Here is a 55,297-nt window from a genome sequence, read left to right as displayed (position 1 = left end):
CATGCTTCTAAGCTTTCTCTACTAGAATTATGTGGAAACTTGTCCCACATCGAAGAATAAGTATAGGAAGGGCATTCCTTCATCTATAAGAGGAATGCCCCCCTCCCACAATTAGGACATCCCATTACATCCCTTGTAATCTCGTTGGGCCGCAAGGCTCGACACACTAGTACACATTCAAGTGGACGTAGTCTCCCGCTCAGGCGGAGGCGAACCACTATACATCTTGTGTCAATCTCTCTCTCTCTCTTTATTTATAGCTAACTAGAGATCCCTACGGATCACTAACGTTAACACTTTCGTATCGACTTCTCATAAGCGACACCAACGTTAATGCCTAGATCCGAAGGGATAATGGGGTTTGTTGATACAAGTAATTTTTTCTCTAGATGAGGGTTTGTTAACTGTTTTAAGGACTAAATTCAGTTTGTCCCCTTCCACTTTGGGGCAAACATCAGTTGATCCATGATCTTTTTTTTTTAATCATGATGGTCCCTGCACTTTCAATTTCTATCACCCGAGTTCAAATTTCAAATTTGACTCCAAACATGACATCATATGGTGAGTTGGCACCGACAAGCATGGCCCACTATTCAGACTTTAACCCTCAGTTTGGATAAAATGTCCAAACTACCCTTAATACTATTTTCCTCGTCTCTCTTCCTAAAAACCGAGAGCCTCTCTCTCCACCTCCACCATGTCTCAACCCATGTCAACTTCCCCCTCAGATCGTAACCACAATAACTCCGAATCGATCTCGACCCGCCTTTATAGCCTATTGCAGGATCTCCAGGATTCAATCAAAACCTTTACCAGCTCCCCACCTCGCCGAAGTTCCTCTTTGTCGAGGAGGCCCGCCGCTAGCGCCGCTCCTGGAACGAGAAGCTCACCTTCTACACTGGCTGCACCTACCTCGCAGGCGCTATTGGCTGGGAATTTTTTGGCGTCATCTCTGGCGTCCAGTCATTCGAGGTCGGCGACACCACGAAGCTCAGGATCGATCGGATTTCGTTGGGTACGTAAGTTTCATTGAAAATTAGAAATTTGAATTGGATTTTGAAGGACGAAAAGCAGGTGAAAATGAGCATAGAGGTGGCAATTACAAGGGGGATCAAGTCTTGTTTGCATAACCAGTGAAGTCTGCATCTTTGGATCGCACCGTAACAAATTGCTCACCCGGTGTTTGTGAGCTTCTGGGGTGGTGGAAATGGCGTAGGGGTTGAGTTTGGTGGTGTTCAAGCTTTTGGTCTTGAAGAAATTCAAGGTGGCCGGGTTTGGTGAGAAATTTCAGTTTGTTGGCAGTTTGGGTGGTCTAGATGGTAGTGGAAACATTCACTTGTGGGTGAATGAAGGCCTTGGTGGTGAAGGAATGAAAGGCTTATTTGATAGAAGTGGTCAGTTTTGGGGTGGTGAGGCCTCTGGTAATGTTGATAGTCAAGGAGTTCAAGGTTGTTTGAGTGTAAATGCATCTGGAAATGGAGATGAAATTGGGGAAACTCAGGATGGAAATGGTGAAGATAGAAGTAGAGGTGGTGCTCAAGGATTTAGGGCTAGAGAGTTGGGAAACAAGAGATGTAGAGGCCACCACCATTTCAGAATTCTCAGAAGAGAGTGAGTCGGAGATTGGGGGAGAGAGAGAGGTGCAGGTTTATTATCCTGTGATTTTCTTTTTGATATTTTTATTGTTAAATGTCCATTTTACCCTTCTTATGGGCCATGATGTCGGTGCCAAGTCATCTTGTGAAGTCATGTTCGGAGTCAAATTTGAAATTTGGACTCGGGTGATGGAAATTGGAAGTAGAGGGACCATCATGATTAAAAAAAAAATCAGGGACCAAACTGATGTTTGCCTCAAAGTTGAAGGGGCAAACTGAATTTAGTCCTTGTTTTAATCTAGTTTTATGAACCCGACCTATATATTGCTCTATCTGTCTTTGCTTGAATCTCAATTAGAAAACCACTCTATTCCCAGGTTTAAGATCAACATGAGGACTAGGATACAACGACAAATATATTTATATGTCGAAATCAAGACTCCTACTTATAATTAGAGAGACTATTGATACTAGATGGGTTGTTTTAATGTCTCATTCATTTCAAAGTTTAGAGGTCCGAATTATCAATTAAAAATGGGTTTGAATATTGAATAAAACTTTTGTTGCTAATCTATGTACGTTTCGACCATATATAGTAGCAGAGACAGAGCAAAGTTTGGAAAATAACATGGGATAGAATTATAGATAAAGAACAAAAATTTAATTAGAAAGGGAGAAAACAAACTGAAAAAGATGAGCTGTATAAATATGTGTGGTTGGTGGAGTCAGGTCAAGAGTCGCCCCGACGACTACACCGAGAGGTGTTGGCAGGCTCGCGCACTTAAAAGAGACAGTTTGCACCCCAGACTGGTTTTGGAGCCAAACATTTTGGCACGCCCAGTGGGACTTTCTAGAGTCTCTTTGCGTCCATCATTGGGAAGCCGGAGGGAAATCTTTGTCAGAGGGAAGTCCTAGAATGCTCAAATCATGGAGTTCAAAAACTCCAACCTTCTGAATCAAACGTTGTGGACGAGGAGAGCACCAACCTCGTCACCAGGTTCTTTTCTATGCTTTTCGGAAAAAGACTTCTTGCCTTACGGATAAGGACTTGTGGTGTGATCTCTTGCGTCACCGAGTCAATACTTAGTATTGTAGACTAAGCAAAGCAATCACCGGGAAGTATAGGAGAAAGCACGGGTTTGCTAAAGCATGACTTTAGCTTCGCTGGGTTGCGAGGGCGTTACCCTTGCTTCGCTGGTTTTCAACTAGGTTGAAGGTTGCTCCGGGGAGGCTTTGATAATCTGTGCGATTAGTTGATTGAAGAGTTGTTTTGTTTCCGTCCCTGAAACCCAGTATTTATACCTTAGGGTTTTGACCGTTCCTTGCCATAGAAGGATTATTGATTGAAGATTCCTAACCGGTCTTTGCTACTTGATTTCTATAAGGGCTCGTTTTCCTTATGGACTCTAGAATGGGCGAAGCTATAACCCAAACCCAAACAGACTTAATTTTGGGCCGCAGGTATCGGCCCACTATGCTGAACCCCCTCAAGGGATCTTGCCAAAAATACTTTGGGCTCAAACATCTACAATTCCTATTGTATATATGCATCAGTTTCAGTTATGTTCATTGGTTAATCTTCAATTTAGTGACAATGGGAACATGCATATATATATACTTACCAAACATAGAATGTACTATAGTTTTGAGCAGCAATCGCCAATATTAGCCTCCATCAATTTAATTTGTAGCATTTGTTTCATGTTTGACTATGTTGAGGTGTGAATTCAATGAAGGCTTGATTGCTCTCAACAGAGCTACTCGTTGTAAGCTTTTATTCGCTGAAGGCTGCAAAGAATAACAAGGTCATCAAGAGGAAAGCCGGAATGATCTGGCCCTTATTCCTTCGATACTCAAGTCATAGCTCATTTTGGTAGAGTAATGGTTTGATGGAGTAAAGAATGAATTACCTTGCAAACGAGGAGTAGTTCCCTATTTATAGGCTTCGGGGGTCGGCGCTCTTCGTGGGGCCTGCTCCTGCACCAACTTCCTATCAACGAAACTCGTCGATACACATGGAGGAACTCTTAGCAGGCTCACCGACTCTTCTCGATGAATCGCATCTGTGCGTTTAAGCGAACACCTATCAATATCTCCCTAAGCTTAGCGTTTGGCGAGCACACAGAGAGCGAAGCACATCGCTAGAATTATTTCCATGAAAGCACTTATCTATGCTTAGCCATGTACGTACACATGGCTACGCATACAGTCTACAGAGAATAATAGTAAGAAATATGTGATGCAGAATTCAAGAAAATAGAATCTGCACAACTCCCTCATAGAGATTTTTTTGTTGATACTTTGTTGGTGTTGAGGTAATTAAGCAAAGAGGAGGCAGAGATAGAACACTGAAAGAAAATTAAAAGTTTCAAGTATTGTGGATTAAAACAAACGATGTCATTTTATCGAATTTGGTTAAAATCAAATAAGTTTGGTTTTCAGACACACCAAAATCAAAACCAAATTAACTAAATTAGTAGTAAATTAAAAAAAAAAAAAATACTCCACAAATGAGACCTACAAGGATCAAAGTTGAGAACTTTGAAATCACTATGACATGCACCGACATGGTGTTTGCCAAAGGACTTTTGATACTTAAATTAGCTTTTAAATGTGGCCAAGTATTTGTAAGTTGTGAATTTGACGGAGCATTTAGTACTTAGAACCATAGCTATACCAGAATCACATTACATTTGATAAAGGTAGTATGCAGGTTTTTATAGAGGCATGTAGTGCATTAATTGTCAAAATAGTTGATATATATGCGGCCGGATATACTTAAGGAGTTGAAAAAAAATAAAGTTTCTTTTTCTTTTGATGGGAAGTGAGGTAGTAAGCCACCTCAGTTACGTTAGTGAGTTAGTAACACATTATGGGGGTAGGGTTTCTAGGGTTGTGTTCCAAGAGCACAGCTTGCACTACACCAAAAAATGAATCAGACGACAGTTTTTCACTGTCGTCTGATAAGGCACGTTGCTGTTGTCTATCTCAATGCCGTCTGATGGGTGAATCAGACAATAGGAGGTAACTGTCGTCTGAGGAAATTTTGCACAACAGCAACGACTTACATGACTATTGTCTGAACACCAGAAAGAACAACAGCGATGAGTATCTTAACTCTTGTGCAAATCAATTTCAGACAACAGATGCTAGAAGAGAGAAACTTGTGAAGAACAATCAGAAAACATTGGCTTGTAAATAAACTGTTGTCTGAATGAAGGTTGTACATCATCTGACTAGCTGTTTACTATTGATTGAATTCAAACAAAACGATAGAATAAGCGTGTAGCCATTGTATATCATTGTTTCATAATATAACATCTTCTAATAAACTGTTGTCTGAAATCAAGTCATACAATAATAGCTTTCCTATTCTCTGTGGTCTTCCTTAACTTCAGACAACAAATTATTTTAATTTTTTGTTGTGTTATATCTAGTTGGACAATTGATTAGGTTTGAAAACTATTGTAGATGGATGGTTCACACAACAGTTTTTTGTTTCTCTTTTTGTTATGTTCATTTGTTAGACAATGGTTTGCTGTTGGTATTGAATTGTCAGCTATAGAAGATAAAAACATACATTCTGCACAATAAAAACAACACATCCACTGATTCCAGAAACACATCCATTAATTCCAAAAACTATTTCATCCCAACACAGGAATTAACATATCCATTGTTTAGATAGTTTCATATCTGCATTTAAGTGCTACAGACTAGTCTAACAAAAAGTGAAAGTACTTGTACAAAATTTGATTGAAGCTTGAGCATCTCTGATCTTCCCAAGTTTTTGGGTAGTCTTGCATCATATACTAACCGAGTTGAGGACTTGAATGAAGTCTTACTAGCATCCTTGTATCTGCAGTAAGATGAAAAATACTAGGTCAGGTGATGTATACTAAAAAGCAAAGGAAATCCCAAGCCCATTATCTCATCTACCACCAGTCTAGCATGCACTAGGAATAAAAGAATGAAGAATAGGTAGCACAAGTACTCTGAGTCAACATTATAGACTAAAGTGATTAAATGATTTGGAGAAGCAAATGAGAAAAACTGAAATAAGCAGAAATTTTGAAAGTTACATGGAATCCCTAAACTAGGAATATAGGTATGAAAAGTCAAAAGAAGAATAAAACTAGATTTAGGTGTCTTCCTAAACTCTAGCCACGTCAAGCACAAGAACAAGCTAACATAAGACCTTCTTTCAGTCCACACAAGAAACTGAGATAGTTTAACACCCAGAAAAGTACTCAATGTTTTCAGAAAATTATGCTGCAGAAATCCTAATGCATAGAGCTAACTTCGTGATGACATAATTCCTTCGTACGAACTCCAAAAAGAGTAAGACTGATTTCATTTGAAGGATGGGAATGCCTACTTTTCAAGTACTGGTGCTTTCAAGAAAGATTGGACGTAGAAAACTACTAAAAGAAACCGAAAGAAAAAGACAGTATTGCTGTGTACAGAAATTCCTGCAGCAGACCTGCAACTTTGAAAAATCATAAGTAATTCTAGAAAAATTGTTTTTAGGAGATTCCAATTCTGAAACGATCTTTAAGATGTCTACTGCAATTTGTAAGAAGATAATAATTTCAAGTTCCCAACCAAAATGTACAGTTTTCAGTAAAAGTGCAACTGGGTCAGAAACTCAGAAACACAAATTCACATTTGCAGAACCTCTTTTCTACCTTGAGTTTTTACCAATGAATCCTAAATAGAAGAGCTGGAACTTAACAAAAACAAACCCAAAAACTCAAAATCAATTGAAAGATATCACCAGTTAGACAAACATAGCAAGGACTTTGGAAAAGAAGGAACTTATATGGATCTCTCTGCTCTGCTCTACCAAACCACCCACCTTCATTCCCATATCAATCGATCTCTCTCCAACTTTCAACACCACAGAACACAAACTGGAATTGAAAACAAGATTGTTGTAACTGAATCCTTCTAAAAGCAAGGTAAATTAACAATTAATGGAAGTGCTTCCTAACTGAGGAGATGTCATTTGTGACTAGAGAAACTAGAGAAGAAGTTCAATTATAAAGCACGCACCTAGAGAAACAAGAAACCCCCAAAAGCGAAGACGACGCTACAACTCCACCTAAAGCACGCACCAGCTAGCTAAAACCAAAACACAACAAACCCAATTCTGATTTCAGCATAATCAAAACAAGATGAACACCCAACACATAATTGAATATCCAAAACAAATAAAGGTAAACCTTCTCAATGTTCATAATCAATTCTCACTGTATTAATAACCTAACTTAGACGAAAGTGTAATCGCTATCAAACATAACAATGAATGAGAACAAAGAGAGTGGATAGTTTGAAGGAGCTGAATCATTGGACTATAAGATAGACTTAGAAGCAGCTTTAGTTTTATCTGGGCACATTTAGTTTTAGCGACTCTTACGGTAGAAGGCCTTCCTCAAGGGGTTCCCAAGTATCAGTTATGTCGGTGGATCCAATTGTAGTATACTGGTGAAGACCGACAATTCTTCTCTGGAATACAAGTAATAAGACTAACTTGTCAGCCTATTAGATCTAGTGAACATATAACCATCCAGCATAGTGATACACAATGAGACATCTAACCTTAATTAGCTCCACAATCGTCACAGTCTTGTTGATAGCTCTTCCCATAGCCTTGAAAACAATTTCGTCCGAACCCTTGTCCTGCGATACATTGAAGAAATTTATACACACTATTGAAAAGCACCACAGCATAGTAACTAGATGCTATCCATCAGAGAAGCCTATTACAACAACAACCAGCAGCATAATACACATGTATATCCACGAGTTGCCTATATATCATACAATTGCATTTTCGACTTGCATAAGCAGTATATCTTACCAACCAATTGCATATATAGATAGCTAGCTAACTAAAAAACAATTATCACAAGTTCAATAACTATTCCGTGTTCCCAAACGGCATTCATCAAAACAAATTCATACATCTGACTAATATCATTACAAAATTTGCCACATATCATAGAAATCCACAAGTTTAAACACTAAAATTTCGAGTCTGCTAAAAAAAATTTAAACATACCAATCAACAGGCACCACTTTTTACTTAAAAATGAGAGGCCAAAATTAGATAAGAGACCTGAAGCAGAGTCATGGCGTAAGTGATGTAGTTTCGCATCCTCCCTTGGCTCGTAATCCTAATCTCATTCTCATCAATTGGCGTCTCTGCTCTTGGCTTCTCCACTCTCTGGTACCGATCCATCTTTGTTTTCAAAACACCAAACAAAATCGAACCACATCAGAGCCATGCATCAAAATCAAACCACACAAGCAGCTAAGTCGCAGACTCAGAGACACAAACACACAGGCCGTAGAAAATTTAAACAAAACGCAGGAAAAAGAGAGAGAGTGATTCAGAGAAATTTACAGAGGAAAAAGGAGGGAGTGAGAGAATCGGGAGGAGGAAGAAGAAGAAGAGGAGGTTGGATCTGGGAGAAACATACCGTGTTTTAGATTGAAAAGATGGCCGGAGATCGAAGAGGGTTAAGGAACAGCGACGACATAGCTTTAGGGGTCGTGTGTGGTGGTTCGGCGATCTCGATCGAGGGCGGGGTGGCTGGGTTTTGTTCTCCATCGCCTATGCTATCTTTTGGTGGTGGCAATGCCAAAAGTCGACGGCCGGAAGTCGAGCTTTCCGGCGTGACAGAGAGATGGTGAGAGGAAGAAGGGGGGAGCCGGGGAGAGAGATAGAGAGAGGGGCGTGTGCGGCCGAGAGAGGAAGAAGGAGCAAATGGGCTAGGGTTCTTTCCTTTAAATACTAGTCAATGTGAAATGTAAAATTTGGTGGAATGGAGGGAAATGAAAATTGAAAATTTGGCAAAGTGTTAACTAGCTAGCATATATACTGAACCCTAAAACTCACACAACATCAATTCAGGTACATTGTCTGAAAGAGAGTGACACAACAGATAACTAACAAACTGTTGTGTGAATTAAAACAATTAGACAACATCTTTTTCAACCATTGTATTAATAGCAATTGCACAACAGAAAAGTAATTACTGTTGTGTGATTAAAAACAATCAGACGACATCTTTTTTCAACCATTGTGTTAATCAACCTTAAACAACCTCAATGTAATAACTGTTGTCTGAATTGATTGATTCAGACAACATCAAAAAAACAGCCATTGTCTGATTTACAATTGCACAACAGTAATGTAACAACTGTCGTCTGATTTAAAAATTCAGACGACAGAATTTTTTTTGCTGTTGTCTGATTATTTCAGACGACAGTTAAAATGTTTGCTGTCGTCTAATATGTGTTGTCTGATTCATTTTTTGGTGTAGTGTTGGTGTTAATGGGGGAGGCAGCCCTGCTTTGTGGGCTAAGCTCATTTTCTCGTCCCCTATTCCCAATCATTACACTACTCCATTAATGGTTTCATTGCCGGGATAGGTGGCGTTCACGTAGATTGTGCAAATGTTTCCAGCACAGTAGGCCAGGGTCACAGCCACCCCAATACTAGCTCCAAGAGGGGTTGACGCTGAGGAGGGACACGATGATGTTGAGGTATGATTACTACTCCTTCTATTGAACCATTACAGTTTACCGAGGTAAAGGGTGTTGCTGATTCGACTTTGGTTACCTATTCCAAAAGATCGAAATAGGTTGTTCCCCTTAAGGCGGTGCAATTAATTGATTTTGATCACTATCTCGCTTTGGCCTTACCGCAGGAGATCTAGTGGTGTCTCCTGCTAAGAAATGCAAGATGGGACATCCCTAGGGAAGCAAGAATAAAGCTAAGATGAAGGAGGATGGATTGAATCCCTCTCAAAAAGTGAGGAATAAGAAGCTCTACATGTAGGCTGAATCTTCTGTTCAAGTGGATAGTGCTTTTAGGGTAACCCCCTTTACACATGGAGGTCCCCGAAGCTTTATTCCAACTTGACTTGGCTCGGTTCATTATCTAGTAGTGCAGGGTACTCAGTTACTTGAATTACATTGCTGTCTAATGCGTCTTTACTTAGGAATACTAGTGTTTCTAGGGTCGCTAGAAGTAACCTGATTTTGACGGGCCCACTGCGGGTGGGTTATTGTATTTTGTACACGTGTTTCTACCTTATTAATGGATTGTCACCCCCTTATTTAAAAAAAAAAAAAAATCATATTTTCTTTTTTCAGTTATATACCATGTCTTTTTTGTTTGAACTTTAAAATACAAATTGCTTTAGAAACTACAATAAGTTACTTTTTCATTCTTGTGTTTCACTAAAAAGAAAGAGAGTAAATTTTGCTATGCTGTAATCGAGTTGCCAATAGAGCGATCTTTGCTAGTTGGTGCTTAGTTGAATACAGTTGTTTAGTAGAGACTCATGATAGTATTTCAGGATGTTCTCTCAGTGCGTATTGTAATCAGGGGTTTAGGCTCAATGTCCCTCCCTTGTATTCGACAGTTTCATTAATCAAGGCTTGAGGGCAGTCGCACCACCCTTTATTCAAAAAAAAAAAGAGTAAATTTTGTTTATATTAGTAAATCATGAATTTCAAAAGCACCCAATAGGAAACAATTCCCAGAGATAACGTATCGATCCATAAGAAATGCATAAACTTTAATTTGTCAAAACCGGATACCAGATTTATTTGATTATTAGCGCCCATTGTTTCGCAATCCGCATTGTAAAAGATAAGAAACCGATCCATTTTTAAAAAATGCTCTTTCTAGAATTGACCTATAAATTGAATCCTAGAGACTGATTGCAATGCCCAAAACCGGATACCAGACTAATTTGATTATTAAAACTCATCGTTTTCACAACCCGACGTGAAATAGAAAAGAAACTATTCTATTTTCAATTGTTGAAAAAGCTGTTGTCATTTCAAAACTTATTAATTTACCTATCAAATTTCGTGATTTAGAGAAAGAAAGAAAGAAAGAAAGAGAGTAAATTTTATTTATATTAGAAAATCATGGATTTCAAAAGCACCCAATAGGAAACAATTCCCAGGTAACGTTTCGATCCACAAGAAATGCATAAACTTTTGTCAAAACCGGATACCAGACTTATTTGATTATTAGCGCCCATTGTTTCGCAATCTGCATTGTAAAAGATAAGAAACCGATCCTTTTTTCAAATATGCTCTTCTAGAATTGACCTATAAATTGAATCTTAGATACTGATTGCAATGCCCAAAACCAGATATCAAACTGATTTGATTATTAAAGCCCTTCATTTTCACAACCCGATATGAAATAGAAAAGAAACTATTCTATTTTCAATTGTTGAAAAATCTGTTGTCATCTCAAACTTATTATTTACCCATCCAATTTCGTGATTCAGAAAGAGAATAGTGGTAGTTTATGATGCGTGTGAAAGCCAAGATGAAGAGAAAGATCATGAGCTTTTGAAGAGAAAAATGAGGCATCTTAAAAAGTCATCGAAACCATGATTTATCAAAGGTATGATGATATTTATCGTTAATCCTTGTATCATCATTCATTCAAATCATTAATTCATCAATGATAATTTTCATTATCCTGATTTCCTAAATTTATACACGATCGATATACAAATAGCCTTATAAATCATCCGCCCAGCTTTATAAAAAATAAGGGTGATTGCAAAAGTTACCAATATTTTGTTTCCCATAGATATTTTCTCTTTGTTGATTTTTTTTTACCACCAAGTTAATTAGATTTTTTTTCCTCTAGTTGTTTTTTACAAAATGAATTCAATTAGAAATCCAAAGATCAGAGTCATCATATATATAGGCGCTCACTTTTAAATCGTATGCTAAGTAAAGGAAATCTTATAGAAAAACTTGTAAAAGCAATACCCAGATTCAGCCATGGCGCATATATAGCACGGGTTGTCAATTGGTCGGGTCAGGTTGTGGTTAATATAAAACATGTTCCGACAAACCCGACCAGTTTAACAAATGCAGTGCCATGTTAAATTTGATGACTCATTAAACCATATAAACTGATCACTACTGGCCCATTTAAAAATCCCAACGGGTTGTCAATGGGTCGTGTCAGGTCAAAATGTGTAAACATATAAAATATGTTACAGTAGACAAACCTAACTGGTTTAATAGGCAGTGTGGGGCTGTGGAAATTAACGAACTCGCCACATCATTAGTTGCATCTAACCATACAAACCCAACAAGATCTACCACCCAATCAAAACGGGAGCATATAGGGAGTGCGTGCTCTGCTGCTTCACTCGATGAAGGAAGCCTAAATAGGTTATTCTCGCTGCACTTGAGACTTAGGGTTCGCTTTTTAAAACTATTGTATGAGAAACTAATGCCAATAAACTAAATGGTTGTGGGTAAAATCATTTGTTTTGTCTTTTTCAATCATCTTCAATAAAATTATTTTTTAAACAAGCCATAGATATTTATTTTATTGACCATTATTTCTCAATTTTCATTTTTCTTTTGGTCATTAACAAAATATTCTAAACCTAATAACATAGTTTTTTGTTTTTGTTTTTTCTATACAGTTGCCAGAGGCGGGATGCAAGCAAAATTCGATCTATTCCCTCATGGCAATGTTTTCTTTGAAGCCACAGAGTTTTATTGCGATTTCCTCTGTCTACATTTGTGTTTTCAACTTTGATACTGGAATGGCTATGACTCGTGCGTTACCTGTACAAGAAAAACAGGGGGCAAACTTAATAAGGCCGGCCTGGAACTAGGAAATCAAAGGCACTACCGAAACCACCTTCACGTACGGTTTCTATGGCAGAAGGAAAATCAATATAATTAATCATATGGCTTTGGAATTGATTCCTCCAGGCTAGATTAAAAGATGGTTTGCGGGGAGTACTATAGATATGAATTTTGGTTCAGTGTAGTTTTGTTGAAAACCAGTTCTTAGAGAATCATTCCCAGGGGACATGACTATGGAGGTTTGAATTTACAATCTGATATGGAGGCTAGGGGATACTGCTAAATCAAAGTATTCATTGGTTAGTTGACTTAGTTCCAATGAATTCTAGTGTATGCTAGCTTTTTTTCATTGGAACTAACGAATGAATACTTCGATTTAGCAGTATCCCCTCCATATCAGATTGTAAATTCAAACCTCGATCCATATATTCTGGAAGTGATTCCCCAAGAACCAGTTTTCAACAAAAATACACTAAACCAAGGTTCATATCTAGTACTCCCCGAAAACCATCTTGTAATCTAGGCTGGAGGAATCAAATCCAAAGCCATATGATTATATTGATTTGCATTCTGCCATAGAAACCGTGAAGGTGGTTTTGGTAGTACCTTCGATTCCCTAGTTGTAGGGACGTTATTCCGCAAATCTAATTTGATGGATGGGAGCTATAATTGCTTTGATTGAAGATAGAATGAATGTGTAAAAGGTGATGAATTACTGTGAAGAAACTTTTTTTTTTAGAAGAATTACTGTGAAGAAACTGACAGGCTTAAAAAAAGCTAGTGTTAAATTATTGTTTACGAAGTTGCAAAAATAGCAGGAGTTTTAGTTTTTTTTTTTGAGAGGAAGGAGGTCAGCCCTTTATTAATAGTAAAAACTTACATCAATGAAATATCAGCTGCAATAGCAGCTTGAAGAAAAAACGGAGTAGAAAAAAAGAAAAACTCTTGGGGTTCGTCACATGCATGGGCAGCCAAAGTATGAGCTACCATATTGGCAGCCCTGCCCTTGTACGTAATAATTAAGTCTGTATTGGCTGCCAAAACCGTAGCCAGGTCTTCATAAATCCTACCCAAAATCGACATGTGTAATCCCACCATGCATGACTAGTTGACGTTGTACACCTAAAGCATCAGTCTCCACGACTGCCGAGTGAAGCTCCTGCTGCAAAAGAAAGGCAACTGCCATTTTACAAGCCAAAAGTTCAGCATGCTCCGCTGAGACTAAGCCGGACAACGGCCTACCTCCACCAGCTAGCATATGACCATCCGAGTTCCTGACTACAAACCCTATCCCTCCTTTTCTTGTAGTATGATTGAATGCCCCATCCACATTCACTTTGAGCACCCCGACTGGAGGAGCTAACCACCGTACACCTCTAGCCCTTCTAGTGCTCGAGTTGACCGGTTTTGAGTTATAAAACACAAACTCTTGTAAACGTGACATAGCCTTCAAAACTACATCACAAGCTTCACTCTTTTTTTGTTCCCACACGCGGTGATTTCTTTCCTTCCAAATCTCCCAGAGCAAGCAAATTAGGATTCCCAATTCTTGCAAGGATAGCGCCTGCACACAGAAATTCAACCATCCAATGAGATTCAAACCCTCCACCTGTGGACTGTAGCAAATGTGACCCAGCACCCCATGAGATTGAATGACTTGTTTAGCATAAGGACACTGTTGGCAAAGATGGAGAGTTGTTTCTCTACTCTGCTCACAAAGGACACATGTTTGTGAATCCAGTTGAACCCGCCTTGAGTGAAGACGTGCCATAGAAGGAAGAATATCATGACTTACCTTCCAAATATATATCTTGGCTGAGTTTGGGACAGTCACCTTCCAGAGCTTTTGCCAAAACCTATCACTCACAGGAAGATCAAACGGAACAATGCTAGGAGAAGCCTGCACCGAATTACTATAGGTAGACTTAACCGAAAATTGCCCATCCTTAGCCAACCGCCATACTAACCTATCCTCCACAGCGCGATGACTCAAAGGAATCCGTAATATAACCTCCACCTCCGCCAATGGAAACAACTGTTGGAGAAGAGACACATTCCAAAACCCAGTAGCGGTTATGAGATCCTTGACTAGATATACAGTACCCACCGACTCTGGAGTTGCACCTGGTCTTCCGGTTGAAAGTTCTGGTATCCAACAATCCTCAAAAATCCTCACCTTCGAACCATCTCCAATTTGCCAGTAGGAGTGGGCTTTCAAGACATCCCTAGTTGAAGCAATACTACGCCAAGAGTAGGACGAGCAAGAGTGGGCTGGTGCTGACCAGAAGGAACCGTCCGGGTAATATTTCGCTTTATAGATTCTAGCCACCAGAGAAGATGGATTGGAAATTACCCTCCAAGCCTGTTTTGCAAGCATTGCAGAATTGAAAGTGGCCAAACTCCGAAAGCCAAGACCTCCGGCTTTCTTTGGGTTGCATAAAGCATACCAAGTCTTCCAATGAATCTTCCTCTTAGCAGTTGTACTCCCCCACCAAAATCTCGCACACATTTGTTCCAAATCTTCACAAAATCCGGCCGTTAATTGGAAAACACTCATTGCATAATTAGGTAGAGCTTGAGCAACAACCCTAATTAGAATATCTTTCCCTGCACCACTGAGAAATTTACCTTGCCAATGAGAAATCTTCTTAGACAAATTCTCCTTGATATACTGAAAAGTAGATGTCTTCTTTCGACCTACATAGGTTGGAAGACCAAGATACTTGTCATGTGAGGCAACAACCTCAACCCCCAACAGACTCGATACTTCCTCCTTCATGGATTCCGAAACATTTTTACTGAAAACGACCGAGCTCTTCTCAAAATTGACTAATTGACCAGAGGCTCTACCATACGTCTCAATCACATCCTGTAGCTCATAACACACCTCCAACGAAGCATGTGCCTAAAGCATACTGTCATCTGCAAACAATAAATGATTCACCGAAGGAGCATCCGCACATACCTCAATTCCTGGCAATAACCCCAACTCGTGTTTCTGTTGTAACAGTGCAGAGAAGCCTTCTGCCCCAATCAAGAACAAATATGGTGACAAAGGATCCCCTTGCCGCAGTCCTCTGCTTGGGAGTACCAATCCACGTGGTTTACCTCTCACCAAAAAAGAGTATCTGACAGAGGTTACACACTGCATTACCATCTCAATCCAACCCTGAGCAAAACCTAATCTGATCATCACCTTGCGGAGAAAAATCCATTCCATCCGATCATACGCTTTACTAAGATCAAGCTTTAGAGCCATACAACCCTCACTTCCATCCCGCTTATTGTGCACAAAATGTGCAAGCTCGTTAGCAACCAATATATTATCTGTAATCAAGCGCCCAGGCACAAAGGCACTTTGGAACGGTGAAATCACCTCAGGCAAAACCAGCTTTAGCCTGTTAGCTATGACTTTGGAGCAAATCTCATAAATAACATTGCACAAAGCGATGGGTCGCAAGTCCGACATATGTTCCGGGTTACTAACCTTGGGTATGAGGCAAATATGTGTAAAATTAATCTGACGGAGAAGTTGGCCAGAATGTAGAAAGCTATGCACTGCAGCCGTGATATCATCCCCAATCAAGTCCCAATAGTGTTGGAAAAAAAGTGGAGGCATTCCATCAGGTCCAGGAGATTTCGTAGGATACATTTGGAAAAGAGCCGCTTTGACCTCCTCCCGAGTATATTGGGCACACAAAATCTCATTCATACCTTGGGTCACAGAAGGCTTTATAGCATTCAAAGTGGTTTCCATAGCTTCATAATCAATCTCTGATGCAGTGAACATCCTAGAAAAATAGGATGTCACCACCCTCTCCATTCCGGAATCGTCATCCTGCCACATTCCGGTCTCATCAAACAAACCGGACAGATTGTTCTTTCTGCTTCGATTAGATGCCTTTCGATGGAAAAAACCAGTGTTCCTATCCCCCTCCTTGAGCCAAGTTACTCGAGAGCGCTGTTTCCAAAACAATTCCTCTTGGGATAGTAACCTTTGTAACCTCTCCATCAACTCTTGCTTCTCAGCTTGGACCGCCTCAGAAATATTCACATCCATAAGCTCTTCCAATCGGGTTCTCACCGCCAACATTTGCTGTTGCCGCCCGCGGAAGGCTTGTTTCTGCCATCTGTCCAGCTTCATGCGTGTGAACGCAATCTTCTTCGTAACACAATACATAGGAGTTCCAGTAACGTCCGTCATCCATCCCTCCTTAACCACCTCATCACAATCACTATGCTGAAGCCAGTAGGCTTCAAACTTAAAACGATGATGTCGGGGCTTAACCGCCAAAGGTACCGTACTAACTTGTAACAAAATGGGAACATGATCAGAGTCCGACGGCGGCAAATGTCGGAGCCTGGAATATCCAAAAAGATCACACCAAGATGGAGTACACACGGCCCTATCCAGGCGTAATTGAGTAGCTGAGTTCCACCAAGTCGTCATAGGGCCAATAAAACCCAGATCCAACAAATCCCCATACCCGAGAGCCTCCCGGAAGCCCCGCATTTGTCTTTCCGGTCGAATCGGTCCATCAATCTTCTCACTACTATTCAAGATTTCATTGAAATCTCCTATTATTATCCACGGTAAAGAATCCAGATCACTCAGATCCCTAAGGAGCTGCCATGACCGATCTCTGTCTGCAGTACGGGTGTAGCCATAAAACCCAGTTAACCTCCAAAGCGGCACTCCCGGTCCCCCTCCGATGTGTAGATCAATATGATGGGCGGAAATCGTCCTGACCTGAACCTAAACATCATCGTTCCAGAACATAGCTAGGCCACCTGATTGGCCATTGCTCAACACCTCCTTACATTGCTGGAACCCTAGAGCTCGGTGCAGCGTTTGAAAGTCTTCCCGACGCGAAATCTTGGTCTCACAGAGGAACACGACTTGGGGTCGATTCTGAGAGATAAGATCCTTCAGCGCCCTCGTTGTTACATCATTGCAGATGCCTCTGCAGTTCCAACTAAGCACGTCCATACTCATGAACGATCGATCGTCGCTTTCTAGAACCCTAGAAAGGAAACCCTAGGCGGCAGCGCTCTAGGTCAGAGTTAAAACTTGCCGACTATATATAAGCAGGAGTTTTAGTTGTACATAGGTTCCTGTTGCTTTCATTTTTCTATTTTCTAATTTCTGTGTATAAATGTGTGCTCTTTTCCCTAGCTATCTTTTCTATTTCCTCTTTTTGGTTTACTGTATTATTCTATTTACAGAAAAAAGAGAAAAAAATATATAGGACTAAATGCTGTTTACTCCATATACTTATAGGGTCTCAACGTTTTAGTTCCTCCCGTTTCAATTTCACCTAAATGCTCCTCAAACTCTCAATTTTCATACAATATAAGGGCATCTCCAACAGACTAGTTAAATTCAAATTTTAGCTATATATAACTATATTTAAAGCAAAATTCAACTCCAACAGACTAGCTATTGCTAAGTTAAATTTAGCTTTAGCTAAATTGGCTAGCTATATTTAGCTAGAGAATCATGCATAGCTAAAGCAAAAGTTATATTCATCTCTCCTCTTTTGTCCACATGTCAGTTTATGATTGGATAAAATATAGTATATTATTTATAAATAGTTACTACTGCTGGAGCAACATTGTTAAATCAATAGCTATATTTCACAATTTTAGCTATATTTAACTACAAAATAATTCCTACTGTTGGAGATGCTCTAAGGTCCCTATTGTTAACTCGATCTCCGTCAAAATCTCAATTAAATCGCTGACGTGGCATCATTTTCACACCAAAATGTCTATTATATATACCCTCATATATTATACTCCAACTTCCATAAAAAAAAAATTAAAAAAAAAAAACATATGTGAGGGTATAATAGACATTTTGACAACCTCAATCATTATATTGTTATCCGCGAAAGTCTAGTTCTTTGGATGTTGTTATCTGCAGGGAAAGTGTCAGTGCATAAATCCTGGTAACCTCAATCATCATATTATTGCATTGTAATATCATGGAGTGAGGTCAAGTTATTATTGCTTTTATTGAGAAGTATATGATTGCTAAAGCCTAAACTCCTAAAGGTGTTCAATTTATGTGCGCATAATAGTAACTAGTAAAGCTTAAGGGAAGTTAGCATTTCAAAATAAAACGGTCTATCGATTAACGTACAGTGTATGGGTTGCAAGAAATAAATGAAATATTTCGAATGAAAAAAGAATATATATCAAAGCAACTACTTTGAATGTCTTCCTGAATGACAACTTTTACAGTTGAAAGTTGAAACAATATTATTGGCATTGCTCACCATCCTTGCCCACAGATCTTCATAACCATTTTCTCCAAGTTCTGAGCATTCACAAGAATATATGCCTTGCAGACTCAACTTCTTTGAATCGAGCTCCCATTTTAGTTTAAAATCTTGCCTCGAATTGGACCCTTTGCTACTAATGGTGGGAACAGTTCGTTGCCATGGATACCAGGTATTGTCCAAGTTTAAGATCGATGTCTTTATGTTTTGTTTTTGTTTTCCATTCAATTGGAAAACCACGTACTCTATACACCACATATTTCTAACTTGAAATCAAGACTCCTACTTATAAAAAGACTATTTGCACCAGATCAAATGGTATTGGGTTGTATGTATGTATTGTTCATTAACTTCATTTCATATTTTGGAGGTGTAAATTATCATAATTGACTCGTCATATGTCGGAAGTAGTTAACAGGTGTGTAGGCCATGCCAATTACTAGTATAAGAAAACCTTCAAATTCAAATTCGAGAGCTTCTCTCTCTAAAAGTAGAGAGAGAAAACAGATCTGAAAACACCAATCTCCCTCCCCCTTCTCTCTTGCCCAGATCTAGATCCCTCCGGATCTAGATCGACGGCTTGAAAGTTGGGGGCGGCTTCTCTTTGGCCTCTCTTTCCTTTTTCCCTTGTTCTTAATCATTTTCCCTTGATTCTCTTACACCCTCTGTGATGATTACACCCATTTTGTGGTGATTTTGCTGGCACATGTTCAGTTCCAGAGGACCTGGTTCCTCCTTTCTCTGCCGACCATTCCAAAAACTTTTCAGATCCATAAACCTCCATGATTCCCCTCATCCAGTACCTCACATCAGCTCCCCTCCTTCTACCAAAGGCCTACTCCTTGAAGGTTGTCGTCACTACCTCTTAAAAGTGAGAAACACTTACCTAGAGTGTATGGGTGCTCACGCATGGGTGTTTCACCCCCCATTAACCATTGGATTTTTTCTTTGCTATTGACTTCTATCCTATTTCAGTGGTTTCGTTTCCTCCCTGGTTTGAGTCTCTTTGGTGGATTAGAGATAGTTATTGTTTGGTGTTGGTTCCATTCTCTCATCCCCTTAAACTTTGGTTTTGTATGGATTTGCATTTTTGGGATTTTACTGGTAGTGGCTTTTCGGTTCTCATCCCTTCGATTTGGCACTTCTCGAGACCTCTTAGCTCCTGGCAGCGGTGGCGGTTGTGTTATTATTGTAGGAGATGATGTTTTATTTAATTTTTAGGGTTACACTCTTTTGCCCTATCCATGTAGATTATGGTTGAGTTGTAATTTTCCTTGTTGGGGCCTTATTTTGGGCTCCTCCCATTGGGTTTTCTCCCATTGGTAATTATTAATGAAGTTTTCATTAATTTTCAAAAAAAAAAACTGACGTGAAATAGTGCGACATTTCAGAATGTTAAATATTTTCAGCAAAACATTTCAGTACAGGGGTATGCATGTCATTAGCTCAGTTCTGACTGGCAAGAGTTTAACAACAAAATTAAAATAACATGTAATTGTTTCACTTATTTTGGAAGCACAAATTATTCAAACTTGGTATTAGAAACATGTATTATTAAAGCTACATTTCCTGTTTTAGTAGCAGTACTAATAAACATCAAAAGCTGCAGTCATTCAAAGGATCCGGACTTCGATGATCGATGACTTATGCCGCGAGGTCTCACCCTCTTCTCTTCCTCTTTGGCATGGAGAGATCAACTTCAAGAACTTCCAAGGCTTTAGTTGACAACGGTCGGCTCCTTGTGCTCTGCCTCCAGTTGTTAACGATAGGCTTCTGATCTTCTAGACTAGCCCCTACTTCAGAAACCTCAACCTTCGGCTATCTTGTTTCAGGCACAACTGATGACTTTTTGCACGACTCATCTATAGTTTGCACTGCGTCGGCTATTAAGGTTTGATCAGTTCCCTCATGTAGTCATGTGGTGAATCACTGGGAGCATTCAAGTAAGTCCATATCCGAAGTTGATTAGATGGTTCTCATGCATCCAGGAAAATATGGAAAAGGGATCAACGATTTACTAGAATAATAAGCATCTAGCTAGATTAGATGGAATAGTTTTAGAGATTTAAAACTTGGTATATGTCTACAATTCCTGTTGTATGAATCAACTCCAATTATGTTCATTGATTAAGCTTCAATTTAGTGACAGTGGGAATATGCATGTATACTTATCAAACATAGATTGCATACTACAATTTTGGGCAGCAATCGCCAATAATAGCCTCTTTCTATCTCCCTGTCTCTCTTTAATTTTTGGCATTTGTTTCATGTTTGACTACAAAGAGGTGTAAGAAATATGTAATGTATAATTCAAGAAAATAGCATCTGCCCAACTCTCTTAGAGATATTCTGTTTATACCTAGGTCTCGTTTGGTTGCTTGAAATGAAATTAGTTCCTTGGTCTTTTTCATGAGCATGAGAAAGTAAATTTCCCACTAGTTTCTCTACAAATGTTTGAAAACGCCGGGAAAGTAATTGGAAAATGTATTTTACTTTTCTTTCTGATGTTTGGTTAGTATATGAATAGGAAAGTACGTAACATCAATTTTTCAATAATATCTTTATTATTAAAACATAAACAATTCAAAATCCAAAAGTTTCTTAGATAATTTGGTAATAACAACCATTAAAATAATGGGGAAATTATCATTTACCCAATTTTAGCTTAAAAATTGCCCACTCACCCACTCTAAGAGATTGCCCACTTACCCAAACACTCTAAGAGATTATTTCCCTAATACCCAATTAAGTATTTTTTTATTCTTTTTTATTTATTTTTGGGACAATTTTGCCCTCTCCTTCTTTGTCACTTGGTGAGAGAAGTCATCGGAGATCTTGCCGGACTCCAGTGACCGGAGACCGGAATCCTGCAACCGGTCACCGGAATCCCGAATTCGGTCGTCGGACTAGTGATCGTATTCCGGCGTTTGAATTTATTGCCCCCTAATAATACCCAGTAACCATATTATCGCCCCTCAATAATCATATAATTGCCTCCCAATACTCTTTTTATTGCCTCCCAATAATCATATTATTGCCCACAAGAATCATATTATTGCCCTCCAATAATCATATTATTGCCCTCAAGTGAATTGCATAAACTCCCAAAACTAAAATGAATACACTACAGATACAATTGATCAATTTACATGTTCAATCGTACACGTAATTTTTTTTTTCCTTCCTCATTCTCAGAGCTCACAGTATACAAAAAAAAAAAAAAAAAAAAGTGCTCTAGGCACCCACCAGAGTGTGAGGCCGGCTGGTTTTTTCGCTGTTGCTTCCCCGGCGGCGGTTTGGGGGTCGTGATCGGATTGGGCGGCGGAAGATGCGACCGGTTGGGTTGGAGGACTAGCTAGTGATTGGCTTATCTCAGGTATGGCTCCGGGCGGTGGAGAAACCAGAGTGGTGGCTGTGTAGAATTCGAGTTTTGGATTGACCCAGCGGCGAGATTCGCTTTGTTTCGGGTTTTCACGGAGACGGTGGCTTCCTTGATCTGCTGCCTGTGCTCGCTAGGTTCTTGCCTCCGAAAATGGATGTACTTACAGATCGATCGGAGTCCTATTCGAAGCAACAAGGTGATCGAGGTGTCTGGTTCTGCAAGATCCGATTCGGATCCTCTCGGTTCGAATCCAATCACGTTGAACTTCTCCCAAAGTCACCAAACAACTGTGGCCTCACCGCTTCGTCATCACCGCCAACCCCACTGTGATGTCGCCGGTGCTTGCGGAAGTCGAAATCAGAGTGAAATTTCAGAGAGAGAGAGAGAGAGAGAGAGAGAGAGAGAGAGAGAGAGAGAGAGAGAGAGAGAGAGAGAGAGAGAGAGAGAGAGAGAGAGAGAGAGTCTGAGACGAGTTGAGAGAAACAGACAGAGAGAGTAAAAAACTCTTAGTGGAGTAAGTAGGCAATTTTTAGGCTAAAATTTGGTAAGTGGTCACGGCCCCTAAAATAATCTTTAGAGTAGACAATTAATGTGCAATTAATGTAGGGAAAATAAAGGGTAATAACCTCATGAGATTCATTTTCCTTCATACTTTCCCTGCATGCAGGAAAGTTATTCATTTCCTTGGGTGTGCCAAACACAGGAAATGACCAACTTTCCATTCCCAACCTTTCCATTCCGAGAACCAAACGGGCCCTAAGTATAGAAGTCCTTTGGCAAACAGCCAAACACAATATGGTGTCCCAGTGATTTCAAAGCCCCAACTCTAATCCTTGTAGGCCTCGTTTGTGGAGTATTTTTGTTACTGCAAAACTGGTTCAGTTTGGTTTTGGTTCGTCTAAAACCAGACTCATCCGATTTTAACCGAATTCGATAAAGAAACATCGTTTGTTCTAACCCACAGAGTATACTTTTCATTTGCTTCGGGTGCTATGTCTATACCCTCCTCTTTGCTCTGGTACTTTTTTTTTTTTTTTGTCTGATACTTGAATTTGACACAAATGACCCTGTTAATTTGATCGGTTTCTGCAGTTTTCACTCAGCTTTAGGGTTATCTTTGTCAAAACTGAAAGGGGAGAGAGAGAGGGAGGATACAGGATTGGAGAAAGAGATGAAAGTCAAGTCAATGGTTGTGACCATTTTCTGGTTTTTAAGATGAAAATAAAAACAAAACAATGACTTTGGATACAGCGGAGACGAAGCCGGCCTTCCTTGTTCTTATTGGGTCTACCAAAAGCAGAAAACTTTTCAGTCTCCAGTGGTCTCATCATCATCAGGTTCACTCTCAGTCTTTTAAGTTTCTTGATCATTTCATTTTCAGTGTCCAACAATGTCTGGGTTCTTGAATGGCTGAGATGGTTTGGGTCTTTCTCTTTTGATTTTGCCCATGTTTGCATTGCAGTGTCCATAATCGTTGAACTATTATTGCAAACTATTGCTGAGCTTGTTTGATTATTAAAATGGGTGATATGATGGGTGTATCTTATACTTGTGGTTGGAATGGTTAGTTTAGTTTTGGGTCCTTATGGCGAGGATTATTGTCGAGTTCTATGAGTTGGTATGGCTATTGTTTTTAGTTATACCAAGATGCAGGCTTTTGTTGTTCGTATTTTGGTGGAGACCAAGTGGACCATGTGCTAAAATGTTCATTTCTTGATTATACGTTGCTTGCTTAGATCTTACAGGGATGCTACTTCCTATTATTGCAGTTTTCTTGTAACAGCATTAGTGTGCATAATTGGATGTGTACAGAAACTAAAATACTAATTACTGCAGGCAAGTTACTCAACGTTCATGTGTTCGGAGACTTCAATAGATAGTTGAGCTGGAGAGGAATGTGCAAGCTTTACAGGCAAGTGTCAGCAGAAGCTATAAGTACTCTATTAAAGATTGAGTCGGTTGTCAACTGCTGATGTTATGATGATATAGAATTCACTCTATTGTTTTCGTATGTGTTACTGTGCAGGCAGAAGGTTGTGAAGGTTTGGCGGAGCTTGAATTTTCGATTCAACAGAGTCTAATTTTAAGCGTACAGGAGCAACTTAAGCAACTGAATCTACCTTGACAGTTCAGGTTTCGATACTAATTAATTTCTTGCTTCTACTGTTTCTTAAATTAGGAAATATGTTGTGAGTAAATAAGAATTATGCATTAGGATAATGAAATTTCTGAATCTGGAGTTTGAAAAGCACGACTGAGGATAAAGCTTTTCTCTCAATACATGATGGACTGTAGCAGTTTCAGGGTGACTGAAAACTAGAATAAGAAAATTTGGAAAAACTTGGATAATATAGGAAATGTTAGTATTCAAAGTAACGTTTCATTATCTATTTTGCGAGGGGATGTGGATGCTGGAAAAGGCTATGGGTTTAGAACGATCAATTTGTTTATCTACCTTTTTTTTATCTTTTTTTTAATTTATTGAATACTGCATTTTATAGGTTTGTTGATGTCTTTAAAAATTTGAAGACCTTGTTCCCTGTGGATCCGTGCCATCCCTTGTGATAATCTCCAGATAAATTCCAGGAGCTATATGAATATTTTCATTCTGTTCTGCATCTTTGTTCTTTGCAATTTGAGTTTCGCCAAAGGCATCAAATAGTTATGCCTTATCGCGATATTTTGTTGCGTCGAAGTCATAGAACATTTTCTGGTACAACTGAGGAAAAGTGATCCAGCTGGTCTTTGCTTTAGTCAATTGACGACATGAACTTAAGAACACATAAAGCTTTCTTTATTTGTTTCATGCAGACAACAAGGGGACAGTAACAATTAGATCCATACTAGATCTGACCAACTGCCCATTCTACCTCCTCTACGTAAATAAAACCAAAGCATGGGAAATAGCATAGTATTGTTCAACTTACAAAAATCAGTTATTGTCCTGTAACCTGACCTAGGTAAAACGAAGATTGAAGCTATAGCATCTTCGTTGAAATATCTGGGGAGATAAAAAGTAGAGTGACCGGAGCGAACCGGTCACTTATGCTTTAGTCTTCCATTCCAAGATCCACAAACGATGAAAATCTCTCTTTTGTCTACCCCTATCCCGATGAGCCGAAACGAAAGCACCTATTTTCTGTTGAGTAATAGTCTGAGCAAGTCTTGAATGAGCCCCTTCAAAAGTTGATGCAAATAAATGGATTTCTTCCTGCTTTAATGATAGGCTGATGTAAACTATTTTCTAGGTTGTGAGCTGAAGTACGCTGTTAATGTTTCTAGGGCGTTACAGTCGAGTGCTGTCTCAGAACTTCCTAACACGTCCATGTTGGACTAGATGGAACAGGGTAAGGTCTTAGAAAGCTCTATGTAGAAAACTGAACATTTTGAATGAGTTTTGCCGAAGAGGGAATTAGATCAGTTTGATACATGTTTCAATATTTTGTCGTAGTTCCCCAGAGTAATACTTTTTCTCAAAGGTAATTTGTTTCCTTCAATTTTGATTCTCTTTTATGTCAGTCTCAAACCATGACACCGAACTGATAGGGATCATATCTCCTCATGCATTTGTTATGTGTATGAAAGCATGCTGAATTTTGTTGCTTCTACTTTTTCAGAAGAGAAGATTAAATGTTCTAGAAACACTTAGGGCTCGTTCGGTATCATTTTGCGATACTGTTTTTTATTTTACGAATTCAAAAACTTATGTAATTTGCGTTCGGTGCATTAAATTTAAAAAACAAGGAAAACAAATTTTAGGAAACAATTCAGGAACTATGAATAAATATGGGAAATGACTTTTTGACGTTTTCCTTGTTTCCTGAAAACAACCCACCCTGCAATTAGAGAAAGTGATTTATTTTTATTTTTTACTTTTAAGCACATAGATCCACAAACTCTTCTCCTATTTTTTGATCTTTCTCTCTTTCTCTCCCACAATTTCCATTAAGACGTATCCTCTCTTCTCATGATCTCATCTACTTTATCTGCTGTTTTAACTTTCTTCTTCCCCATCTTTTTCAATCAATTGAAACTTGCAGATCATCATGCAGTGGAGAAGAATCAAGGATTTAGAAAATCCCTCTTTCATGTGTCAGATCTAATTTATATGGATGATTTAGGGTGAAAGCTTCGGCATTTTATGCTTCAATATAATTGGATTATCTCATGGGCTAGAGGAATTAACAATTAAGGTTGAGACATTTGATTGAATTATCTTTTTGAACTAAAGATTCAGGAGCTTGCAATTTTATATGATATATTTTATAAACAAAATTGAGGGATTTGGTTCTTCTTGTTCAATCTCCTTCACAATACTCTGTTTCTTTTCTCATAACAACCAATAAAGGATTCATGATCAATACAAACAAAATAGTCAATCTTTCATAATTACTAAAGAAAAACTAAAAATGATTTTTTCTTTTTGAAGAAAAAAAATAGAGTTTCAGATTGTATAAACTGAGTGCTACATATATATATATATATATATGTTTTTTTTTTTTTGATATATATATAAACTGAGTGATAGATATGTTTTTAATATTTCAAATTTTGAAATACTTGTGCCGAACATGTATTTACATCTTAAAAACTTGTAGTTTAATTCCCTGTTTTCATTCTACAATCCAGTATTACAAAAATAGTTTCATAAAACGTTACAGGACACACCCTAACAATACTTATCTTTATTAACAATTTTCTATCCAAAGCATTTTGAATTTATTAGAAACTTCTATTTTCAAAATAAGTTTCATAACAAATTGATATTTCTCTTACCTTTTAATTAACAAGATGGCTTTCGTAATAGTATAGATTACACCAGAAATGAAAAAAATAGGAACTCTAAGCTCTATCCCAAATTTCTTCAATTCAGTTCATTAGGTAGTTTCTTTCCCTTTCAGTTTTATTTTTTATATTTTTTTATTTTGTATGCATTCATGCCATATTACAACACCTATGCTAAGAGTTAAGACATTGATTATGAATCAAATCCTTTAGCTAGATTTTCTTGTGGACAGGTTAGGAGACCTAGTGCTAAAAGACTTACCCTAGACGTATTGGACTACATATTTTTAATCAACTCCTCAAATTTTATCATAAAATAGTAGACCATTGTCCAATTGATGGTTTTGGTGACATCCCTTTTTAATTAATACTCGACCATCATGCATATGCACAAGCTTGCAAAAGTTGTTGTTTGTAAGATATACAGGTAGAATGAGCCCTAGGGTCTTAGTTTAAGATTCCTATCTTGGACTTTGGCTGTTAGCTTTGCTACTTTGCTCACATGTACGTCCAATCTCACTAGGGATGAATGTTGAGGATATATTAATGGACTTTCAAGAGATAGTGATGCAGAGGGAGTGGCAACTTATGCAATGCCATTGGGATAATTCTGTTTCAAGTAGACCTTTAAAAGTACAAAAAAATTGCAAGAAAGAAGCTTTTGAGGGTGTACATAAATATGTGATATCTGGTTATGCATCACATATGACATAACTGTTGTGAATTTGGCTTGTTGATATGCCTAAATTGATTAGGATTCAAGACAAAACCAGATGGGTAAATGAAGATTAGTGCGCACAGGAATTCTTCCAGTATCCTAATGGGTTTTGGAATAGGAAGAGTTATTCCTATTGATTTAGACCTGGAAAGTAAGTTCTGTTCTAGTTAGGAATAGGAAAGCTAGCTCTCTTTCCTTGTTCTAATAGTTTTAGGAATCCTAAATGTGACATGTTTGTAACCAGCACCTATAATCTATAAATAGGGCTGCAGGGAGGTTACATAATGTGTCCTCAGATCAGAGAAGAGATCAAAAAGAGATCTCAGAGAGTGCTTAGTTAACATACAAACACAGGGGCAGGGAGAGCCAATGGTGATAGAGAGATCTAGCAAAGGGGTTGGGGATTAGCATAGGGATTTCAATAAGTACTTGTAATCAAGTTATTCTCCATAGTGCTAGTGATTCTCAAGAGAGATCACACAGAGGACGTAGGCAAAGTTTTTGTCGAACCTCTATAAAATTTTGTGTTCGTGTGCTGTGATATTTTGCATCATCATTCTATTACTGTTTGCAGTCATAAGTCTATAAAGAGAAACAAGGTTCTGGGTAAAAGGTGCTTATTTACTACAATAACACATAGCATAGAACTGAATAGAGGTAAAAAAAAGATAATAGTCCCCTTTTAATAAACTAAAATGTATTTTTCACGCGTAATATGAACCAAGTCTGGTTTATCTTCTCTTCATATCTAGGCTTCCATTTCCTTCTCTCTTCATTTGAAAACTGAAAGTTTTGTAACTTCATCATTTTATCTGCAGGTTTTAAGACCTTCAGCTGAAGTTGATGATGGCAAAATCAATAGGTAGCAAGAAGGGGGGCCTATTGAGGCTAGTGGAGGAAAGATCATTGAGCAAGAAAACAGAGGAAGAGAAAAAACATCCACAAGAAACACAGATCCCTTATCTCCCTGAAGATTGTATCTCAAGCATCCTTGTACGACTTCCTATTGAATCTCTTCAGAGGTCAAGTTTTGTGTGCAAGCCTTGGTTTAGCATAATTAAAAGTCCCAAATTCATCAATGCTCATCTCAACCGATCTGAATCTGTTTTGATTTTTCTATCGCCAATAAGAGAGGAAAGGTCATATTCTTTTTCCATGGCATCTGTTCCAGAAGAGAATCCGAACACTGTCTCAGTTGAATCAAAACTTCTACCGCCAAATTGTATCCCCATTTTCAGCAACTCGTCCCTAAACTCTACAAAATTTTCTGTTCAGTTTCTTGCAATTAAAAATGGTAAGACTGAGATAGGAGGGTACAGTTTAAATTGCTTGGGAAGTATCAGAGCCACCTGCAATGGTCTAATTTTACTTGATAATAAAGTTAAGAAGGGAGGACTTATAGTCTTGAATCCTGTGACCAGGAAGCTGATTGCTCTTCCTCTCGGTACCTTACATCGCCCATATAATGAATCCTATGGTTTTGCATTGAGTGATGTCACCGGTGAATATAAAATAGTCCATTTGTTTCGGGATGACGGGTTTGTCAGCTGTGAGATTTTGAGTCTTAGAAAAAAGGCATGGAGAGGGGTCAATGGTCCTGCATTCGGGCCCTTTGGTTGGTTCGGATATACACCTGTTTCAGCAATTGGAGCTTTGCACTGGATTCCTCAAGTTGATCGGAGCGATTACATTGTTTCTGTGGAAGTCCACAAGGAGAAATTTCACCAAATAAGGCTCCCCAAAAGTTGCAGAACTCATGACAGGATTATTGAAATGGGAGGCGCATTGGGTTTTGTCATTCATGAGGAGATAAACCGCATTGACGTCTGGATTTTGAAGGGTTTCTGTGGGGAAGTCTGGACAAAGAATCACAGTATCACAGTGGGTTCCATTATAGACATGATTCCCTATTTCAGTTTAAGGATCAAGGGAGATATTATTTTCAAGAGAGACGAAGATGGCTCGCTATATGCTTATGACTTTCAGCAAGAAGACTTGACGAAGGTTGAGATGGTAGAGGAATGTATCCCAACGTCTTCTGCTACATGCCTACCTCATGTCAACAGCCTTGTATCATGGATGGATGAAAGTTCGGACGTGCATGATTGACTCTGTCCTCGGCTTCTGGATAGATTGTGTGCTAGTTTGACGGACTTCAAGCTTTATTGCTTTTCTAAATTTTATTATGGTCAATAGGTGACACAGAAGGTTGTAGGGTGGAAATAATGTGAGTGCTTTCAATTTTGATGGATTGGAGCTATAATTGCTTGATTGAAGATAGTGTGAATATGTAAATGGTGATGAATTACTGTGAAGAAACTGATAGGCTAAAGAAAGTGTTAAATTATCGTTTAGGAAGTTGCAAAAATAGAAGTTTTGTACATAGGCTCCTGCTGCTTTCATTTTTATTTTTTTCTAATTTTCTGTGTATAAATGTGTGCTCTCTTTTCCGGCTTTCCTATTTCCTCTTTTTGGTTTACTGTATTATTTTATTTTACAGAAAAAAAGAAAAAGAAATGGATAATATATAGGAGAAGTTAAGACTTTATACATTGCTTGATTTGTACAGAAGGTGTTGAACGGGTTTGATATGACTTCGCTAAATTTTTTGGGGATAGAAGTTGTTAGTAATGTGGATAGAAGCTGAGAGTTCTTTGGATACTGTTATCTGCAGGGGAAGTGATTGTGCATAAATCTTGGTACCCTTAATCATCATTTTATGGCGTTGTAATATCATTGAGTGAGGTCAAGTTATTATTGCTTTGATTGAGAACTACATGATTGCTAAAGGGTGTCGAATTCATGTGCACTATTAGTAACCAGTAAAGCTTAAGGGAAGTTAGGAGTCAGTAAACTTTGATTTCGAACCAGCATTGAGCAAAGAACCCTCCACCCATCACACGTGTGAAAATGAGACAGACTATCGATCAACACACACCGTGTATGGGATGCAAAAAATAAAAGAAAAATTTTCGAATGAAAAATAAAAAAAATGTACGAGAGGAGAGGTTTTGATCGAGTTTTGGAAATGAATTTGGGGTATGAGTATGAGGTGTTCAAGTTATATACCTGTGGGAGAGGCTGAAAACCTTGAAAATGATAACTAGTTGAAGACTTCTAATTAACTGTTTGGGATGCCCACTTTTCGATTATATTTTAACAAATCAAACCGTTTGATCTTTAAGTATGCATGAATAATTTATTTTTAAATTTGTTTCTTTTTTCAAATTGCTAATTGTTAAGATATTCATAGTCGTGAATTTTCAAAAAAAAAAAAAATATTCATAGTCATGACTTATCATACCTAATACATGTACCTAATACATGCACTTGTATTTTAAGTAAAATTATCGGTTCCTACCGGTTCTTAGACTGAGAACCGAACCGAGGAGGTCTTTATCGGGTCGGTTTCACTCTAGAAACCGAATTATTCAGCCTCCGGAACCGCACCGAACCGACCATTTCGGGTCGGTTCTTCGGTTCCTCGGTTCAAAAGTCCCAGTTTCGCTCTTTCACCACTCTCCCGTTCCTCTCTCTTCTCTGTTTGTTTCATAAAATTCAAAACCACAGCTCCAACTTTCCACATTTAAAATGAAACCCTGGCGTTCTCTCTACCGGAGAAGCTCGTTATGGCGGACCAGAACCCTAGAAGAAGCCCCACACTCGATCTCCATCTCCACCGCTTTCTGTACGGACAGCCACTCCGACGCAGTTCAAAGCTCCCGGTTCAAGGTCTTCGATCGCGATTTCCGACGCAAACAGGTCCTACCTTCTTCTTCTCCTTCACAAATTCCTACCGACTCTCCCAATTCAGGAATTGGATCATGTAATTACTGTGTCAGTTAAAATTGATTTGATCCCGAGCAGTTTTATCTTGGCTACAGCTTGATCGAGCTTCATGGCTGATGCGTTCCAAAGATTCCTTTGTTGATTCTGTGGCTGACAACCTATTAGATCGATTGGAGGTAAAATGATAGCTTCTCTCAATTAGTCAGTTTCGTTTGCTTATAGCATTTCTTGGCTTAGTTACTAGTATCTCAATAGATAGTGAGGCATGATTGCTTAATGCATGCAATTCTTTATGCTGGTTTGATGTGGTTGAGTGATGGAGTTTATGTTTGTTTCCTTCGAAAACTTAAGGCCGGTTTCTTATAATATGTTTCTTTCCGATTATGCAGAAGCTTGATTCCTAGGCTCGTATTAGATGTACTTGGAGAAATGATATGGTATCAAATGCTTGCCTCGTAATAATACAAAACCATTCCAAGTGCATAGGATTTCGCCAACATCTGATGTATTTAGGTAATAATCCTAGTGCTAACCTTCTCAGTGGAATCCTGCAATTGCATTCACTTCATCTTGTTAATAATAATTTATGTACATTTTCTTTTCAAAATATAAAAAATTTCCCTAACACAAGAGGATAAAGTAGATTTAGAGTGTACAATATATTGAGTCATTGAGTAAAAGAAAAAGCCCTAAAAAGCCCCATCACTTCAGAGAGAAGCATCAAGCAGATTCATAAAGAAACTAACTACCTACTGCGTTTGAATCTAACAGAATAGCCAAAGATGCGATGTTTACAGAATCTGAAGAAACTGAAGCCTATGTTGATGCTTCTCTTGCATTCTCAAACTTCTGCCCCTCTCCAATCGAAGGACCCAAAACATAGCCATTACAGCACATCCCCTAGAACCAATACCTTCATTCTCCTTCCACAACAATTTTACCTTTCACGCAGTGATATCACACAATCAGCTGGCATTTCCCAGCTCACATAAATTCCCCTAAACACGCTTCTCCAAAGAGCTTCAAGAACTGGAAAATCTAAAACTTAATCTCTACTCCCTTTGCACATCATGCACTAATATGGGGATACACATGCAGAATATCCTCCTAGAAACTATAGCAGAGGTATTACTTTCACATGAGCAAACAAATACCTGAACTTTAGGAAGGACTCGAACCTTTCAAATTACAGATTAGGCAATGGTTTGAGGAAAAGAATGGTTGCTAATCAGCTTGGGTGAATAGGGTTTGCTTGGCATTCGTGAAAAGCCTCCATAGTCTTGTTTGGTTGACAAGAACAACACTTCAAGCGGAGATAATAAGGAGAAGAGCTTCCCCATTCCACGGCACTCAAGTTTCTCCTTGAACGAAAATCCCAACTCATAAGAAATCTATAAGCATTAGTAGATATACTAGTTGGGACAATTGGTAGTAATCTATCTGTAGAAATGTGGATATTAATGGAAAAGAGCTGTTTCGCCCACTGATCTTTCCTCCCAAAACCTTACCCTTTCTCCATATTCCGCTACAAGTTGGCAGCCGCAGGAAACAAATCAAATCCTTGCAAAATAGCTTTCCTTGAACTTTTCAATGATAGCATTAATTCATCCCTGAACATTACCCTTTTGTAATTTCCCACAACATCTTCATGAACTGTGGAGCTCAATATTGGAATCCCAGGTAGTGCAATATTGTGTCCATCTTTACATCTAATGACAACATATCATAAGGACTCTTTCCTTCTAAAATCTCCATAGACACTGCCCTAGAAGAGCCTCATCTCTCCCCAGAAAATTCCTCATCCCTGAAGAAGTTACGTCATGTTTTGGATAACATATATGCAATTATTACTAAATACTAGAATGTAGGATAACAGCTACATTTGGTGTTGCTTCCAGTGCTCAATATTCTGAATGAAAGTTTTCACTTAGGACTTAAGAAAATGTAATTGTCACGAGAGTAGTGATATATTTACTTGCCAGATCTTGAGAGTGCTTAATTGATATATTCATATGCAAATTTTTAGAACTCTGTTATGTCATGAGTCACCTTTATACTTGCACGATTTTTTTTTTCTCTTAAATTGCGATGTGTGATGTTACAGGATTGTAAGAAAACATTTCCAACAGCATTATGTTTGGGAGGTTCTTTGGAAGCCATCAGGCGCTTGCTCCATGGTCGAGGTAAGAAGATTCTCTTTAACATTACTCAATTGAACTAGTAGTTTCGGAGTGAATATGACCAAGGATAAAGTGGAATGTTCATTATAATTGTTACATCATATGGTATCTTAAGATTCCTTAGTTGCGATAATTCAGGTGCTTATCTTTTTTTCATTATTAGGTGCCATTGAAAAGCTCATTATGATGTCTACATCATATGACATGGTACAACGATGTAGAAATGCTGAGGATGAGGTACAGAATGAAAACATTGAAACATCCTTCATGGTTGGTGACGAAGAGTTTTTGCCCATTAAAGAAAGGTATCCCTCTACCTCGGTTGTTAATAACTTTGTTATGTTGAATATATCTTTTTGTGGGAATTTTAAGTTTAATTGATATCCTCTAATTTTATGTGAAGTTCTCTAGATCTGGTAATAAGTTGCTTGGGCCTTCATTGGACAAATGATCTTCCAGGAGCCATGATACAGGTACTTTCGCTACTGTTGTTGTAAGTTATAAGCATCGAGACGGAATATTGGATCCGTAATAATTCTTGTGGGGATGAGGGAAAACATTCATGAAAGATAATAAAGAAAAAAGACCTTGATAAATCATGCTTGTTTGATTTATATATACAGTAAGCTCTGAAATGCCTGTTTATGCTACTGCAGTAGTGAAATGTAATATATATATATATATATGTGTACCAAAACATTAAATTTTAGGAAACTATCTTCATATCTTTGACTTCACTACATAATCTCAACTCTTTTTTAGTCCAAATCCTACTCTATATCAAAAATTTGCAGAGTTCAAAGTAGAACATAGCATTAGTCAACAAATACATATTTGCACACCAAGTACTTGCTTACACACTCATACACTGACAAACCGTGTGATTCATGAGAGAATAAAAAAGCTGTTTGATTTGAGTAGAGAATAATAGCACATGGGTTTGCTAATAAAAACTGATGCTTTCTCTAGGATATCAAATACTTGGTGCTGAAAACCAGATATGCACCAAATACTATGTAGACGTTTAGACTTATTGCAGGAGTTACAGCAAAATACATTTTAAGGAACTATACTGCTTGTAGTTTCATTGGCTGATTCGTAAATTTGATTGCTATTGCTATGGGAACTACTTCATGAATATTTATTGAAGACTTGCTTACATGAATCTTTATTTTATTTGTTCTGTTCTTTATTTGTACTGTTATATGATCACAAGTATCATTAGTTCGTCTTCATAGTATTCATGTCACAATGTATGGAAATATCTAAGATAATATTTATGTTTGACAGTGCAGATTGGCATTAAAGCCAGATGGCTTATTTTTAGCAGCAATTCTTGGCGGGGAAACCTTAAAGTAGTTATTCTTTGTTTATCTGTTACATATGTTGAAATAGTTAATACTTAAAGAATCTACAGTTGATTACTTATGCTTTACTGTTACTAGAGAGCTGAGAATTGCATGCACTGTGGCACAAATGGAGCGCGAAGGAGGCATCAGTCCACGAATATCGCCTCTGGCACAAGTATAATTTATTGCATTGATTTTTTTTTTGTCTGATGAGTCCAAGCAGCCATTTTTTATTTTTTGCTTATTATTTCATTTCCTGTGGAAAATGTGTTCTTTTTAATACTTTCTGGCAATTCCCTTGTTAATGGATGAGGATCTTTCTGGCGTCTTTAAATTACAGTGGTAGAGTCCTGGAGTTGAGAGGCAGTCATCCTTTCCTTTACATCTCTGAAATTTCCTTAATATGCTGAATGGTTGAACTCAGAGGAATATTGGTATTTATATATATTTATTAATGTTTTTTAACGCCAAGCCATTTAGGAATTTATGTCAGGGAATAAGAGTACATAACCCTTGAGGCATTTAGGTGTAAAATCCTTTCGAGACACGAATTGTTATAGTTAAATGGTGATACTTGAGTCCAGTGGTTGCAATAACTTCAAATTCTACACAGGTGATGTTGACAATAAAAATTTAACTTAGCCTTCCAAGTGATCCAAGTCGTTCAGATAGAATCCTTTGCGGCTTCTGCAGTCTAGGATAACAGTCCGAGTAAGCGGACTTAGTCAACAGACGATTTGAAACTCTTTGGTTTTGGTTTTTAGGATGTGAAATTGGAATTCCAAGCAATATTTATGGCTATCCTTGGTTTGTGTTCCAGAGGTGTTATTTCAGTTTAGACTTTGAAGTCTGTTTTTAAGACCGGTTGAGTGGGATAAAGGATAAATGAGGGGTCTGCCTCTTGCATTATAGTACCTTTTAAATTATTCTTTTTTATTATATTTTATGTTTTATTTTAGTTCGAAGGTTACGACTTTGACATTTCACCTAACAACTTTACACCATGGGCTATTTGCCACCGCCTTGCCTCAAGCGAACCTCGCCAATGCCTCGACCCTGGAATTTTATATACTTATTTACAATGACATTAGACATCCCTTTTAAAATAAGAGGCAACCTTTTTGTACTTCCTAAATTTTCTTCTGCTAACTTCTTGTTGGTTTTGGAATGGTAGTTGCAACCTTCTTGGCAGAATTGACTGTATCCATTAAATGCTTTGAGCATTGTTGGTAGTTTCAACAGTGGTTGGATGTGGAATTTTTTTTTCCCTGTATGAATATAGATCGTCTGTTCGTTGGATATGGATTGTTTTTAAGAGTGTTGAAAGTTGTTTTCTGTAATTAGTTATAATAAAATTCTCTCAAATTGGCAAATAGGTTATTTGCCAGATTGATAGGAATGACAGCTGATGTGGGCTTTTGGTATATACTATTTGCCATTCAAACAGGGCATCTAGGAAGTTTAGTAATAATGTCATTGGGGCCAATGTTGCAGGATATTTTCTATATTACCTTCTTGATATATATGTTTTTGGTTGATTATGCTCTGTTTGAGGCATTTCCTTATGTTCCTATACACAAGTAAAATTCATTCCTTCATGCACTGTTGTCTTTTTTTTTTTTTTTTTTTTTCATTTTCTTTTCCTTATATAAAATTGCAATGGTGCATGTGGTTGAAATTTGGGTAGGTGAACCCTGTTTTTTTTTTTTTTTTTTTTTTTTTTTTGAGTTAGGTGCGGGATGCAGGAAATCTTTTGACCAGGGCAGGTTTTACCCTTCCAGGTGTTGATGTTGATGAATATGTAGTGAGATATCCAAGTGGTGAGCATTCCCTTCTCTATGTTACAGTTTGGCCTCTAATAGAAAATTTGTTACTTCTGAATTTACTAGCCAAGGCTCCTTTGATATACCAACTCCCTTCCCACAGTTCCAATGTTCATGCTTATATCATTCTTTAAGTTTAACAGTATTCTGTCACATGAGCAATACATAAATCAAACCAAGTATAGTAGCCTATCTACTGGTGGTTACTTTCCCCTTTCTCATATAGGAAGTTTTGGATGAGCATGATTAATAACTGGACTTTATGTGAATGCTAAATAGACTACATATTCTTAGGCCTGATTTAATTTATGTGGCAGTTAAAGTGGCATGTAAACTTGGTCTAACTCCTCCTGATCTCTTTAGATTTTAGAACAATATGAACTGCCGAGTCATCTGAATTTTGAAATGACGACCCTTTGTTTTATTTTAAATTTTTCAGTATCGGTGTGAAGACACATGTTTATAGGTTAGTATCAGTAATGCACAGATTTGTATATAACAAGGCCAACTATAGATGACCTCTCCCATGACACCTCTTGCACATGCTAGGGGCCTGATTCTGTTTCGACGTACAACTTTTTAATAGATCTTGACATGCTTGAAGTTCAACTTCTTAATACACGTGATCTCATTTTCCAACTCGTGCCTAACTTTCAAATTTTATTCTTTTTTCTTCTTTTCAATTTTTTGATTTTGGTGTAGCTCTGGATCTCATAGAGCATCTGCGTGCAATGGGTGAAACCAATGCCCTTCTACAAAGGAACCCTGTAAGATATTTTTACTTTGGGACACAAACTTTGTTTTTCTTGCATTATCAAGTAATAAGCATGTTCTATTTTTATCAAATTCATATTGATTATGTGTTGTCCCCGTAATTAAAATAAGATGCTCAAGAGAGATACAGCCCTTGCCACTGCAGCAATTTATGATTCAATGTTTGCAGCAGAAGATGGCACCATCCCTGCAACCTTTCAGGTGAGCAAAATACAATCTAATAAGTTCCTATACAATTGATAGCTTAAATATTAATGGTCCAAAATTAATAAAGTATGCATCAACCAGTGTTTTCATATGAGGCAAAAACATTGTAATTAAGATGGTTATATACGTGAGTCAGTGGGTTTGGAAAGAATGAACACTTCTACTTAGCAAGTATGCCTGCTGATGTGACCTGATTTTAATCCCAAAGTGCGGGGCGATTTATGCTAGAGATGAGCACCCAATTGTTGGGGTTGCTAGACCATCTAGTTCAGTTATTCAAACCACATCCACTTTTTACTTCATCATTTCCCCTTTGCAAAAGAGCAAAATAGGAAACCATAAAATCATATAATTGTGATCAACCTCAGTTTGATTCCTTAAGAGGGTAGGTTAGATTGATCAACTCTTCCAAAGTAGTGGGCAGCCTTGTCAAAGTAGTGATCCGCCAACTAGGAGTAGGGTTTGAGCCGGAACGCTTATTAATTAGAGTTCTAGCCCTGAAAGGTTGGAAACCTCCTAAAGAGTTTGAGCTGTGCTAAGTGGTCAACCTATTTGGTGGTTTCAGGAGCCTACCTAGTCTAGATCTGAGTTGTACCTATTCTAAGTGGTTAACTGTCTTGATGTGCACCCTAGTTTGGCTTAATTGTTGTGATTCTGTCTTTGGTTTTAGCCTGGTTAATAGAGAATCTTCAAGTTGTCAGTGGTTTGAGATGTCTTTTTACCTTTGCACAATATGAAGTCTCCCGAATCCCGACTGAAATCCTATACTTGACATTGTTTAGAGTTCATCTCATCTCTTGTGTTCTCTGTGCCATTAAGCTTTGTCACTGAAGATGGAATGAGGTTATAGCCCACCTGTTTTGTTTTTGTTAACCACTTGAAAAGTAAATGGATAATAATCGATAAAACGGACTATAGGAGAATATTTTGTGTCAGGCTTCTGTAGTTGCTAAATGAATGCGGGAAATGTGGTTAGATACTTGCATGACAATGTCCTTGGGCTTTGTAGGTTATTTATATGACTGGTTGGAGGGAGCATTCATCTCAGCCAAGGGCTAAAAGGAGGGGATCTGCAACTGTATCCTTCCAGGATATCCAGAAACAATTTGGAAGTGAGACTAGTTGATCTCTATGTCCATGAGTCATGGGTGTTTAGAATGCAAATGAAAATGAACCTTACAAGTTCAAGGTTTAATTCTGTTAAGTTTTAGATACGTTTTAGAGATTTTAGTGAGGAATTTTACTTCCCCTCCCTGTTGTAGCCGGCAAGCTGGGCAGATATATATAATAGAAGTGATGGACTGATGTTCATAGTATAATCAGCTTGATAATTTGGAATACTTTCAATAATTAAAGGATGATACTAATCACGTAAGGTCACTGTAGCCTACAATAGTGTTATTGAAAACAGTTGGAATTACTCTTGCTTCTAAATGTTTATTAACTTTTGAATTTGAATCTCATCTCATCTCTCCTATTCAGTGGTGGACGCAGAAATAAATATATATGAGGGCAAAAAAAAAATGATTAAATGAACAGATTGTGAGCCTAGCATAACTAATGTCAGATTGTTTCTCCTTTTCGATTATACCAAACCAAAGAAGCATTTCCTCATGCTTGTCCTGTCAAAGTTTCCATGTGGCTAAGCAAGAAAGAACATGAAATCAGGTGAACAACAGCTAATTTGATCAAAATTGGAATGCTACAAAAGTAGTCTGTCCTAGAGTGTGGGGTTTTACTGTTTTAATGAGGACCATTATAATGAGGACTTCATGAGAACTTTCTAATAAAAGATTGTAAGACCCACTGTTGATCACATTTTGACAAATCAACTGTTAGATGTTTAGGTATTCATGAGTAGATCATTTTTGTAAATTTTTAACTAAATTGAAAATCATTAAGGAATTTATATTGTGATTTATCATTTATGAACATAAAATGTTCAGGTTTGAAATATTTGATTTGTCCATTGATTTGATCTATTTTGGTACATTAACGATTTTTAATTTGATTGAAAATTTACATAAGTGATATACTCATGAATATCTATACATCTAACGGTTGATTTGTCGAAGTATTATCGAAAAGTAGGTCTCAGAAGCGTTAATTAGAAAATCCTCATAAAATCTTCATTTTAGAGGTGTTCATTAGAGCTTCCCGCGTCTGTCGTATGCATCATACAAGTTCCAGTGAGAAGGTAAATAAAACAAAGTAATCGCAGACAGGTAGATGGAAGATAATTAAATAGTTAATTACTCTGCTGTACAGTAGAGTAATTGTTCATTAACATATTTGCACCAGTACGTTGTGTAAGCTTTACATTTTGTAAAATATAATTTATGGAACAAACCAAATTAATAATAGTACACAAAAAAAGGCAAGCGAAAAAATGGGAAGCAAATGAATGCAAAAAGAAACAGAGTTTAAGTTCCAACTTGGTAAAACCGTGTAACAAAATAAAAAAGAACAGAACATGGACTACCAGTCTTAATAAATAGGAGTTGTAGATTGCATTAAAGTATAATTCAGATGCTCAATTCATATAATTCATACAAAGATTACAGACCATCATCCTCAGAAAATAGATGTTAATAAAAAAAATATAAGAAAAACTGGTTGTCAAAAAACACCCCCATGAATGCAACATGACTTGAAGTCTTGAACAATATATTTTCATCTTCTTCCAGAAAACAGAATTACACCTGAACTAGGGCTTTAATGCAGAACACCAGAAAGCAAGAAAGAAGAAAGAGAAGACAGTAAGTCGCAGCAATCAGGTAATAAAAATCAAAATCTGAAAATCACTCGTCCGCCATTGCTCCTATGCTTGACTGAAAATTATAATAAATTAAGCTTTAATTGAGGTATGTAGGGTGTACATGTGTTGGGGAAGCTATCCTCTTCCCTCTTTAGGTTTTTAACTGTAACCAAAAAATAAAATAAAATGGAAACACCTAAAGCTCAGATGCTTTTTGAGACCGTGTATTTGAATTTTCTTTGGTTTTCCTTGGTTAGTTTTCTCTTGTAATGCATATTCTTGAGCATGGCATGCATGTATGAGCTAGTTCATGTTATTATTATCAAAGGTTGCGGCTAAATGCACCCGACGAATATTGGAAGTTGGAACCGGAAGTCAGCTTTCAGGCTGTCATCGTTGCAGTTAGGGCTGCCACTTGGTTTGGTAATTACTAAACCGACCGAATACCAACCGATGTTATAAGTTTGGTAAACCAACTTTTTGGTAACCGAGACCGATAAAACCAAAATCGAAAATTACCGAAAAAGTTGGTTTGGTTTTGGTAAATACCGAATCTATCGATTATCTAAATATTAGCTTTATATACTGTGGTTTTTAATACACATACATGTATATTAAGAAATAAACATAAAATTTTTCATAATAGTATGAACATTACTACATATACTACATAATAGTACATGTATTTTAAGTAACCTAGTCAAAGATGGTTAAATAACGTAGTTTTATTGAAAATGACTCAAACTTGATGTCATATATACAAAAGAAAGCTATAATTAGGAGATGAGTACAAAGTTTACGACTATAAAATTGAAGAACCTAGTTTTGTTCGTTCTAATTTTAATTACAAAGAATTAGTTGTTCTAAAGTTGGTAATACCGAATTTGGTAGTTATGATTAAAAACCGAAAATTTTGGTTGGTAATTGGTACCTCAATTTTAAAACCGAAAGCTTTGGTTTTGAAGTTGGTAATACCTATAAGTCTATAACCGATTCGAACTGACCGAGTGACAGCCCTAGTTGCAGTGCAACAGCTAGTCAAGAGAATGCAAACCCTAGAGGCCTAGACCATGACGGCGCTAGTGCGAACTGGCGAACCACAAACACAAGAAGAACGACAAGCTAGGTATCGCTGCCACCAGAAGAAAGGAAGAGGGAGAGCTCTTGCTCTCGATCACTTTCATTTATTCTTACACTGTGCGTCAATTTTTTTATTTTTTTATTTTTTGTATTATTTCTGTTAGAGTAGTGCTAGAGATGCTAAAAATATCCGAGAGAAACTTGCGTGGGGCACCCGCACCACGTGTCCCTACGGCAGACCAATCACCTCCCAGAAGGGGGGTGTTTTGGGTATTGTATATTTAAGGAGCAGGGGTGTTTTCGGAAAAGAAAAAAAAAATTCCTCCTGATTGGCCTGCCGTAGGGACACGTGGTGGGGAAACCCCCACCTAAGTATTTGCCAAAATATCCCTAATCATTCATGTGACATCTGCCATCTCATCTTATAATTTCCAACATGTATTTATATCAATTAATTAATATTTTAGAAAAAAGTTGAAAATCAGAAACTCTTGAGATAACATCATTGGAGATATATTACCTATGAATCGATGGTATTCATTAGAAGGATGCCTCAAAAGTGCAATAAAATATGCTTCAAATTAAGTCTAAAGAAGATGATATGAGATTTAGCACCTGGAGGCTATAAATAGCATTGGAAATCAGAATATCAACACGATGAAGATGAAACTGTGCTACTAATATACAAAATTGATCTCATACACGTTCATGTCTTATTGATTTCTATGATTAGTTGTGCTCTTGATTGTTATTGATTCCATGGGTATAAATCGATCAAAACTTTTCATTAACACTTTGTTATATTGTGGATCAATTTTGGGAATCACTCTGGGGAAGAAGGTTGATTTTTAGAATATTATCAGAATTTAATGTTAAATATATTTAATTAAAGTTTTTTATTATGGGGTTAATTAGTTTAGCCATGTTGGAAAAATTATATTAAAACTGATGATGTGGATCAACCAACCTCATTTTGGATCCTAAATTTGGTATAAAATTCTGAGATCTAAAGTATGTTCCTTTATGCTATTAGTTTTGTTTGAATTCCTTTTTTATATTCAAAAGAAAAAAAAAGGGTATTTTAAGTAATGAATGAAGAAAATCAAAAAGGAATGATGAAGAAAAAGAACTTAAACAAAGCGACTGAAGAGAAGTAGAAGCATCAAAGGCAAACGGGAGAGAGAGAGAGAGAGAGAGAGAGAGAGAGAATGCAGGCAGCGGTGACCAAAAACCTGAGCATCGGAGGATCGTGGACCAGGTAGCAGGGTCAAACGGCGCGGACGGATTCCACCGCTGACGAGAACACGTCGCATCACTTGGACGTCGGTTCGTCGGAGTGGTTGTTCGGCGGCAACATAGGATACATAGATAGATAACTAATCCATCATCATGATCTGTATCTTCTATAGCATCGATATTATCTTTAATTTTTATATGAAGAAGATATGACATATATCCTCTTTTTAAGTAGAAGATCTTAAATTTGACTCATGTAGGAAAGATGGATAGATAGATAGAGAGAGAGAGAGAGAGAGAGAGAGAGAGAGAGAGAGAGTGTGTACACATGATCCACTCATCATGATCTGTATCTTCTATAGCATCGATAATATCTTTAATTCATATATATATGGAAAAGAAATGAGGTTAAGTATCCTCTTTTTAAGTATAAGGTTAAATACTTAAAAAGTATTTTCAATTCCAGATTTCTTACAAGCTGCAATTGCAGCTGAACTTTGTCCAGTGTAAACTCTTATTCTTTCAATAAATGGCTGACTTCCTTGATTCAAAAAAAAAAAGTATAAGGTTAAATACTTAAATTGGAATCATGTACTAGTTATTATATATTCACAATTGTTCTACATGCAATATAAAGAAGTTGCAAAAGGCCCATAAAGAAGATTAACTCTAATTATTAATTAATCATTGTTCTTCAACAAATAGCTCAAACAAAAAGTGAGCTTTCTTTTTTCAAGAAAACCAAAAACAGACTGCAGAAAAGAAGACTACATTAAAAATTTTATCCTTAAACTCACTCTTACAGACTATCTCATCTGTTCTAAGAAAAATAAATAAAACAGTCTGTGAGTGTACTAAGAAAAGAGTTTGTAAGTTTTGGCTGCCATAATAATTGTACGTGCCCCTCCTATTGGTGATAGAACTGCCAGCAAAACGCCAATAACAATGGATATCTGAAATCAATTTATGCACACATGTAAGTATGTAACTAAAATTTTAGATTTGAGAACGTGGAGACAATAGACACACAAAAGAAATATGACAAGAGTTAAAAGCTTGATAAGGATAGAATGCTCTACATACCCAAGAAGAAATCCAGTGAAAGCTAAATGCTTTTGGTTTTTGGGTGACAATCCACATAATACAAGGCATCTGCATCAAGTACACTAGTTTAAGCACTCTCCAATAATTGTTTGAGAGATTTCGTATACTACAATCTATATATTGTGTTTATCATATAGTTTTGAAAAGTTTAATTTGTCATCAATAACTTACAAAAAATGATGTGGATGCGAATACCAATCCTCCAAATAATCCTAACAAGCCTCCGAAAAATGGAATGCACATTGCAACAAACCCTGCTGCAGCTGAAAAAATGAAAGGAGTATCGAATATCAGGAACATTACAAATGATAACGTACTAAGAAACTTAAAGCTAGATGATTCTGCAATTAAGTTGCATACTTACATTCAAGAAACTTATGATGTATATAAATTGAAATGTAAATGATTATAAACTTATGATGCAAATGATTCTCACCCTTCCAAGATTGTGGTTAGAAAATATGAGAACCGAATATGGTGTGAGTAGTTTTATTTAAATGAAAATTTACATACCAACATATAAACTACGAGCAATGATGCGCAAAGGTAGTCCAGGGGTGAAACCTCGATTTTCTACTAGATATTGCTCAATCTGGTCAAATACAGGCATACTAAAGATCTGCAATAAGAATAACAAACTATTAGCCATTAGTGACTAATTTAATGTTGGCTTTCGTATTTTTATTTTATTCTTCTATATGTCTATTCTATGTAAACTATTATTGAATTTACCTGATAACTTCCAATAACATGAATAAACACCATGAAGTTAGCCGCTGCAATTAGCCATGCAGGCTTATCTAGTGAGATGAGAACATCATCCTCTACATGACTGCCATAAGCCCAGTAGCCGGACAGTGAAACTGAGAGATAGCAAAACGCTACAACAACATAAGCTACCACAACACCTTTCCACATAGCATGTTTTGATGGTTTCTCTGGAGTTGATGGAATTGTAGCTTGAATTTCTAGAGCTACACTATGTCCCGCAAAAGCAAATGCTATTGTTCCACACCCATTCAAGAGATCAAAGATTTGACCAGCAAGTGTCGAAGACCGAATCCCATAGGTCACATTCTCACGATGATTTACTCCCTGGATTGTTGATGCCACAAATGCTATCGAGGCATAACTGCAACGATATTGACATTAGAAAAATTAAATGAATTAATATTGAGAGACAAATTTATTGTAATGTTTAAATTGTATAGTTGCTTGATATATTATAAGAGACTTTATAAAAAAATGCATTAATTTACTCATTTTTAATATCCACAAGAATGAATATATGAATGTTATTGTGAATAATTACCCAATAGACATGAGTGCAGCCAGGAGAGAAACTCCTTTCAAAGAATTGAAATTTGGAGCTTGGGAGATCCCAAATTGCAAGCAAATGAAAAAGAGGATGAAGTATGTTGTTCTATATTCACCCCAGACTGGCCAGAGGAGTTCAAAGAATTTCTTCAGTGATTTCCCACCTGTGACGCAATACACAATGCCTGAAGCCACTTGCACAATCAATTGTTGTGGCATGACGATCCAATACCCTAGTTTGGGTCCAAAACAATGCTGCCCTAGTTCTGGGTAACGATCAAATCGTTTTCCCGGAACTATCTCATGCAATTCAATAAGTTGCCAGAACGAGTAGAATGTGATCAACCAAGAAAGAATAAGGACTATCATTCCAGGAACCCTAACAATATGCAAACATGACATAATTAGCAATTAATATCAAACTAAAAGTATACAATTCACATTTGAAATTCTGATTTGATGATTTGACATTTTTGAAGTAATAATATACACCCACAAAATCTAACTCCAAACAATATTTTGATCCCTAAATAATGCAAATGTCAGTGAAATATAAATTATTTATACAGAATCACTTGGTAAGTAAAAGTCGGAGAAACATTTGTTCACCACCAAAACTCTACTAATAACAACATTGCATAAATTGAGAAGCTATCAAAATATAATGTAAAAGGAAAAGAATAAATATTACCAGCCAATTTGTGACATTGCATATGGTAACCCTAGAACTCCTGCACCAACAACTGCCGTAACATTGTGGAAAGCCGAGTAATACCATTTTGCTTTCCTATCAGCAGTTATGGGAAGCCAGTTAGATGCATCAATTTGCTGCTGAGTTCTTCTATCACCCGCTTGTTCATTTCCCTACACAATATAATGAATTGCATAGCAGCAATGTTAAATCACTCTTATTGACAAAAGAAGTGAACAATATACAAAAAATAATAAAAGCTATTCATCATAGAGGCAATACTCTTTGATCTTGCTGAGTTGAATTGCTCATATTGTCACTTGAGGAACTGAGAGGTACTGACTACTGAGTGTTCTTCTTGTGAGAAATGCAAGCAACAGAAGAGTTTATATAGGAAAAAATGTGGGGGGAGGGGGAGGAATCAAGTTTGGATATGACAGAGGATCTTAGAGATCCTCAATTGGTGGGTGTTTGAATGAATCAGTCGTGGAAGATCTAAAAAGCCAGTGAGAAAACAAAGCAAAAAACAAGATAAGGCTTATCAGTAAAATCAAAATATTTTGCAACTAATGTAATATTTTATAACTAACTCACACCCAATGACTTTAGTTCCCTCCTATTTTCTGGCCAGTCATCTCTCCATCATTTTTCAAGTTTCTATTATTTTTACTTGGATTACGTACTACCATTTCTTATTAAGGAGTACTAGTTCTGCAAAATTGTGTAAGGATTTAAACACGCATTAATAACAATTGAGTTTCTGCCCAGACTTTTTTCTAATAATATATTAGCATTAGTTGATTATATATATATATATATATAAGTGGAGAAATTCTAATTCAGAAGGTAGTAATTGATTAGAAGATCATTATGAGTGTGGTAATGAGGGTAATCAGGAGATATATACACCTAATGAAATTAATTACATGGTAATATGATTCAGGTGATATAGGTGAAATTCCCATTCCATCGGGACATTAAGCGCCAAATCAGAGAATAACCACATAATTCACTTATCTACAATTTTGATAATTTTACCTGACAAATATTCTTAACCACTAATTCACAAGATTTACATAAACCCATACAAACCTTAGACCTAACAAACACATTCAAAAAGTCTAATTAGGTATATGCTGAGTTGCTGACTAAACCTTTTTTTCAACGTCACATTTCTCTGTCGCGATGCCAAAAAAAAGGGTTGGATTGGATTACTCTGGTCTTAATTACACATGTGGTTAGACATGCTATTTACCACTAAGGTTACATGTCACGCTCCGAATAAAGAAAATTTAAATTCGAAACGCGATAAACCAACAATCGCCCAAAATGCATACAAACTTTTTTCATTTAATCTAAGCAACAAACAAACCAAGTCACAATGTCAATACCAACTCGTTCTCTAGAGTCACATATTACATTACTAAGTATTTACATAAACTTGAAAGCATTAAAGTAAATGTAAACGCTCACAAGGAGCATACCTACAAACAGCAGTGGATACACAAAATAGGTTCCAAACCTAACGCTGCTGCAACAAGAAGCCACGATCTCAACCCTGATTTCCCTGACTTGCAGGAATAACTCCTACACCAGGGAATAGTGCACCGGGTTGGAATAACAAACCCGGTAAGCTTTTTAAGCTCGTATGAGTAAAACTCAACTAAATGACTCAAAACAAACATGCTTATAATTTCCTCAACTTATGAATATATTAAAGCAACAACATTTAACTCCATAATACACAACCGAACTTACAATCACACAAGGTAAAAATCAGTAATCCCTGCATATAAAATTAGTTCAGGAGATCACTTAAAATCACACAAATCAAATCATAGCACTCATGCATAAAATTTAGTTAAGGAGATTACGTAAAGGCCTAACAATTCAAAAAAATACAAAATAAATAAGAAAATCAAACAACTTACGCTTTAGCCAATGAATCACCATTTCAACTCCAGTGAATACTCACACATTTTAAATACAAAACCCATGTCCCTCTTGAACAATGGATATATGAAAGAATATACACCCGAAACTCTCTTTTAAAAACGTGTACTCATGAGTCGCAAGTAACACCCTTGTTACCCCCATGATATACAATGACAGACAGACTAGAGCTCTAACTAAATCGTAACCAATCACCCGGCCAAAGGCTTGGTATCCTGATATCTTTGCCTCTGTCACTACTGTGACATCAGATCCGTAGACCGAAAACATTTGAAAAGTCCCACATGACTCAAAATGTTACACCAAAACTCACTTTTTTTTTTTTTTTTTTAATAAGAGCCGGTGCAGCTGCCCTCAAGCCTTGATTAATGAAACCGCAGAATACATGGGGGGGACATGATGCTTAAACTCCAAATTACAGTAAGCATTAAGAGAATTTTCTGAGATAATAACAGGAGTCTCAACTAAAACAATGTATTTTAGTAAGCACCAACTAGCGAAGAGTGCTCTATCGGCTACTCCATTCGCTTTACAATTGTCGTGACATACCGGAAGATAACTCTATTAAGAAAAAGCATCATTACAAATAGCACAACTTTCCCACTATGTTGCCACTGAAATATTCCTGTGACACTTAGTTTCACCATGCCACTAGGAGGCAATGACCATTTGACCAAGCAAGGAACTCGCTGCCTACCTAGAGCAGACAAGGCACACAAGGTGCATAGACTGGGACTAAGCCCACTTAGTCCTACCAAAACACGATAGCAACTTATTAACCAAACTACTAAGAAAAAAGCAGAAAAATAATTAAACATAAGAAAAACAAACCAACTTGGACCTAGAGAGAAACCCCAGGCCTAAGACCCACCAGGCCCATGACAAGCCCACAAGTGACCAAGGGCAAAGGGAGTCCAAACACTGCTCCCAGCCCAAAACAGCTGTTGCACCGGCTGCACAGCCACCAACATCACACCTCTGAGCCAATCGCACCGCCGCCGCACTCGGACCCTAACACCGTCGCCAACAGGTAACCGGCCGAGATCATTCCCCACCACCACAATCCCACACTCTCGAGACTCCAAATCCAGAAGGGAGAACGAAGCCTCGTCCTCCATCGCCTCCCAACCAGAAGATCCAAACCAGCGCCGCTGTCGAAAACTGTGTTACACAATTCGAATCCAAGCTACCATCGGTTAACAATGGATCTGCTAGTTGATCCAAACGGATCCAATCACACACCCATGATCCGGATAGGGTGTGCAACATCGCCACAAACCCGGCCACCACCATCCTCCACGAACCCCTAATCCATGCAGAAACTGCCTTGAACTGAAAACCAGATTGATTGAACCTTCTCAACCCTCCTCTCAGACAACCAAAAACATCAAGCTCCCGTCCGACCACACTTGAGGCAAGCCGGCGATGCCAGAGGCCTACGCCAACGCCGCGGCGTAGCCGGACGAAAAAAAGCAGAACTTTTGACAAAAGAACCTAGGTTAGCGCGTGGAGCGTGTTCGTACGTGGAGCAGGCTGATTTTGCCTCTTACATTATGAGGTAACTCAGGTACTCTTTCAACACAATATAAATCAACAATTACATGATATATTACATTTATGAAAAGAGTAAATGCTCAAAAAAATAACCTGAATAAAATCACAATTTATTATGCTTATCACAATGCCACACCATCAAGATATATATTTCACGTAAATATATATATACACACACAAGTAGCCATCCACTTAGGAATGCAACTAATACTAACTATAGTCTATAATCGCAAAGCTCTAGAAAAATTATTTTTTATAATTAAAATCTCATTTTACTTACCTATGAATTGTAGCCGATCAAGTTCATATAATTTAAAACAAATATTTATTTCCAGAAAACAATTTCACAATTTAGCTATTAAACCGAAACGATAAAGGAATCTTTGTTCATAAATAAACCTCGTGAGATTTACTCACCTTTAAATCTCGATGCGTGTCCTCTTACAGCCAAGATAAAGTACAGAACGTACACTCTTCGTCAATCACCTAAGTAAAATAAGGTCTCAGCTTAGTACATGATTATAACGAAAGCGGTTATGGTTTGAACCAAGCACTTGAATAAAAAAACCGGAGATTTCGTCCATCGAGACAAAACTTCCTCCAAGACATCTCAAGGTCTTCAGAACACTTCTAGGAAATTTCTCAAAATTATAAGACGATCCAACGGTCGGATTCTCACGGATCGCAAACTGAGAAAACCGAAACTACATTAAATCTAGCATGCTTCAAATGATCACAACTTGACCCTATAATATATCAACATACTCGTATCGACAAGTAGATGATAACCATGAAAATAGAACCCCAAAAACTGGCCGAACGCGTTGGCGGCAGTGGGGTAGTGAACGGGGGCTCCACGCGCTGCCGAAAACTCCCAAATTGAGTCATGTAACCTATGCCATAATGTTCACAACAACAAGCCCAACAACTTCTTCAACTATTACAAAGTCCAATTTTAACTATAGAAGTCGGAATTTACCTTGAAAAGTCAAGAACTCGGTGAAACCCTAGAATTTCAAATCCTCAATTTGATGTCCACACTTCAATTCGTTTCAAGCCGCTTGGAGGGATTGATGTACATCTCACAAGCTTCAAAACCCCTAAAAAATTGGCGGCAGAGGTGGCCAGAATCATGATTTCCAATGGTGACCTCGAAGCAGCGCCGCCACCAACTTCTCCACCTTGCTACGCCTTCCACTGCCAAAATAGAGCAACAAAGCTACCACAGACTTGAAGAGGGAGGATAGACGAATCGAATGGGACTGGTGGCGCGGCCAAAGGTGGTCGAAAAGCCGAGATAGGGCCGGAAAATTAAATGCGGCGATTTTCGGCTCTGGGGGGGGGGGGGGGCGAGAGAGAGAGTGAAACTTGAGTTTCCGAAAATGGAAACTAGGGTTTTTGTCTAATTTTCTGAAAATGTTCTATTTATCCAAAAATGAAAACCTTTTCCGTTGGCCATAACTTCTTCATACGAACTCTGATTTTTGCATTCCGCATGTCCACGAACTCATATCGGAGCGCTCTACGATTTCCGTGAATGAATTTTTCATAAAATCGTAATGTATAAAAAGTCAACCCTTGAATCGAAGCGTTCCTTGTCAGAAATAATTTCTATTTCTCGATTAACATAAGAACAAGGCACCGAAATGATAATTTTACCAACTTGGACCTTTATTAATTTCATGAAAAATACAAGAAATTAATAAGAAAATCCAGGTCATTACATTACAAGTCTTTATAGAAAATTTCTTAAACTTTTGCTTACACTACTAGAAAAGCATTAATCGATATTTTTGAGACATCAAGTACTAATTTTTTTTTTTTTGAGAGAGTTTCTCAAATAGCTTTCTTATATTTAACTTTTTTAGTCTAGAGAAAAGATGTTATTTTGGAGATAATGAGGAGAGAGAGGGGAAAAAAATGTCCCTGACCCAAAGCACCAAAATTGGCCAAAATTATCTCATTTACTCCAGCAACATATTTTTATTCCCATTAACCCAATTTATAGAGAAATGACAAATTTACCCTCAGCCTAATTAAACTGCCACATCAAATGCCACTCAATGTCCTATCTCTCTCTCCAGCATGATGCAGACTCTCTCTTCTCTCTCTCTCTCTCCAACACGATGCTGGCAGCTCTCTCTCTAGAATTCACTCTCACCGGGTCTTCTCACGCCCGAAAACCGACCCAAGGCAAACCCGCCTCTAGGTAATCTCCAGATAGTCAACCCGGTGATCTCCTCGTCGTGACCCGAATCAGAATTTAGGTCAATGAGCAGCTCGTACCGGCAGATCAGGCACTAGTTTCGCATCGAGAGCCATGGGATGATGCAATCAAAATGGTATATGTGGTTGCAAGGCATTTCTCGGGCCTCTGACCCGAATTCAAAAGGTTCTTTGCAGATCGCGCAGTGCGACTCCGACCGATGTGGGACACATTGATTTTAACGACCGACATCGACTCCACAACGGATATGGAAGCAGGTGGGTTCTCGGTTCGGCCCAACCCAGCCCCTCCGGTGCTCGACCCAGGCAGGTGGCGGAGGAGAACGATGATTTGGTGCCCAAATCAATTTCTTTCGTTTTTTTTTTTTTGGGTAAAATGGGGGCAGAAGGAAGGAAAGAAAAAGGAAAAAAGAAAGAAAAAAAAAAGTTTTTATCGGGGTGCAATAGAGGTCTTTTAAAGGTCTAGTGGGGGGTGATAAATATTTTGAATTGATGTAATCTTTTAGTTTTTTTTCTTAATCATAGTTTTATTTGTCTAATTTTAGGGAGATTACTTCTCATTTCAGCGATCGAAATGTCTATTGGGGGCCAATAAAGGTCTATTGGGTGGGCAATAAACCTCTTCGGCTCCATATAAGATCTCCGACAACCTCTTTAAGAACTTCCGGCGAGGTTTCATAAACGTCTATTGCCCTCCAATAAAGGTATATTGGGGGACAATAGAGGTTTATTGCCTCACTATTGGGGGATAAAGAGGTTTATGGGGGGGGCAATAAACATTTCCGGCGACCTATGAGATCTCTGACTACCTCTTTAGGGACCTCTGGCGAGGTTTTCAGAGAAGTTCGATGGGTGCCATTCGGTGACAAGATTCCGATGATCGTTAGCCAGAATTCGGCGGCCAGTGACCGGATTCCTGTGATCGTTGCCCGGAATTCGGCAGCAGGTGACTGAATTCCCGAGGCTAGTAACCAGACTCCGGCGAAGTCTTCTATGGCTTCTCTCTCTCTCTCTCTCTATATGAAACAAAGAGGTGAGGGTAAAATAGTCTAAAAAAAATTAATTGGGTATTAGAGAATACCTTATTAGAATCTTTATGGGTAAGAGGGAATTAAAAACACTTAATGGGGTAAGTGGAATAAATGACCCTAGAATTAGGATAAATGGACAAAATCCCAAAAAAAATAGGGTGGTGCTATACACACACCTATTTTCTCTATTCACACACCCCCTCTATTTTTCTATTACTTTAATTTAATTTTCTTTTACAAATTACCCTAACTACCCTCCCTTTCAATTATGTTTCTTTTTCTTATTTCTTTTTTCTATTTAGCAAGTCAATCATTAATCAACCATCATTATACAATAAATCAATTTTTTTTGCTACTAAGATATTATAATACGAATATCTTCCAAGTAACACTAATTTTCAGCAGTAAATATGGTTTTGCTCTCCACACTCTGATTGGTAGGTAAAAAGGTGCCGGACCTAATTCAACATTGTGAAGAGAATGCCAATACACTAACTAGTTGGTTATTTAGAGTAGTAGTTATAATTACTGAACTGAAATGTATAGATGGTAAAAAATTGGTACGTATATAAAAATGAAATGCATAAACCATAGTTGAGGCTGCAAAACCAGGGAGTAAAAAGTTTCACATGAACTTACAGTAGCAAAGAGCAAGCTATCCTTATCTCAACACATTTAATTCCTTTCAACTAGAAGCAATGATAAAATTGCAGCACAAATACTTCAATAATGTATATTGGAGCATGAATTACCCAAATAATTTGGTAGAAAAAAATAAAAACCAATGTACCAGTCCACAACATTGCTTCATAAAAATAAAAGCTAATAAACAAGAGTAACTAGAAGCATCAAAAGATTCAAAACCAATCAACGTACCCTCAATAAAAAACACAAACCCTTGCTGAAACCCACCCCCACCCCCACAAACAACCACTCCTTATCTCTGAAACCCCCCTAAACCACTACAACAGAAAACCTCATTTACGAGGAACTTATTCCTCGCTGAAAACCGACATTTCGTCGCTGTAGTATTTCTGCGAGGAAATTTTTTTCGTCTTCAATTCGTCGGAGAATGCTCGTCAAGAAAAGCTTCAGCGATGAAAAAATAATTTCCTCGCCAAACTCTTTTCACAATGAAATTAATTTCTCTCGTTGTTATTTTTTAGCGACATTTTTTTTCCTCACCCAAACTCATATTTTTTTCTCGTTAAAAAAGTTTGAGGATTAGAAAATAGTCGTTAAATATATTTTCCGACAAACTAAATTTCGTCGCTCAATTAATTATTTTCTCGCTAATGATAATTAATAATTTGAAAACTATAAATAATAAAAGAATTAAACTCCGGTTTTTGGGACGAAAATCTTTTCGTTGTTATAAATCGCTTTGGGCGAGGAAGTTTTTCCTTGCTATAAGCTGTTTTTAGCGAGAAAATTTATTTCATCGTAACATGTATCCTTCAGATTTTTTCTCGCTAAAGATACTCAACAACGAGGAAAGCTTTTTTTCATCGGTATAAGATCTAAAGTCTATAGTGGGGAAATATTCTTTTTGTTGCTGTTATCTAATTACAATAGGACCTGTTGGCGATGCATATCAATTATTTTATTTTACAAAGAGGATTCTTATTCAAGACTAGTTAAACATTCAACAAAATAATAAAGGAAATAAAAGCACATAACAGGGATTTTGGAACAAAAGAAACTTATATTGCAGCAAACATGGTTTACATATGGTCTAGAGTACACAACTCTCTTGGTAGTTCATTATTCTGAGACTTGAAGGAAACGATCCAAACCTATATTTCAATGGCAAAAGTACATTGTGGACCAAATTTGCAGCAATTTGATCTTCGTCAAGGGAAAGAATGCTGAAGTTGGATACAGTAGCAACATCTTTACTCTTGTCAAATTTGCAGGTACCACGATCAGTCCCACTGTTTTTAAGGGTAGTCCTTCTCTTGCTCCAAACCACCAGCCTTGACTTAGTCCACCAGTACAGCCTGAGTCACGAACCGTACCTGTACAGCCTGAGTCACAATGTCACATGAACCGTATTCTTCTGGATCACACTGCAAAATGTACAGGCTCATAAGACAATGCCATGCCATCATAACAATCAAGTCAACTATAGTGCATCATCAATCCATTTGAGATAAGAAAGCAACCAACTGCCTAAACAAACACAGCTTCTACCACCAGTACTGAAAACTTTGCAGATATTATAAAATGAATGTATGTGAATCCTACTTGAAATCCCAATACACATAAAAAAAAGAAGCACCCAAGTCCTAACAAACAGGATTATGAGGAGACTCATATTTTAAGCAGGAAAAGGATATACAAAAAACCATCTCAATCAACATTATGCTTTCTGTTTGATCTTCGTATGCAGAGTGCAGATAAAAACTTCAAAAAAGTAAGTAATTCCAACCAACTTGAAATCTGTAATGTCAAAATGTACACTCACTCAATCATCTGGAAAAGTTCAATATCTTGAAGTAAAGATACATCATAGATCTACTTAATATTCCATCAGCAACATACTAATATATACATGACGGAGATTCAGATTCTACCACTGTCGAATTAGCTAGGCTTAAAGCCTTAAACTCAGTTAAGAAATTAGCTAAAGCTTCAGCCTTTAGGTTCCGCGGATAAAAAGTTCAATACTTTTAAGGATAAACATATATAAGATTGTAAATTATCGAGAATATATGATATATAATATGAAATAATCACAAACAAAAAAGAAACCAATTCTTTCTCTCTACTCCTATTCTAGTTCAAATGGGCGTGTCAAGT

General features: G+C 37.5%; 4 protein-coding genes and 1 long non-coding RNA gene across 12 annotated transcripts in view; 2 read left to right on the top strand and 3 right to left on the bottom strand.

Annotated features, from left to right (window-relative positions):
• Positions 1–5,224: 5,224 nt before the first annotated feature.
• Positions 5,225–8,342, bottom strand: LOC133746066 (uncharacterized). 5 transcript variants are annotated; one of them, XR_009863925.1, is made up of 6 exons: positions 7,717–8,003; positions 7,197–7,277; positions 7,015–7,103; positions 6,651–6,719; positions 6,454–6,508; positions 5,225–5,454 (listed from the first exon to the last, which is right to left on the bottom strand). XR_009863925.1 is itself a non-coding variant. In XM_062174230.1 (5 exons), the coding sequence occupies exons 2-5, from the start codon at positions 7,837–7,839 to the stop codon at positions 5,298–5,300; spliced, it is 450 nt and encodes a 149-aa protein (XP_062030214.1). In that variant the 5' UTR covers positions 8,081–8,342; the 3' UTR covers positions 5,225–5,297. The 5 variants fall into 5 exon arrangements, 2 of the variants coding, with proteins under 2 accessions (XP_062030214.1, XP_062030215.1); XR_009863923.1 differs by having other exon boundaries at positions 6,454–6,715; positions 7,717–7,969; XR_009863924.1 differs by lacking the exon at positions 6,454–6,508 and having other exon boundaries at positions 7,717–7,966.
• Positions 8,343–22,774: 14,432 nt separating this feature from the next.
• On the top strand, positions 22,775–29,878 carry LOC133745695 (putative F-box protein At3g28280). Of its 4 annotated transcripts, XR_009863741.1 has the most exons (6): positions 22,775–22,938; positions 23,013–23,257; positions 23,757–23,836; positions 23,951–24,053; positions 25,169–25,267; positions 25,961–28,208. XR_009863741.1 is itself a non-coding variant. In XM_062173811.1 (5 exons), exon 5 carries the CDS (start codon positions 28,267–28,269, stop codon positions 29,530–29,532), a length of 1,266 nt encoding a protein of 421 aa, XP_062029795.1. In that variant the 5' UTR covers positions 23,021–23,257; positions 23,757–23,836; positions 23,951–24,053; positions 25,169–25,267; positions 28,242–28,266; the 3' UTR covers positions 29,533–29,878. The 4 variants fall into 4 exon arrangements, 3 of the variants coding, with proteins under 3 accessions (XP_062029795.1, XP_062029796.1, XP_062029794.1); XM_062173811.1 differs by lacking the exons at positions 22,775–22,938; positions 25,961–28,208 and adding an exon at positions 28,242–29,878 and having other exon boundaries at positions 23,021–23,257; XM_062173812.1 differs by lacking the exons at positions 22,775–22,938; positions 25,169–25,267; positions 25,961–28,208 and adding an exon at positions 28,242–29,878 and having other exon boundaries at positions 23,021–23,257; positions 23,951–23,962.
• A 924-nt stretch (positions 29,879–30,802) lies between these two features.
• LOC133706415 (putative methyltransferase At1g22800, mitochondrial) lies at positions 30,803–39,008 on the top strand. The gene is made up of 11 exons (XM_062131944.1): positions 30,803–31,185; positions 31,308–31,388; positions 33,317–33,395; positions 33,556–33,697; positions 33,796–33,865; positions 34,683–34,747; positions 34,838–34,916; positions 36,474–36,561; positions 37,267–37,331; positions 37,450–37,539; positions 38,555–39,008. The coding sequence occupies exons 1-11, from the start codon at positions 31,015–31,017 to the stop codon at positions 38,669–38,671; spliced, it is 1,047 nt and encodes a 348-aa protein (XP_061987928.1). The 5' UTR covers positions 30,803–31,014; the 3' UTR covers positions 38,672–39,008.
• A 4,265-nt stretch (positions 39,009–43,273) lies between these two features.
• LOC133706742 (lysine histidine transporter-like 5) lies at positions 43,274–46,093 on the bottom strand. The gene is made up of 8 exons (XM_062132281.1): positions 46,014–46,093; positions 45,732–45,904; positions 45,036–45,419; positions 44,456–44,855; positions 44,237–44,342; positions 43,895–43,986; positions 43,703–43,771; positions 43,274–43,572 (listed from the first exon to the last, which is right to left on the bottom strand). Exons 1-8 carry the CDS (start codon positions 46,041–46,043, stop codon positions 43,474–43,476), a joined length of 1,353 nt encoding a protein of 450 aa, XP_061988265.1. The 5' UTR covers positions 46,044–46,093; the 3' UTR covers positions 43,274–43,473.
• An 8,068-nt stretch (positions 46,094–54,161) lies between these two features.
• Positions 54,162–55,297, bottom strand: part of LOC133745221 (uncharacterized) — a 1,783-nt gene continuing 647 nt past the window's right edge. The window contains exon 3 of the long non-coding RNA XR_009863518.1: positions 54,162–54,564. This is a non-coding gene — a long non-coding RNA (uncharacterized LOC133745221). The remainder of the gene's footprint in view (positions 54,565–55,297) is intronic.

The sequence above is a fragment of the Rosa rugosa genome, chromosome 4 (genome assembly GCF_958449725.1).
Source record: "Rosa rugosa chromosome 4, drRosRugo1.1, whole genome shotgun sequence".
In the NCBI taxonomy this organism is placed as follows: domain Eukaryota; kingdom Viridiplantae; phylum Streptophyta; class Magnoliopsida; order Rosales; family Rosaceae; genus Rosa; species Rosa rugosa.
This window is presented reverse-complemented; position numbering and strand designations above follow the sequence as displayed.

Coding starts and splice junctions, on each gene's coding strand:
- LOC133745695 (XM_062173812.1), top strand. CDS start 28,267: ATGATGGCAAAATCAATAGGTAGCAAGAAGGGGGGCCTATTGAGGCTA.
- LOC133746066 (XM_062174230.1), bottom strand. CDS start 7,839: ATGGATCGGTACCAGAGAGTGGAGAAGCCAAGAGCAGAGACGCCAATT. Junction 7,278..7,716: donor ACGCCATGACTCTGCTTCAG/GTCTCTTATCTA, acceptor AATGTATCGCAG/GACAAGGGTTCGGACGAAAT. Junction 5,455..7,014: donor CTTGAGGAAGGCCTTCTACC/GTAAGAGTCGCT, acceptor ATCTTACTGCAG/ATACAAGGATGCTAGTAAGA.
- LOC133706742 (XM_062132281.1), bottom strand. CDS start 46,043: ATGAGCAATTCAACTCAGCAAGATCAAAGA. Junction 45,905..46,013: donor CAACTCAGCAAGATCAAAGA/GTATTGCCTCTA, acceptor TATATTGTGTAG/GGAAATGAACAAGCGGGTGA. Junction 45,420..45,731: donor GCAATGTCACAAATTGGCTG/GTAATATTTATT, acceptor GCATATTGTTAG/GGTTCCTGGAATGATAGTCC.
- LOC133706415 (XM_062131944.1), top strand. CDS start 31,015: ATGAAACCCTGGCGTTCTCTCTACCGGAGAAGCTCGTTATGGCGGACC. Junction 31,389..33,316: donor ACCTATTAGATCGATTGGAG/GTAAAATGATAG, acceptor GTGATGTTACAG/GATTGTAAGAAAACATTTCC. Junction 37,540..38,554: donor CCATCCCTGCAACCTTTCAG/GTGAGCAAAATA, acceptor TGGGCTTTGTAG/GTTATTTATATGACTGGTTG.